Genomic DNA, 72,089 nt, shown 5'->3' with positions numbered 1-72,089 from the left:
ATTACTGATTGTGTATTCTCAGTGCCTACCAGCCCCGGTTCCATCCTTCCAGATGAAAGAAAAATTTCTGGATGTTTGAATAAGCATTTTGCTACTTTGTCTTTAAGTAATCTTTTATGGTTTTGCTGACTTTTCACCCATTCTGCTGATTGTCCAGTGAGCTCCTCTGTATGGACAGCCAAGCACGCTCCTGGAACAACTGAAGCCGAGTGTGAAAGCAGATGTTGAGGCCATTCCGTCCATCGTGAAAGTGGGGCATGTCTACACCCCAGGCAGGAGTCTGTTAGTGGATCTTTTTGGTGGTGGTGGTGATAGTGGTTGAGTTGTTTGTTCTTATTCTTGTTGTTTTAAATTTTCAGCTCTTTCTAAGAAATAACTGTGGAGTGAGTTTCACTTTAGTGCTGGAAGGCAAAAGAATATAACTAAGGACTGTCCCTAAGGAATATTTGAAGATCTTTATGTCAAGATTTATGGAATGACTTATATGCTTTTCAATTCCAGGTTCTCAATTAAAGTAAAACAAATTTATTTACAGTTTTAAAAAAATGTTTTAATGTTTATTTGTATCTGAAGGAGAGACGTACAGAGCATGAGTAGGGAGGGGCAGAGGGAGAAGGAGACACAGGATCCAAAGCAGGCTCTGTCAGCACAGAGCCGGATATAGGGCTCAAACCCCCAAACCATGAGATCATGACCTGAGCCGAAGTCAGATGCCCAACTGACTGAGCCACTCAGGTACCCCTATTTACAGCTTTTTTTAATGTCTATTTTTGAGAGAGAGAAGAGAGAGAGAGGGAGACACAGAATCCGAAGCAGGCTCCAGGCTCTGAGCTATCAGCACAGAGCCTGACGCGGGGCTCAAACTCACGGACTGTGGGATCATGACCTGAGCTGAAGTCAGACGCTTAACCGACTGAGCCACCAGGCGCCCCTATTTACAGTTTTGATTCAACGTTATGGGTCAATGTTCTGTCAACTGTGGTCTACAGCCCACTTGCATTAGAACTGCCTGGGTGTTTATGTCAAACACACAGATTCTAGGACTTCATGCCAATTAAATCTCTTGGGACTGGAGCCCAGGAAGTGGCTTCTCCACCTCTGATTCTAAGTCTGCCCAACTCTAAGAACTGCTCTTTCATATTTTCCGACTGGGGAATCTTATAAAATGACAAAGAAGGAAAAAAATGCATGCTTTTAAACTCAGACTTCAAGCATTAGACTATGAGCTTCTTAACGACAGCGTGTCGTTCCTGCTCTGACCCACCCAGCCAGGGACTGGTGGTGAAACTAGAAACAAAGCAGGTGGACAAAAAAAAATGTTTATTTCTTCATACACATTTTGCGTTCATAGCCACCAAAACCAGTTTCGTTTCCTCTAATGGATCGTCTCCATCAGAGATCTGTTGGCTATCAACATATCACTATAACAACCCACGTGAATATGTATCATACGTTTATACACACATGCGCACATTCTAAAGCACCATGAGACACAGGGTAGGCATTTGCACAAGCGCCATGTGCAAATGATCATTGGTTTGCTTTGCACAAGACTTTCAATGGGCTCGGTCTGGCCGTTAGCCCCAGTTGCCCAGAGAGGAGTTAGGATGACAAAATGGGGCGGTATATTTAGAGTGAGGTGGCCCTACTTGGGAGATCATAAAAGAATGACAATGGGAGGTGCTAGGCTAAGCGTGAGATGGCATCGAGGAAGCCGCCAGTTTTACCACGTGGATTCAAATCACTGGGGTGCTGCAGTGTAGACTGACACCCAGGCTGATGATGACCTGGCTGAGTTGGCCCTGGGTCAGGCAGGGGTCTGGGAGTAGGACTGGGCGCTCCCTCATGTGCATTTAGAACTGCGGAGGAGCTCCAGCGTGGGGACCGCGTGCCCATTCCCAGGAAGCAGGGTGCTGTTTCCCCTGAGTGGACCATCTGAGGGGTGCTGAGGGGTGATGCACGTACTGTACGTGCCTCGTACCCATGCACCCAGTGATACCGGCCACATGCCTTCATCACACGCATCCAGGTTCCCGCAATGAGCTATGGGACTGTTCAGCGGGACAAATGAAGAGTATGAACATCCTTTTATCGGTTCAGTTATGTTTGGTCACCGCATGAGTATATGGAAAAGATTTCAGTGCAGAGATCTTAGGGGACTGTAGAATTAAGGATAAAGGATTATGGGGCTTTAGCGGTAGTAGCTTTGAAGTGACTCCTAAAAGACTCCTAAAAAGGGGAGAAAGGCATGAAAGGGGACATATTTCAGGATGAAGCTGTTTCCAGATACTAACCCCAAAGTTCTCTTGATGTTCCTCCCTTTCTTTCCCCAACTCCAAATTCTCACAAAGTTTTGCTCACCTTTTTTTTTTTTTTAAGAAGGTTTTCATCTATTCATTCCCCTTTGTCTTCCTGATACCATCTAGGTTGGACCCTCATCACTTAATGCCCAGAATATCACTGCACCCAGTCAGCAGGGTTCCCTGGTTCCAACTGCCCTCCTCTCCCCACCCACTGTCTTACCATCAGAGAGTTTGTTTCTTTTTCTATCACCTGCAGATATCAAGGATTCACAGTGATGGAAGTACAGCCTAAAGAGGCGGAGTGACTCAAAGTTTGAGCAAGGAAGTTGAGGACCTCTGATTTCTGGCCCAAACCTCTGGATTTAAGGTGTTTGCGGCCACACACTTCTCATCTGATGGCCTGACGTGCCAGAGGAGGAAGCGGCAAGGACGAGCCTAAAGATCAGAGCGCCAAGCTCGCTCTGTCTCCGGCCGCAAGGGGGACCACAGGAGGAAGACAGGATGGCTCCCGGTTTCTCCACATCCCACTCCAGCGCCCATCTGCTGCAGGGGTGTGTCGGGAGACGACTGGGCCCCAGGCTCAGGCCAGGCTTAGAGCCTCTTCCCCTCTCCCTCACCAAGCTCTGCTCCTCACCTGGACGAGCATCTCAATATGATGTTTTTCTCCCAAAGTACACGTATCGCAGTAACCCGCGCAGCAGCTTTGATTCCATCCTCTCTCCACGCGCTGAGTGTAGTGTTGCACGGGGACTTGCATTCTAATCCTTACCGGCATCGACCCTCACTGGACTTCAACGCTCCCAGGATCTGAGCCCTCATACCAGGTGGTTTCCTTTGCTCCTCACAAGAGGTCATGGGAGGTGTTGTGTTCAGCCTTCAGCATTCCATGTGGCGGGTGTATCTCTGCACCTCTTCAGGGGACGCCGTCCGACACCTTGTTCTGGTAGCTCCGCCCCCCCTCCCCCTCACCGGGCAAGATTGTGTCAGGCTCATGGGTCCGTGTGATGTTGAGGATAGAAGCTAAAATCCCAGCCCTTTACCTTCCAAGGCTTCAATGCAGGTGACACAGGCGAGAGTTCTTGGCAAAGAAGTCAGGCCATAAAGAGACCTGAGACTGGAATCTTTGGGGGGAAAAGTGATAAATACACTTAAGAGACCTCAGTTGCGAGGCCCAACACACCTCCCGAACATCCCTGGTTCCCACGGGAAAAGCATTTGAGACTCCCAATTCAGCGCTAGTCACTGGACAGGGCGAGGTCTCTGTGCGGCAGGGCAGTACTCTTGCATAACGGTCTTGTCCATCTTTGCTTACGTGTCCTGTGCCTCCCACGGCTTGACATTCCACACCGAGGCCGGAGCCCTCTCGTGTACGAATTTCAGTGTACGAGGTAAGGAGTCCAGCCAATTCAGCCCCAACTCCGGCACCTCTGGTGCAACTGTCTTCTTGAAGCTTATAGCCCAGACCGGCCTGGATGGAGTGAAGACCTGAGCCCCGCACTCCAGAAAATGGCCACTGCAATATACTGTGCTCAAGTCTCCCGCAGCTCACAGCCAGCAGCTCTAATTCAGAGACACCTCTCCTTCTCCAAAATTATGGGATTCTGCTCCAGATTTAGAAGAAATAGATCTGTGATGAATCCTGGATATCTCCCCACCTCCCCTACCAGCAATAATGGAAAACTGCCAGACCTCCGGACCCTCAGCATCACAGAAGAGGCCCCATATTCACCTGTGCTGTGGCCTTGCTGACTTGTGACGCCTAGTATCCACCTGAATTCTGCCACTTCGGCTGATTCTCATTCTCAGTAATGCAGGTCTCGGCTTCCGTGCTCAGTTCCATCCATAGCCCTAGGGCTCTGCCCTATAGCTGTCACAGTGCAGGGACTGCTTGTCAGTTAATTGAACCAGGGCCGGGAACCTGTGTTGGCCAGACCCAGCCCGAGGTGGTAATAAAAATGGTGTGATTCTCTTTTTGGAAAAAATGTTTATTTATCTTGAGAGAGAGAGCAGGGGAGGGGCAGAGAGAGAAAGAGAGAGAGAGAGAGAGAGAGAGAGAGAGAAGGGAGGGAACCCCAAGTAGGCTCCGTGCTGCTAGCCTGTATGTTGGGCTCAAGCCCACAAACCCTGAAATCATGACCTGAGCTGAAACCAAGAGTCGGACGCTCAACCGACAGCCACCGAGGTGGCCCCAAATTATGTGATTCTGAGAGGAGACAACATAAGATTTATATGGGTAGATCGAAGATTCTAATTTCCTGCCATTTCAAGTAAAAAGTTCTGCTGTCCTGGCCAGTGAGGGGAAGGCCAAAGGGTCAAGACGACTTGTATGAGATGGTAGGACAGGAAAGAGAAAAATCTCATTCTCTGGACAAGTTGTTCGTGATGCATAGGGCCCACAGAGACAGGAGGACAAAGAAAGGAATAGAGAAATGGCACAGAAACAATCTGGGGAGTGATACACAGGTAAGGCCTGAAGGGGGGGCGGGGAGGAGAAGAGAGGCTCAGGACAGGCCTGACAGGGTAGACACCATCTAATAAAAAGTGCCAACAAAAGTTAGAAAGTCTAGTTCTCACAGCCTACAGATGCCATTAGTTCGCCCCACACAATTCAGCCTCAGATACTAGATACCCTGTGTTGCTCAGGATAGATCCACGAAAGAGGAGAGCGTGGCTAATCCAGTGGCCTTGCACCTATGCAGACACCATCACCTCATGAAAGCACTGGTCGAGATGTGTGTGTCCAAGCATTTACAATTGTCTGAAAGGAGATGTCCAGCATGGCGACTCGCTCATTTCCAGATAATCCCACTTACCACATTTTGATTTGTAATCATAAGGTCAGGAGTTGGTCTCCCCAGTAGTCATGCCTAGATGACGAATCCCACCTTATGCCTTTCTCTACTTGGCTGAATAAAGTGGGGAAGATGTTTAGTGTGAGGTCCCTCCTAGCCTGACTCACCAGGCCAAACCATCCACATGAAAAGCAGAGAATAATTAAATACGCCCCTTCCCAACTACTGAGATGGTCAAGGTTTACTTCATGCCAATTATTCACTGAATGGGTCAGATCCTGATTGCTCTGAGAATTTTTAATACTAAATTAAATTGGATCAATTCCATCCTTTATTTTTAAGAGAATGAACTCCCCCCTAAAGCTTTACATTTCTGTCCTTGGTTGTCCTGAACAATCCCATCCCCGTGGTTTTACCTATCTCTCAGAGGAGGCTGATTGGGGCAGCTAGAAAAACAACTGAGAACTGAGGCCTCATCCTGAGAAAGAACCAAATGCATATAAATAGGAACTCTCCATGGTGATTCTTGCCAATGTCATGGCCAGCCTGGCAGGGCGGAGGGAGGATGGGGCCGGGGCACCAGTGGGTGGCTGAGGCCCTGGTTGGGTTCGTGCATAAACTGGAAATGCCAGGAGCCAGCTCCTACTTGTCTCCACTCCTCCATGAATCTGACAAACATCGACAGTGGTATGCCTTTTTCCATCCAGGCCCTGCAAAAAGGGTGAAACCCAAGAGATGGCCATAGATCCCAAGGGATTGACAGCTGATGGCACCACCAAAATGAAGGAGGGGAGGCCCATTATAGTGAAACACTCGAGTAAAAGTTGGAACTATCTCAAAGGAGGAAGATGCTCTCCTAATGATGGTGGAAAGATGCTAAATATTTATTCAGTTTTTGTCTGTCTTCTTGATTATGTTCAGTCTCCCTGAGAAAGAAGGTCCAGAAAGGCAGAGCTTTTTATTTTTTAGTAAACTTTATTTTTAGAGCAATTTTAGGTTCACAGCAAGATTAAGAGAAAGGTACAGATTTACCCCACATATGCCTGTCTCCACACATGATTAACCTCCACCAGTATCTACATTCTCCACTGAAGTGGTATGTTTGTGTCAATTTATGAACCTATATTGACACATCATAATCAGCTAAAGTCCATCGTTTATGTGTGGGCTCAGTCTTGGTGTTATGCCATCTATAGGTTTGGACAAATGTACAATGACACACATCTATCATTACAGTATTATACAGAGAAGTTTCAGTGCTCCACCTGAACGTCCTTCCATTCACCATAACCCTGGGCAACCACTGACCTTTTTACAGTCATCATAGATGTTGCCTTTTCATATACTCATATTAATGACTATATAGCTGCAATCACAGAATGTCATATAATTGGAATCATACAATACGTAGCCTTTTCAGATCGGCTTCTTTCACTTAGGAATATGCACTTAAAAATTCTCCCATGCCTCTTCATGGCTTGATAGCTCATTCCTTTTTAGCGCTGAATAATATTCCATTTTCTGGGTGCATCCTAGTTTATTTATCTCTTTACCTACTTAAGGACATCTTGGTTGCTTCCAAATGTTGGCAACTATGAATAAACCTCCTATAAGTGTCTGTTTACAGGTTTTTGTGTGGAGGAGCTATTTTCAACTCTAGGTAAAGAGCAAGGAGCACAATTTATCAGATGGTAGGAGTATGTTTAGTTTTCTAATAAAATCTCAAAGTGTCTTCCAAAGTGGTTGTACCATTTTTCATTGCCACCAGCAGTGAGTGGGGATTACCGTCACTCCACATCCTTCCCAGCATTTGGTGGTGTCAGCGTTTGGGATTCTGACCATTCTAATAGGTGTGTAGGGGTTTCTCACTGTTGCTTTAAATTTCCCTGATAATATATGATGCGAAGCAGCTTTCCATGTACTTGTTTACCACCTGTATTATCTTTTTGCTGAGGTGTCTGTGAAGGTTTTTTGCCATTTTTTGTTTATTTATGGAATGCTTCATGAATGTGTGTGTCATCCTTGCACAGGGGCCATGCTAATCTTCTCTGTGTCGTTCCGATTTTAGTATATGCGCTGCCGAAGTGAGCACCATTTTTTTTGCCACTTTCAATTTTATTTGACAGAGACAGAGAAAGAGAGAGAGAGAGAGAGAGAGAGAGAGAGAGAGAGAGAGAGAATCCCAAGCAGACTCTGTGCTGTCAGCATGAAGTCTAATATAGGGCTCTATCTCACAAACTGTGAGATCATGACCTGAACTGAAATTGAGTCAGACGCTTAACCGACTGAGATGCCCAGGTGCCCCAAGATTTTCTGCCATTTTAAATTGAGTTTTCTTATTGAGTTTTAAGAGTTCTTTATATATTTTATACAACAGTCCTTTAACAGATAAGTCTTTTGCAAATATTTTCTCCCAGTCTGTGGTTTGTCTCCTCATTCCCTTTGCATTGTTTTAGCAGAACAAAAAGTTTTAATGAAGTCCAGAAAATTAATTCTTTTGTGAACTGTGCCTTTGTTGTTTTATTTAAAAGGTCATTGCCAAACCCAATGTCATAGAAGTTTCTCCTATTTTTTAGAAGATTTACAGATTGCATTTTATATGTAGATTTGTGACCTATTTTGAGTCAATTTGTGTGAAAGGTGTAAGGTCTAGATTAATTTCTTGCATGTAGATGTTTAGTTCTAGAATTGGTGGAAAAACTGTCTTCTCCATTGTGCTGCCTTTGCTCCTATGTCAAGTATCACTTGACTGTATTTTTGTGGGTCTTTATACTGTTGTGGGTTCTCTATACTGTTCCACTGATCTATTTGTCTATTCTTTCTCCAATACAACACTGATTACTATACCTTTATATTTAATTCTTGAAGTTGGGTACTATCAGTTGTCTGACTTTGTTCTTCTGTCTCAATATTGTATTGGTTATCCAGGGTCTTTTGCTTCTCTAAGTAAACTTTTGAATCAGTTAGTTGATATCCACAAAAAAGATTCAGGAATTTTTGGGGCGCCTGGGTGGCGCAGTCGGTTAAGCGTCCGACTTCAGCCAGGTCACGATCTCGCGGTCCAGGAGTTCGAGCCCCGCGTCAGGCTCTGGGCTGATGGCTCAGAGCCTGGAGCCTGTTTCCGATTCTGTGTCTCCCTCTCTCTCTTCCCCTCCCCCGTTCATGCTCTGTCTCTCTCTGTCCCAAAAATAAATAAATGTTGAAAAAAAAATTAAAAAAAAAAGATTCTGGAATTTTTATTAGAATTGCATTTACTCTATAGATCAAGTTGGGGAACAGTGAAATCTTGACCATATTGGGTGCTCCTTTCCACGAACATGAAGTGTTTCATTTATTTAGTTGTTTTTTTTTAGTATCTTTAATCAGAGTTTTGTAGTTTTCCTCATATAGTCTTGTACATATCTTGTTAGATTCATACCTAAGCATTTTATTTTTTGTGTGCTAATGTAAACGGTATAGTGTCTAATTTCAAATTCCACTAGCTCATTAATGGTTTAGAAGGGACTTTGTATATTAACCTTGTATCCTGCAACCTTGCTATAATCAGTCCAGTTTTATTATTCTTTAAAAAATGTTTAATCTTTATTTATTTTTGAGAGAGAGAGAGAGACAGAGTGTGAATGGGAGAGGGGCAAGAAGAGAGGGAGACACAGAATCTGAAGCAGGCTCCAGGCTCTGAGCTGTCAGCACAGAGCCTGATGTGGGGCTCAAACTCACAAACTGTGAAATCATGACCTGAGCCAAAGTCGGACGCCCAACTGACTGAACCACCCAGGTGCTCCAAAGTCCAATTTAATTTTAGATTTTCCATATACACAATCATATCATTTTTGAAAAAAAGACCATCTTATTTCTTCTTTCCTTATACGGATACACTTTATTTCTTTTCTTAATCTATTAGCTAGTACTTCCAGTATGGTGTTGAAAAGCAGTGGTGAAAGAGAACATACTTGCACTATTCCTAATCTTAGTGGGAAAAGTCTGAGTTTCTTACCACTAAGAATGTTAGCTGTTGGTTTTTGTAGATACTCTTGTATCAAGTTTAGGAGCTTCCCCTCAAGTTTACTTAGAGTTTCTGTATTTTGTCAAATGCTTTTCTACAAATATTGATAGAGTCATGTGATTCTTCTTATTTGGCCTGTTAATGTGAGGGGGTACATTAACTGATCTCCAAATGCTGAGTCAGACTTGCACACCTAGAAAAATCCCATTTGGTGGTCGTATACTATTTTTTTTCTATGTGGTTGCTCAATTTGGCTTGCTAATATTTTGTTTAAGGTTTTTCCTCTATGTTCGTGAAAGATTTTATCTGTAGTTTACTTTTCTTGTAATGTCTTTGTTTTTGGTATTAGAAGTATGCTGGCGGGGCACTTGGGTGGCTCAGTCGGTTAAGCATCTGACTCTTGGCTTCAGCTCAGGTCATGATCTCATGGTTTGTGAGTTCAAGTCCCACATTGGGCTCTGCACTGACAGTGCAAAGTCTGCTTGGGATTCTCTCTCTCTCTCTCTCTCTCTCTCTCTCTCTCTCTCTCTCTCTCTCTTTGCCCCTCCCCTGCTTGCTCTCTCTCTCTCTCTCTCAAAATAAACAAAAATAAACTTTAAAAAAAAGTATGCTAGCCCTATAAAATGAGTTAGAAAGTATTCCCTCTGCTTTAATCTTCTGAAAGGGATTGTAGAGAATTAGAATTACTTCTTAAGCTGTGTGTGAAGTCATTGGGGCCTGGTACTTTTTGTTTTAGAAGATTATTGATTCAATTTCTGTAGTAACTATAGGTCTATTTACATGGTCTATTTCTTCTTGTGCAAGTTTTGACAGACTATGTCTTTTAAGGAATTGGTCTATTTAATCCAGGCTATCATGTTTGTGGGCACAGTATGCCAATGTACGTGGGATTTGAAGTGATATGCCCTCTTTAATTTCTAATTAATTACTAACGTATTAGTAACTTGTGTGTTCTCTTTTTTTTCTTACTTAGCTTGGCTAAAGGTTTATCAATTTTACTGATCTTTTCAAAAACAAGCTTTTTAGTGTCATTTATTTTCTTTTTTCATTTCCTGTTTTCAATTTTATTACTTATGCTCTAATTTTTATTATTTATTTTCTTCTGTTTACTTTGAATTTAATGTTCTCTTTCTAGTTTAAGGTAAAAGTTTAAATGATTGATATTAGATCTTTCTCAATATATGCATTCACTGCTATAAATTTTCCTCTAAACACTGCTTTCACTGCATCCCACAAATTTTGATTAGTTGTGCTTTCATTTTCATTTAGTTGAAAATAATTCTAAAATCTTCCTCAAGATTTCTTCTTTGTCTCACGTCTCATTAGAAGTATACTTTAAATCTATAAGTGCTTTGGGAATTTCCAACCATTTTTCTCGTCATTGATTTCTAGTTTAATCCATGTGGCTTGAGAACAGATACTGCACAATTAATATTCTTTTATTTCTTATGGTGTGTTTTGTGGTTGAGTATAGGCTATTAAATAGTTCCATGTGAATTTGAGACAAATGTGTAATGTGATGCTGTTGGATGAATTAGTCTATTGATAGTGCTGTTGATTTTTACGAAAATTTCAGTGATTTTCTGTGCATTTCTGAGGCAAGTGCCCAAGTTCCCAACTCTAATAGTGGGCAGACCGATGTCTTTCTTCTGGCAGTTCTACAAGTTTTCCCCTCCCATATTCTGACGTTCTGTATTTAGGTTCACACACATTAAAAACTGTTACATCCTCTTGAACAATTGACCCTTTATATTATAATACAATGGCCCTCTTTATCCCTGACAAATTTCCTTGTTCAGATGTTTGTCCTGCAAACATGGAAAACCCAAAGACCCCACCAAAAAACTGCTAGAGCTGATCAATGAATTCAGCAAAGTCACAGGATATAAAATCAATGCACAGAAATTAGTTGCATTTCTATACACCAATAATGAAGCAACAGAAAGTCATATCAAGGAATCGATCCCATTTACAACTGCACCAAAAAACATAAAATACCTAGGAATAAACCTAACCAAAGAAGTAAAAGATCTGTATGCTGAAAGCTAAAGAAAGCTTATGAAAGAAATTGAGGAAGACACAAAGAAATAGAAAACCATTCTATGCTCATGGATTGGAAGAACAAATATTGTTAAAATGTTGATACCACCCAAAGCCATCTACATATTCAATGCAATCCCTATCAAAACAATACCAACATTCTTCACAGAGCTAGAACAAACACTCCTAAAATTTGTATGGAACCACAAAAGACAATGAATAGCCAAAATAGTGTTGAAAAAGGAAACCAAAGCGGGAGGCATCACAATCCTGGACTTTATCCTGTATTACAAAGCTGTAATCATTGAGACAGAATGGTACTGGCACAAAAACAGACACATAGATCAATGGAATAGAATACAGAACCCAAAAATGGGCCCTCACATATATGGCCAACTAATCTTCAACAAAGAAGGAAAGAATATCCAATGGAATAAAGACAGTCTCTTTAGCAAATGGTGCTGGGAGAACTGGACAGCAACATGCAGAAGAATGAACCTGGACCATTTTCTTACACCATACACAAAGTAAATTCAAAATGGATGAAAGAATTAAGTGTGAGACAGGAAACCATCAAACTCCTACAGGAGAAAACAGGCAGCAACCTCTTTGACCCAGGCCCCAGCAACTTCTTACTTGACACGTCTCCAAGGGCAGGGGAAATAAATGCAAAAATGAACTATTGGGATTTCATCAAGATAAAAATCTTCCGCACAGTAAAGGAAACAATCAGCAAAACTAAAAGGCAACCGACCAAATGGGAGAATATATCTGCAAATGACATATCAGATAAAGGATTAGTATCCAAAATCTATAAAGAATTTACCAAACTCAACACCCAAACAACCAATAATCTAGTAAAGAAATGGGCAGAAGACATGAATAGACACTTTCCAAAGAAGACATCCAGATGGCCAACAGACACATGAAAAGATGCTCAACATCACTCATCATCAGGGAAATACAAATCAAAACCACGATGAGATACCATCTCACACCTGTCAGAATGGCTAAAATTAACAACTCAGGAAACAACAGATATTGGGGAAGATGTGGAGAAAGGGAAACCATTTTGTGCTGTTGGTAGGAATGCAAACTGGTGCAGCCACTTTGGAAAACACTCTGGAGGTTCCTCAAAAAATTAAAAATTTATCCAAAAGATACAGGAGTGCTGATCTAAAGGGGCACATGCACCCCAATGTTTATAGAATACAGGGTAATTCTCAGCCATTTTTATTTCAAAAATTGCTTCAGTTAATTTTCTTCTCCTTCTGATACTTTTGTTAAGTGTATGCTACCCCTTTCATAATTGTCCCACATTCTTAGATATTCTGTCAGTCTTTTTTTTTTCTCTCTGCTTTTTAGTTTTGGAGGTCTTATGAATATATCCTGAAGTTCAGAGACTCTTTCCTCAATCATGTCCTGTTCCTAGAAAGCCCATTAAAAAACACTCTTCATTTCTGTCACAGTGTTTTTGGTATGAAGCATTGCTGTTTGGTTCTTTCTTAGAATTTCTGTTGTATTGCCCATTTGTTCTTCCATGCTGCCTACTTTATCCATTAGTACCCTTAGCATATTTATCATTGTTTTACATTCCTGGTCTGATAACTCTAACAACCCAACCATGTATGATTCTTGCTCTATATTTTCAAATTTTTTAAAAAAGTGTGCCTTGTACATTTTTCTGGGCAGCTGGAAGTGATGAATTGCATAAAATAAACTGCTGTCAATGGGCCTTTAGTAATTTGGTGGCAAGGCATGGAGGGAAGGAATTGTTCTATAGACCTACGGCTAGGTCTCAAAGTCATTTTGTGAGCCTGTGCCTCTGGACGGGGACTGCACATGTGCTTCTCTTCCCCTCTTCTTAGTGGGACAGGATGGATAGAACGGGCTGTAGCTGGTTCTTTCTACCCACATGGAAGGCTAGAGGGGACTAGAAGTGGGTGTTTCCTTTTCTTCCCACGGAAGGCTAGAGTTCGTTGAATTTGAGTATTTCCCTTTCCCCATATCAGTTAGGCTCTGAAAAAGATCCGGTGGGTTTTAAATTTGGTTAAGTACTTTCTCCTTAGGACAGACCTTTTTAAGAATGGAATGCTGTGGTGTATTTCAGTATGGTTCCTTTTGCCCTTCCCCCGCCAGAAGCATGAGGGGACTTTTCTCCAATATTCACTATGATCACCTTGTAGAAGTGGGCAGGGCTACCCCACCCCAACTGTGTCCCTCTGGGGCTTTTGGCTCTCAGACTTGTGCACATCGACCTTCTAGCAGTTAGTGAATTACAGTAGTTTCCCTATGCCAGCACCAGTTCCTGGCAGGTTGATGCTCTGGTAAGTTGTGAACAGCACAGGTTTTTTTATTCACTGATGTATACACAGTGCCTGGAATAGTCCTAGTGCACAGTAGGTACTCAAGAAACATTTTAGAATCAATGCATGCATGAATGAATGCACAAATTTGCTGTCAGTTACACAGAGGGTGATCAGGCAGGTTTACAAACCAGCATAACTGACCAAGAAAGGGTAGAAAGTACCCCGGCCACCGCCCTGTTGTTGTTGGCTCATAAACCGGTGTCTGTCCAGGCCTGGGTGTCTCTACCTCTCACATCACCATTCCTCAGATGATGCTTGTCTCCTGTGGGCACATATCTGCCCCATCCTGATGTTATTCTAGCTGCTTGGGGCCTCAGCTCCACCATTACACCATTCTTTTGCTCCCACGTAACTTTCATTTAACTCCTTCTAGCTCAGATTAATAAGTGAGTTTATTATACAGATGTATGGGTACCTCAGGCTGAAGAAGATTATCTGAATCTCTAATGACCAGATCAGGTATGTTTAAAGTGGGGCAGTTGTTGCTCCATTAAATACCTATTGAGGACATAATGACAAATGTAATACATGTTACTAGATTCTCTAAGGGCACAGTTTAGGGAAACCTACAAAGAAAATGAATATATAAGTGAGCCAAATCTCAAGCCAATTACAATTAAGAAGCCCACACAGAGAAAACAAGATCGCTGCCCAGGGACTCAGTAAGTTTTCTGCCCACAGACACCATCAGCCCCAGGTCTGCAGGAAGTCAACTGGTGGAGAGGCCATGGGCTGGGACACAGGACAGCTCCACAGCATCCAGGGGGAGCAGAGATCAGGGAGAAGCAAGGCAAGTCTGAGATGGATAAAGAAACTGCCAGTGACTCTTGCTCCCTGGCCCTGGGAACGGTGGTAGAAACAAATGTTTCCGGTGACAGTAAAGTAAGGAAGGGCGGGAACTGGATGTGAGTGGAAGGACAGCGTCGCCAGACCTCCCAGCCCACTGTATTTAATGGTAGCCCTCTTCTCCTCTGCCGTATTTGGCACTCTGCTTCTCGTCCTGTGAGTTGTTGTAGTCGGGACCCCTCATCTGAGGCCTTGCTGATCTACCACTCTCACCTCATCATGCACATCAAAAACAAGACGACAGACCCAAAATGGAGTTGCTTACGCTAAGCCCCACATCACCAAAATGAGACAACTTAATTACAGTTTTGGGTGTCCCTGAAATGGAATCTTCAAGCAGCCATTATCACCTGGTCCGCTCTAGTCAGGTAATCTGCCCGACAGACCCCCGTCTTCTCCAGAAGGAAAGAAACCTGGCAATAACCAACCTACTTTTTTGCCCTTGTAGAACTTCCTTAATCCTGCTCCCTTCTGGCTATAAAAGCCTTTCCTTCTGCATAGTTCCTTAGAATGTCTATCTGCTAGATGGATGCCTCCTAATTCGAACAGGTTTGCCCTCAAATAAACTGTTAAAATTTTTAACATGCCTCAGTTTGTCTTTTAAAAGTTCTGGGGACAGAAGACAGAACTGGAGACCTCTGACGGCCCCAAGGGGCAGTAAGCAAGCAGGTATACTTCCCATCGAGCTCCTTGTGCTCACTGCTTCCTTGCTATTTCTGGAAGTTGTAGGTGACTCTGTGGTGGATCCCAGATCTGCAGTTTTTGTACCATGAGCTTTCAGGTTTTATTTCAGCCTTTAATTTCCTGGGCTGTGTGTGTGTGTGTGTGTGTGTGTGTGTGTGTGTGTGTTTAAGTTTATTTATTTATTTTGAGAGAAAGGGAGTATGTGAGCAGGGGAAGGACAGAGAGTGAGAGAGAGCCCCGACGTGGGACTCAATCCCATGAACTGTGAGATCATGACCTCAACAGAAATCAAGAGTTGGATGCTTAACCGACTGAACCACCCAGGTGCCCCATGGACTGAGCCACCAGGCACCCCTGTTGTCAACTCCTTTTTTTTTTGTTTTAAGTTTATTTTGTTTTATTTTGAGTGCGAGAGAAAAAGAGCAAGAGGGGAGGGGCAGAGAGAGAGAATCCCAAGCAGGCACCTGCTGCCAGCTGAGCCCTGACGTGGGGCTTGAACTCACCAACCATGAGATCATGACCTGAGCCAAAATGAAGGGTCAGACGCTTAACCAGTTGAGTCACTCAGGGTCCTATTGTCTACTATTAATAGGAAATTGTAAACAAAGGTTTTTCTTTACCTTGTAAATAATCTTAAAGATTCACAGCAAAGATTTGTGTCTTAGCAGAATAACTTACTTGCTTCATAAGACTTACTGTCTTTATGAGGTATTTGATTATTTAAGAAAACCCAGTCTTTGCAATATTAAGAGAGCTATGTATTATTCACAACTAAGTAACTTTAAAAAAATTTTTTTTAGAGAGAGAGATAGAGTGTGTGTGCGACAGGGGGAGAGGGGCAGAGGGAAAGAAAGAGAATCTTACACACTGAGTGTGGAGCCTACCATGGGGCTTGATCCCACAATCCTGGGATCATGAATTGAGCCAAAATCAAGAGTCGGGACGCTCAACTGAATGAGCCACTCCAGACACCCACAAATGTAACCTTCTGTATTTGCCTTTAACATGTTTTATTGTCACTTTGGTTCAATAGATAAAAGTATTATTTCATAATGATCTGTGACCCTCTCTGATCAAATGTTCAAGCCTCTTGACATTTTCTCAAAATCAAAATCTAAATGGAGAAATGGAGTCTTTCTGACCTCAAACCAACTGAGATTTCCCACAAAGCTGCAGTTAATCTGAAAGATTTGTCTCTCGTCTTGTGAAAGAGAGATATTAAATTCTTAGGTTTATTTGGTATGTTAAATTATGTGGGAAGCATTGCCAATTAAGTGTTAACCTTATAGGCTATGCATGGATATATATTAAAATTACCAACGTAAGTATTCCAGAAGTGAAAGTTTCTAGAAATTTGTCAGTACTCTCACTGTCCAAATATTATCCTAAATCACTGCATGCCACAAAATAACATTTCCTTATCAAACAAATCCTCATCAGAAATTTAGCCACGGGCATTTTTCCACCTTTGATCATGTACAGACAGTGGCTGTTTTACTTGGATGCTTTTATGAAAGGGAGATTCACTGAAAAGACCCTACTAAGTGCTCTTGCTGATTGGCATCTCGGCCAAATTATAAGGTGTCAATACCTGGGTTCATCTCTCACAAGTGAAGACCTGACCTCCACCTGACCTCCGGTCCTGCGTAAATGCTGGAGACCCCAAAGTCAAATCTACTAGGAAGAGAAATAGCCAACATCGGGGTAGACTACTTCCTCCTAAGAGTTTGGATCATGAATGTTCTCTTTTCCATTTTTCACTCCCTCTCAGACCACTGTTTTCCTACTTCTTATACAATGAAGATCTTTAGGATTCTTTTGTCCCCCTGTTCTCTTGCTTTGGCCAGGAAAGATGTCACTGTTCACATATCTCAGGCCACTACAAAAAGGGGTAATCAGACATCCAAATGACACGGATTTGCCATGATGTTGGTGATCACGTAGTTCTGTCCAACACAAACTTCTCTCTGATTTCCAGTATCTCAGTCTCTCTCGCACAAACCTAGCCCTCTCCTGTGTCAGGGCTCCTCGATCCTGGGGGTCCATTTCCCTGTTCTGGTTAACAACCCCAATCCAGGGAACCTTGTAACTAGGCTCTGTATAGAGAAATGGACACATGGCAAGGGCTGGCAGAATAAAGTCACTTGTGCAGACTATAGACCCTTCAATTTTACTGGCCTCCATAGCTGTCACCTTTCCAGTCCCAAGCCACAAACTCAAACAGGAATTACCAGGAGGCATCATAATTCAAAATTTGCCTCCTTTGCCAGATCCCTACTCCCCTGGCTAGAGATAAGTGAAAATTATCAGGTATCTATCCTTAACTCTTTTTTTTTTTTAATCTTTACTTATTTTTGAGACAGAGAGAGAGCATGAACGGGGGAGGGTCAGAGAGAGAGACACAGAATCCGAAGCAGGCTCCGAGCTGTCAGTACAGAGCCCAACGCGGGGCTCGAACCCACAGACTGCGAGATCATGACCTGAGCCAAAGTTGGACACTTAACCCACTGGGCCACCCAGGTGCCCCTATCCTTAACTCTTAAAGATGCTGCAGAATCTGCTGCTAAAGCAATCACTGCCCAACAGAAGTCCCTAGGCTCTCTGGCCCAAGAGAGCCTTGTTCTGGTTAATTGGATCGCCCTTGATTACCTCTTAGTTGAGCAAGGAAGTGTTTGTGCCCTGGTCAGCATCACTTGTTGCACGTGCACGGACACTTCTGGGGAAGGTGAGACTTGGCTACAGATCATTAACCAAGCCAGCTGGCTTTAGAAAGTGACTCCTGTGACAGGGTGTGTCTAGGACTCATTTGGTTCTGATTAGCTTGGGTCTTGGGGACCATGGCTCCAAAGTGCACTCCAGACATCGGGAATTCTCCTGCTTATGACACTAGTGTCCACTGTATTATCTCAAAAACTTTAAATGGATGTTTGCAGTTACTAAGCATTAAATGATCTCCCTTAGAATGTTAGAAAAGGAACAAAGATAATGACCAACTTAAATGTCTTTTATGTTTATTTACTTTTTGAGAGAGAGAGAGCGAGCGAGCGAGCATGAGTGGGGGAGGGGCAGAGGAGAGAGGGAGACACAGAATCTGAAGTAGGCTCCAGGCTCTGAGCTGTCAGCCCAGAGCCCGACACGGGGCTCGAACCCACGAACCATGAGATCATGACCTGAGCTCAAGTTGGACGGTTAACGGATGGAGCCACCCAGGCGCCCCATATAATGACCAACCTAAAAAATGTGAACCTGGTATCATGACCTGTTGAATGTTGCTAAGAAATTCACTTACGCCTTAAATTTTTTATCACATCTCTTGGCTGGGAGTCTGAAAGGAGCGAACTGCTAAAAATAACAGGCCCCAAATGGGGGCTGCTTATAGTAAGCCCCATGTCACCAAACTGAGACTTAATAACACAACATAAAGAGAGAGGCAATCTCTACGTTAAAAAAAAGTAAGTTTGAAAGGGAGTTTTTCGTTACTGACAAACTCTAGTAAAACCAGGCACTGATTTCCTGGCCTGATGTGCACATTCTGGATGGGTGAATTTGGACTCCAAAGCTGATGGCATTAAAAAAAAAAGGGTTTAGAAAGAGCTTTCTTGTCACTTGAATTTATAATCTGATATTCTCTGCCTTAGACTTTTACCTTATGTGCAATCTGTGAAGTAAAGGCGGGCACCGCTTGAGATTTGGGACACCTCTGTGTGAGGCATAAACTGTGAAAACTTCATGGACGCTGGCTGGATTCTCTCGGTCACATACACATGCTCATAGGCATGCCCTGTTCTCTGATGAGACACATGTGACATTAAGCTGCTGACTGGCTCTGTGTTTCTGAGGCAGAGACTGAATGCATTCCTAACCTGTGATTCGGCCAAAAGTTACAAGTTGTGGTGTCTACATCACAAGAGCTCTGACCCCTCCATACTCCAAACAGATGAGACTTTCAGACGTCTCCTCGGGAGGTCTCACTGCTGTTCTGTTCAACTTTAGAGATCAGTTGCATTTTGCATCAATGGACTATACAACTGAACTCGACTTCCTTTACATTTTTCTTAGTACACGTTAACACAGTAAGGCAGTTTGATTATTAAATAAGCTGTCACCGGAAAGAGATCAATCTGTTAAAATAACAAACAAGTGGAGATCAGCCTGGAAAATTCCCTGAGGAGCCAAAACCCGTTGAGTCATACAGGCAAAGCTGAATTTTAGCAAGGCTAACTTGAACTGGGTCATTTCTCGATTATGCTTCTGTTAATCATAAGCAAAACTTTAACTGTTTCCCAAAATTGATAGGAGGTAACCAGTACTCCTATTATTTAAGAAAATTCCAATATTATAGCCAATCACTGTGAAGAATAAACAGTCATGTCCTTCCCACTGTACGAATTGCTTTATAACAACATACCCCGAACCTCATTACACGTTTGGTCGGAGTGCTTCCAGCTCGTGAACTTTTTGGTGTGTGCACAATAACTTTTACAAGCTATCACCTCATTAATTCAGTGGTTTTACTTCTGTTATTTCTGAACTTGTAACAGATCTTTTCTCCTCACTAGATAAATGATCGGGACAAAAGGGGTTGGGAAGTTGTGTTAACACATTTGGAAAAAAGTTTTGGAAATGAAAATTCTGTCCTAATTCCTAAATGTGATGTGATTTTCTTATAAAATTATATACTTAAAAAAATAATAATGCTTATGTCTGTCATGCAATACAGTGCTTCCAGACCAAAGGTCTGGATGACAACAGAGGATGATTTTTAAAATGTCAGATTATTATTGCTAAATGGAAGCAATGTGGTGGTGGTGGGGGGGAAGGTTTCCTTGTTCCTCTTAGGGTCCCCAGCTAGGTCTGAAAATTGACAAAGAAGATTAACAGGAGAAAACATACTAATTTATCCTAAGTTTTGCATGGCACAGGAGCCTTCATCAGGAAATGAAGACTCAAACAAACAGGGCCAGGGGTGTGTAGGTTAGGTTTGAGGAGAAGAATGGACGGTCGTGGAGAAATGTGTCAGGTCAGGGTATGAGGGAAGTATAAAAAACTGAGAGAAACAGCAAGTTCTGTTTGTCTGAATTCTTCTCAGGTCCTCTGTTTTGAAGATAAAGATGCTCTTTCCTCCAAGCACAGGGAGGGCGCCTCTCCTGTGAGAGTTTTCTTTCCTTTTTAATAACTATTTCTGAGAGAAGGTGGGGGAAGATCAGAGTGATGTTCCTGCTTCTGCTGTTTTCTCAAAGTTCTTCAGCTTAAAATATTCGATATGCCAAGGGGGCATACTTTGGGGCAGCACATCCTGATAAATTTCGTAACAACAAAAGATAGCAAAACACCAAAACCTCAGCACCTGAGGAAGCATGGGAAATGCGGGAGCACATTAGTAATCATTTTCCAGAAGAAATAATAAGGGAATTAGAATGGTATCATTACACTAGAACATTAGTAGAACACATCTATGTAACACTGAAAAAGGCTGATATGAAAGAACTGAGGAATAAAAAGGCAGAACACATATACAAAACATACACCAAAATGGTAGAGATAAATCCTACCTTATCAGGAGTTACATTAAATGCAAACGGATTAAACTCTTTAATTAAAAGGCAGAGACTGACACAATGGATTTAAAACAAAACATGATTGGGGCGCCTGGGTGGCGCAGTCGGTTAAGCGTCCGACTTCAGCTCAGGTCACGATCTTGCGGTCCGTGAGTTTGAGCCCCGCGTCAGGCTCTGGGCTGATGGCTCAGAGCCTGGAGCCTGCTTCTGATTCTGTGTCTCCTTCTCTCTCTGCCCCTCCCCCCTTCATGCTCTGTCTCTCTCTGTCTCAAAAATAAATAAACGTTAAAAAAAATTTTTTTTAAAAATAAAAATAAAAATAAAAATAAAAAAACAAAACAAAACATGATCACTTTAGACACAAAAAGGCTGAATTCAAACGGGATGGAAAAACTATGTCATGCAAACGGTAAACAAAAGAGTTGCTAAAGTGTCTACATTCATCCCACAAAACAGACTTTAGGAAAAAAACTATCACTACAAGAACATTTTAAATGATGACAGGATCCAATCCATCAAAAAGATTTAACAATGATAAGCACATTTATACCCAAACACCCCAACAGCTTTAAAATACAGGAAACAAAACTGACAGAATTGAAGGAAAAACTAGGCTATTTAACAATTGCCCATTTTCAATAATGGCTGCCACAACTAGACAAAAGATGAGTAAGGAAATAGAAGATGTGAACACTATAAACCAAAATTAAACCTAATAGACATCTATGGTGCACTCCTTGAAAACAGTAGAATACACATTTCTCTCAAGTACACATGGAATAGTCTTCAAGACACATGAAAGGTCAGGCCATAAAACAGGTCTAACTGTTTAAAACAATAGAAATAATCCTAGTATGTTTTCTGACCATAACTGTACAAATTTAAAATCACTAACAAATATATTTGGGGAATTCACAAATATGTACACATGAAACAGAAGAAATCACAAGAGAAATTAGAAAATACTTTGAGCCTTGATCACTCTAGCTTTGTTATATAACATGGAGTCTGGAATTGTGATGCCTCCAGGTTTTCTTTTCTTTAATGTTTATTTATTTTTGTGAGAGAGAGAGCCAGAGAGCGCGCGCACTAGTGGGGAGGGGCAGTACAAGAGGGGGAAAGAGGATACGAAGCGCAGTCTGCACTGACAGCAGAGTCAGATGCGGGGCTCAAACCCATGAACCGTGAGATGATGACCTGAGCTAAAGTCAGACACTCAACCGACTGAGCCACCCAGGTGTCCATTTTCTTAAATTTCAAATTCCAATTGGCCCTTAAATTTGGTATATAGAAAAGTGATGTCTGGATACTGAATTTATATGCTGCAACTCTGCCAAATTTGTGTATTAATTCTGAGAGTTTTTTTTGCAGCTTCTTTAGAGTTTTCTACATAAACAATGTTATATATAAAAAGGATACTTTATTTCACACTGAGCCACATTCTGATCAAACTGTTGAAAGCCAAAGCACAGAGTCAATCTTGAATGAAGCAAATGAAAAGTTACTCATCAAATGCAGGGATCCTCAGCAAGATTATCAAGAGACTTCTTGGCAGAAACATCACATTGCTGAGAGAAATCGATAGTTGTAAGCATATTAAAAAAGAAGAAAGATCTCAGATCAAGAACCTAAACTAACTTTAATAAGAAAAACAAAAATTCCAATCCTAGAAGGAAGAAAACAATAATGATTATAGTCAAGATAAATAAAACAGATTTTAGAAAAACAATAGGAAAAAAACAAAACCACAAGTTTGCTCTTCATAAAGATCTAGAAAATTGAAAACCTTTCTTTAGTTACAATAAATAAGAAAAAAAGATAAAATACTCAAATAACTAAAATCAGAAATCAGAGGAAAACTGCTTCCAGTTTTACAAAAATAGAAAGGATTGTAAGAAAGCACAATGAACAATCATATGCCAACAAATTGGATAACCTACATAAAGTTAATAAATTCCCAGAAATAACCTACCAACACTAAAACACAGAGAAACAGAAAATCTTAACTGATCTAATACCAGTAAGTTCATGAAATCAGTAATCAAAAATCACCCCAAAAAGAAAATCCCAGGACCAGATGAATTCATTAGTGAATTCTATCAATTCTATCATTTGAAGAAGACTTGATACCAATTCTTCTCAATCTTTTCCTTTTAAAAAGGTGAAGAGGGAATGATTTTTAAGTTTTTCTATGCGGCCAGCATCACTGTGATATAAACCATAGGAAAAGACGGTACAAGACAAACTATATACCATACCACTAGGAAAAATGACGTTAGAACTACTCAACAAAATACTAGCCAATAGAATTCGACAGCATATTAAAAGGATCATACACTGTAACCAAGTGAAATTGATTCCCATAATATGAGGGTAATTCAATATATGAAAATAATCAATGTAATAAATTAATACACAACGTTAACATAATAAAATGAAAAGAAGGAATCCAATGCAGAAAAAGCATTTGACAAAATTCAATACCCCTTCAAGGGAAAAAAAACATCTAGGGAAGAATCTCAAAATAATAAAAACTATCTACGAAAAATCCACAGCTAACATGATACTAGACATGGAGTGACTGAAACTAAGGTCAGGAATAAAACATAGGTGGCTGCTCATGCAACAGTTACTCAACACAATATTGGAAGTCCTAGCCAGAGCAATTAGGCAAGAAAAAGAAATAAAAAACAGCCAATTTGGACAGGAAGAAGCAAAATTATCTCTGTTCAGATCATGGTCTTAAATATAGAAAACGCTTAAGATTCTACACACACACACACTACACACACACACACACACACACACACACACACACACACACATACACACTGTTAGAACTAATAAATTCAGATAAGTTGTAGGATACAAAAATCAATAACAAAAAAAATCAGTTGTCTTTCTAAACACGAACAATGAAAAATCAGAAAATAAAATTAAAAAGAATAATTTACAATAGAGTTTAAAAGAATAAAGTGCTAAGAAATAAATTTAACTAAAGAGGTCAAAGACTTATACACTGAAAACTATAAAACATTGCTGAAAGAAATTAAAGAAGATACAAATACAAACAACCATGTTCATGGAATGCAAGACTGAAAATTGCTAAGATATCAATACTACCCAAAGCAGATCTACAGATTTAATGCAGTCCATGAAAATCCCAAAGGCAACTTTTAAAAAAGAGAAACAGAATATCCTATTATAAAGTTTGTACGGACAACAATATGGTCACCCAATCTTCGACAAAGCAGGAAAGAATATCCAATTGAAAAAAGGAAGTCTCTTCAACAAATGGTGTTGGGAAAACTGGAGAGCAACATGCAGAAGAATGACACTGAACCACTCTCTTACATCATACACAAAGATAAATCAAAGACCTAAATGTGAGAACACAGGTAGCAACTTCTTTGACCTTGGCCAGAGCAACTTCTTATTAGACACGTCGTCAGAGGCAAAGGAAACACAAGCAAAAATGAACTATTGGGACTTCACCAAGATAATTCTGCACACCAAAGGAAACAGTCAACAAAACTAAAAGGCAACCTATGGAATGGGAGAAGATATTTGCAAATGACATTATCTGATAAAGGGCTAGTATCCAAAATCTGTAAAGAACTTATCAAACTCAACACCCAAAAAACAAATAGCCTGATTAAGAAATGGGTAGAAGACATGAACATTTTTCCAAAGAAGATATCCAGATGGCTAACAAACACATGAAAAGATGCTCAACGTCATTCATCACCAGGCAAATACAAATCAAAACCACAATGAGATACCACCTCACACCTGTCAGAATGGCTAAAATTAACAACACAAGAAACAATGGGTGTTGGTGAGGATGCGGAAAGGTGAGGATCTTACACTGTGGGAATGCAAACTGGTGCAGCTGCTCTGGAGAACTGTACAGAGGTTCCTCAAAAAACTAAAAAAAGAACTACCCTATTATCCAGGAATTGCACCATTAGATATTTACCCAAAGGATACAAAAATACAGATTTGAAAGGGCACATGCACCCTGTTTATAGCAGCACTTACCAAAAATAGCCAAACTGGAGAAAGCCCAAATGTCCATCAACTGATAAACAGATAAGTTGTGGCGCGCGCACGCACGCGCACACACACACACACACACACTCACACACACACACTGGAATATTAGCCATAAAAAAGAATGAAATCTTGCCATTTGAAGCACTGTGGATGGAACTAGAATGTATTATGCTAAGTGAAATAAGTCAATCAGAGACAAATGCCATTTAATTTCACTTATATGTGGAATTTAAGAAACAAAATAGATGAACATAAAGGAAGGGGGAAAAAAAGAGAGAAGGAAACAAACCACAAGACACTCTCATCAATAAAGAACAAACCGTGGGTTCATGGAAGGAGGACAGTGGGGGATTGACCAGATGGGTGGTGAGTACTAAGGAAGGCACTTGTTGGGGTGAGCACTGGGTGTTGTATGTAAGTGATGAATCACTGACTTCTACTCCTGAAACCAGTATTGCACTGTATGTTAATTAACTAAAATTAAAATAAAAAAATTAGGGGCACCTGGGTGGCTCAGTGGGTTAAGCGTCCAACTTCAGCTCAGGTCATAATCTCGTGGTTCATGGGTTCAAGCCCTGCATCAAGCTTGGTGCCGACAGCTCAGAGCCTGAAGCCTGTTTCAGATTCTGTGTCCCCCCCTCTCTCTGCCCCTCTCCTGCTCTCTCTCAAAAATAAACAAATGTTAAAAACAATTTAAAAAAATTAAACCCATAAAATAAAATAATTTTTATTAAAAAATAAAAAAATAAAGTTGAAAGAATTTGTATGGATCTCCTGGGACTCTCAAGATCCACAACGATTTTGAAAAAGAACAAAGCTGAAGTCTCACACTACCTTATTTTAAAACTTACTACCTGAAGAATTCAAGAGTGAAGAGACACATTAGTAAGATGCCAGAATAGGAGGTTGTCTACTCCTGTCACCCCTCACTAACAATAATTTGGCAGAGTACAAAAGTGCCTCTGTGGGAGTTTTGGGCTCCAGTAGGAAACTGTAAAACCAGGGACCTACCAGGAGACACGCCAGTCCATGTGGCCAGAGGTAGACACACTATATAAAGATTAAGGGGTCAACTCATTAAGAGGATATAACAATTTTAAGTATATATGTGCCTAATGATAGGGACATCTAAAAGCAAGTATTACCAAGAGTGAAAGAAGAAACAGACAGCAATATAATAGTAGAAGGGTACTTCTTTTTATTTATTTTTATTTTTTTAACGTTTATTTATTTTTGAGAGAGACGGAGACAAAATGTGAGTGGAACAGGGGCAGAGCGAGAGGGAGACACAGAATCCGAAGCAGGCTCTAGGCTCTGAGCTGTCAGCACAGAGCCTGATGAGGGGCTCGAGCCCATGACCTGTGAGATCATGACCTGAGCTGAAGCTGGATGCTCAACTGACTGAGCCACCCAGGCGCTGCAGTAGGGTACTTCTATACCACACTTACATCTGTGGATAGATCATCTAGGCAGAAAATCAATGAGGATACACTGGACTTGAATAACACTATAGAGCAAATGGACCTAACAGACATATACAGGAAATATGCCACCCAACAGTCGCAGGATGCACCTTCTCAAGTGCACATGGAACACTCTCCAGGACAGATAATGTGTTAGATTACGAAACAAGTCTTAACTTTAAGAAGACTGAATTCATATCAAGTATTTTTTTTCCAACCACAATGGTATGAATCTAGAAATCAATTACAGGAAGAATGCTGGAAAGTCACAAATATATGGAAATTGAACACACTCTTGAACAACCAATGGGTCAAAGAAGAAATAAAAAGGAAAATCAAAAATTATCTTGGGACAAACAGATTGGAAAAACAATATACTGAAACCTATGTAATGTAGCAAAAACAATTCTAAGGAAGAGTTTATGGTGATAAAAGCCTATTTCACAAAAAAAGAAAGATATACAATTAACTATCAAACTTTACATGTCAAAGAACTAGAAAAAAAATAAAAAGCTAAATCCAAAATTAGCAGAATAATACAATTTAGAGCAGAAATATATCAACTAGGGACTAGAAAAACAATGAAAAAAATCAGTAAAACCAGGAGTGATTTTTTAAAATGATAAACAAAACCGACAAATCTTTAGCTAGATTAACCAAGAAAAAACAAGGACTCATACAAATAAAATTATAAATGAAGGAGGAGACATTACAACTGATACCACAGAAATAAAAAGAATCACAGGAGACAAGTGTTAGCAATTAAAAACCAACAAATTGGATGACCTAGAAGAAACGGATACATTCCTAGAATCATACAACCTAACAAAAGTGAATTATGAGAAAGAAAATTTCAATATTCTTTACTCATTATTGAATGAGTAAAAAGATTGAAGCAAAAATCAAAGTCCTCCCAACAAAGAAACATGTAAGACTAGATGGCTTCACTAGTGCATTCTACCAAACATTTAAAGAAAAATAATGCCAGCTGTTCTCAAACTCTTCCAAAAAACTGATGGGAAGACTCCCAAACTCATTTTATGAGGTCAGAATTACCCTCACACCAAAACCAAATAAGGACACTCCCAGAAAAGAAAGTTACAAACATGACAAACATAGATGTGAACATCCTCAACAAAATACTAGCAAACTGAATTCAAAGGCATTATTAAAAGGAGCATACACCACCATCAAGGGGGAATTTATCCCTGGGATGCAAGGATGGTTCAACATACGCAAATCAATAAATGCAAGACACTGCCTTAATAGAATGAAAGGTCAAACTCATACAAGCACCTCAACAGAGACAGAAAAAGCATTTGGCAAAATTCAACATCCTTTCAAGATAAATGGCTCAATGAAGTAGGTGTAGAAGGAAAGTACCTCAACTTAATAAAGGCCATATTTGGCAAGCCATAACTAGTATCATACTTGATGCTGAAAAGCTGAATGATTTTCCTTTAAGATCAGGTACAAAGACAAGGTTGCCTACTTCTATTCAAGGTAGTACTGGAAGTCTTACCCAAAGCAGTAATTCAGATAAAAGAAATAAAGTGCATCCAAATCCAAAAGGAAAAAGTAAAACTGTTTGCAGATTATGTGATCTTAAATATAAATTCTACAAAAAAATCCACCAAAAACCCATTAAAATGGATAAATGAATTTAATACAGTTGCAGGACATAAAATCGACATTCAGGTATCAGTTGCATTCCTATAGATATCAACTACCAGAAAGAGACTTAAGAAAATAATACTATTTACAATAGCATCAAAATTAAAAAAAAAATACTTAGGAAGAAATCTAACCTTGATGACGAAACATCTGTACACTGAAAACTATTAGACTTTGATGAAAGAAACTGAAGATACAAATAAGTGAGAAGATACTCCGTTCATGGATTGCAAGCATTAATATTATTAAAACTCATACTACCTCAGGCAATCTACAGATTTAGTATTTGTTACTAAAAAGCCACAATAATCAAAACAGTGTAATGACAAAAAGACATGCATATATAGATCAATGGAAGAGAGAGACTAGAAATAAATCCTCACATATAAAGTGAAATGGTTTTTGACAAGGGTACCAAAACATTGTGTCAAGAGGAAAGTCTTTTCAATGAACACACTAGGAAATGTGGAGAATGAAGCTGGACTCCTACCTTACACCATATTTAAAAAATTGATAGAGCAAAGACCTACACATTAAGAGCTAAAACTATAAAACTCTTTTGAAGAAAACATAGAAAAGTTTCATGACGTTAGATTTAGTAATTATTTCTTGAATATGCCAAAAGCACAGGTAACAAAAGAAAAAAAAGATACGGGAAAGATTCTATCAACAGAAAAATAGACAGGCAAGCCATAGAATGGGGAAAATATCTGGAAACCATACATCCATCAAGAGAGTAATGTCCTGACTATACAAAGAAATTCCACAATTCAACAACAAAACAAACCACTTGGTTAAAAATGGGCAAAAACCTGAATGCGGAGTTTTCCAAAGAAGATACTCAAATGGCAAGAAGTACAAGAAAATGTGTCCAACATCACGAATTGTTAGGATTACCATGGCTATTATCAAAATAACAGGTAACAAGTATTAGGGAGGATGTGAAAAAAATCACAACCCTTGTACACTGCTAGAAGGAATGTAAAATGGTGCAGATGCTACAGAAAATGGTATAATAGTTCCTCAATAAACTAAAAGTTGAATTACCCTATGATGCAGAAGTTCTACCTCTGGGTATATACTCAGAGGAGTTGAAAGCAGGATCCTGAAGAAATATCTGTACACCCATGTTAACAGCACTAATATCCACAATGTCCAAAAGGTGGATGCAATTCAAGTGCCCATGACAGATGTAGACAAGATCTGGTATATACATACGATGGAGTATCATTCAGGCTTAAAAAACGAAGGAGATTCTCACACGTGCTGTAGCACTGATGAAACCCGAAGACATTTCGCTAAGTGAAATAAGTCAGTCACAAGGGGACAAACATTACATAATTCCATTTATATGATGTGCCTACTGTAGTCAAATTGGTAGAGACAGAAAGCAGAATAGTGTTTGCCAGGGTATGGCAGTGGGGTAGATTGAGGAGTTAGCATTTAATAGTTTCAGTTTGGGAAGATGAAGAAAGTTCTGGAGATGAATGGTGGTAAATGGCTGCACAGTACTGTGAGTGTATTTAATGACACTGAAAAGGCACTTTGAAAAATAATTAAAATGGTAAATTTTATATTATGTATACTTTATTTTATAAAAAATTAAAAGTTACCAACAAGCATCAATAATAAAACACTTCGTAATTACCCAATCATGTTTCTTGAACTCATCAGTCACAGAGTAGCTTCCGGACGCTTCTTGACAAGTCTTGCTTGGTAACTAGACACCGCCTTTTGGAACATGGGATGCTTCCAGCTGAGACCCTGCAGCCCAGGTAAACTGAGTTGGAGAATTTCATATCAACATCCTGGCATAAGCATGCAACCCAACCTTTCCATTTTCTTTATTTTCTCTTCCTTCAAGAAGTTAGAATTTAGAAACACATTTCCTCTATTTCTTTACTTCAAAATACCTGGCCAAAACCATGAATGAATACATTTTAATATCAAGCTATACATAAATAAAACTGAATGAAGTACAACCATCCAAATCAGTATGTATGAATGTTAGGTACATCACATTGACTCAAAAAAAGCCATGTCACAAAAGCAGGACACATGACCATTCTAATTTCAAAGTAAGAACCATACAATTATTGTTTATAGATTTATAATTATTATTTTTAAAAGGCAAATCACTGATACACACTTGTACACACACACACACAAACACACACACAATTTTGAATAGCTGCTGTCTCTGGGAGGGAGGAGATAGATAGGGCAAGAGTATCCCAGTGGATACACTCTCACTCTTTCATGGCCAATACCGTTACCCTTAAGCGAGGTAGTGGGTTCACAGGTCACATTCTATTGTGCTCCACAACCCGCATATTTGTCATATGGTCTCTACACGTACAACATTTTTGTGTTTCAGAAGCAAGAGTCTCAACTACAAGTCTGGTGAACTGTACGAAGGAATTCTACCTTGCTTCTTCCTCAGAACTTGGTTTGTCCGTAACAAGTCAGGGGCACCCGGGGCCAGTGTGCCACATCTGGGCCCCTAAAACTAACCATGAGCCTGTTTTCCTCAGGTTGGGAGCTTTTTGAGACGGTGCAGAGGCCGCTTTCCAAACAAACGGGGCTTCCCAAACTCCACTCCTACCAGGGGGAAATCATCTGCTTTGCTCTGTAAATGCTTATCTGCAGCTTCCTGCCTGTGATCATCCCCATAATCTAGAAGTTGTACATTTTCATTTTCTGTGCCTCCACCCACAACTGGTTTGAGCTGCGTCCTTCCTTCCCCCTTATGGAAAGTAGCAAAGGCCATCTCAATCTTTTGAACTTCAAGACCGGTAAGATATTTTAGTCACTGGAAGACCCCAAGCGCTGACAGTCTTTCCTATACCTAACAGGTTTCCTCAAGTCATTTTTCTAATGTCAGAGATGAGTTTTGAAATTGATTACATCATCTACTTATAATTTTTTAAACTGCTGTTCTGTTTCTGTAAATATTTTTTCAATTAGTTTCTATACATGGCAAGTTATAAATTGGTTTCATTTATTATTACTAATACACATTTTTCTTTTAGAGAGAAATGTTTATAAATCAAATTACAAGCTGCTTTAAATAAAAATAGATTAATGTAGTTGGGCTCCACATTTTAAAGATTATAAAGAAACTTCTGGTAAGGCTTAGTCGAGAATCCTGGACTTTACCCAAATCCTTAGTTCTGGCAACAGAACTCCCATTTTTACCTATTTCCAGCCCACAAAAATCTCAAGATGGTTGCTGTGGCCCTGAGCTTGCGTCTGTGAAAACCAGAGAAGCAGGTCTCTGAGGACGGTCTGCCACCACTGTGGTTGTCCAGGGAGAGTTGAGTCACGAGGGTATGAGATCTGGGGCGTCCTGGGCGGGAAGGGCCCAAGGAGTGGAGCCATGAGCCCCACCGAGCACTGTAGGGACACCTCCAGCTCCGACTCCCACCCCTCCTTCAGAACTCTCACTTTCTCTTCAAGTTCCAGTCATCTCCATATTCCTGCCTGTTTTTCCCCTAACTTTACCCGTATCATCTCTTAGGAGGCACGAATTATGTAAGACAGAAGGGAATCGACACTGCTTTGTTTCCACCCTGTGCCCTTTAACCCTTGCAACAAACATGGGCGACAGTTCGCAAAGAAGGGAGTGGAGACTCAGGGCGAGGAGGTTGCTGGTCTAGTAAGTAGCTGAGTCGGGACTGCACCCAGGTCTACAGGTTTACACGGATCCACTTAACTCCTGGTTATCTACTGGGGTTACGGGACCCAGGGAAGGCTGACAGCACTCTCTGGAAGGGCTCAATTGCTTGGTAAGTCAAAAAGCATCCTTGTATCAGCTCTACACTACGTCAGAGGTTTCGTGGAGCCAGACACACACACGTGTGAGTAGTAGGCCAACCCAGGCAAATACTCAGGCAAATGACAGGTCCTGGAGAACTTACAGGAGAGCCGTCTGAAGTCTGCAACACAGAACAGCTATAGTTTTGAGTGTCTGATCTGCAATCAAGATTTTCCTTCACTCAGTAGGGTTGTAAGGCTTTCCTGTGTGTGTGATCCCTGAGGCAAGTTCTACCACATTCATTCCATTCAGTGTTCCTCTTACCGTGAGAGTCCCCTGATGTTTTCTGAAGTCCGATTTATGGCTGAAAGCTTCCCCACGTTCATCACATTAATACATTCCTCCCCTGTAGGAGCTTCCTGATGTCCTGTGAGGACTGATCTAGAGGTGAAGGCTCAGCCATGCTCTCTACAGTCATAGGGTTCCTCCTCTGGGTGAGTTCTCTGCAACAATCGTAAGCCAGATTTCTCGCTGAAAGCTTTCTCACCTTCATCATATTTAGAGAGTTTCTCCCTTTTATGACCCTCCTGATGTCCTCTGAGGATTGATTTGTAGGTGAAGGCTCTGTCACACTCATTACACTTATATGGTCTTTCCCCCGTGTGAGTTCTCCGGTGTAACTGTAAGCCAGATTTCTCGCTAAACGCTTTCCCACACTCATCACATTCATTCGGCTTCTCCCCTGCGTGAATTGTCCGGTGTTTTCTTAGGCCTGACTTCTGACTGCACGCCTTCCCGCATGTATTACATTTGTACGGCTTCTCCCCTGTGTGAGTTCTCTGATGCATTCCTAGGCTTGACTTCGGTTGAAGGCCTTCCCACACTCCTTACATGCATAGGGCTTCTTCCCTGCGTGAGTTGTCTGATGTGTTCTCAGGGGTGAATTCTGGGTGAAGGTTTTCTGACATTCATTACATTCATAAGGCTTCTCCCCTTTGTGAATTGTCTGATGGGTTTTGAGAGTTGACTTCTGCACCAAAGGTTTTCCACATTCACTGCACTCATAGGGTTTCTCCCCTGTGTGAGTTCTCTGATGGACTCTCAGGTCTGACTTCCAGCTGAAAGTTTTCCCACATTCCATACATTCGTACGGTCTCTCCCCTGTGTGAGTTCTCTGCTGTTTCCATAGGCTTGACTTGTGGCTGAAATCTTTCCCACATTCATTACACCTGTAAGGTTTCTCCCCTGTGTGAATTCTCTGGTGCATGAGGAGGTACGATTTCTTACAGAAGCATTTCCCACATCCACAACACTCATAGGGTTTCAACCTTATGCGAGTCCTCTGACGTACCCTCAAGGCTGACTGGGGGCAGAGGGCTCCCCTATGTTTATTATAATCACAGAATTTCTCTGGTGTGTTAGCTGAATTATGGCTGAAGTTTCGTCCACATTCAAAGGGGGTCACCTCCGCCTAATTTCTCTGGTTTGTTCTTCTTGTGTGTGACCCCTGGTCGAAACTTTTCCCTCCTGTGTCAGTTCTCTGAAAATGAGTAAATAAAACTTGCCACAAATGTCTGTCTTGGATTTGTTGGCTCTTCTCTAAGAGGTTATCATCTTGGCAGTCTTCTAAAAATGAGAAAATTAAAAATATGAATCTTATGAATCTTAAGACACATTTCTTACAGGGAGGGAGCCCATATATATAGAGTCTGTTATATATTTGACTCTTTGGTTCTAGTCCGGTCACACAAGATTAAGTAATTTGAAGTATATATTTCCTATACTGCTTTCATTTGAAAATAAATTGGCTGGAGTGGGGAAAAAAAGGAAAACAAACTGGCAATGAATATATATGTACATATGACATTTAAAAAATGTGATTTTCAAAACTACATGGAAGAGAAGTACAGGAAAGGAACAATGAACACACGAGAATAGTTGAGTTTGGGAACTCGACAAATCGAAGAATAAGATCAATTCAGCAAAGATTATGGACAGTAAGTGTGGACGAGGAGTATTAGTGGGTAAGGCTTTCAAGGTATACATAAGAGACAGGGTTAGGATCAGGGATCCTGTATTCTACTGCCAAATACAGATTATGGGGCAGGAATCTCGTTAGTCTCCATGCTTCTATTTGGAGCTTTCTTTTCTTTTTTTCCCTGAGTTTATACATTAACACCAAAATACACAAATAATAGCATCATTTCCTTCCAATAATAATAATAGAAAAAACAGGTCTCTACTCCAAACTCAAACTCTCCTGGCTGTTTTTCACAGGAAGACAAATACACAAGGAAGGAGAAGTATAAAACTACTGAGAAGAAAAGCCATCTCTCAGCCTGGGGTGAATTTCCTGCCCTACGTTAGCTCTGGTGCCTTGGTACGTGATGTTAAGGTTGTTCTATAACAATACTCTCCTGATCATCAGATTGTAAGTTTTCTTTCAATGTGCTTACTCTCTTGAAACAAACCCATCCAAGAGTAATCCGTCAGTCAGCATTCCATCAATGTTTCAACATACATGGTTTCTACTGGTTTCTAGAACCTTAAGGATTATGTTTCACCTTGTTTTTAGACTTTAGACATCCTTTATGTTCATTTATCATAAAAGACTTTACTTTTATCCCTGGTATACTTGACTGCTATTACTCAGTCGCTACCCACAACAATTTCAGCAACAGTTTCAGGCCTGTACTGAAATTTAAGATGGTCCTAAAACCACTGCCTCAGGTTCCATCAGACAAGAGTCAGGAGACGTTCTGGAAAACAAAGTTTTGCACCAATTCAGGAACATTAGCTGTTCAAGCCAGTATTATGGAAGTCCACGGTATTTTCTGCAGGTCGTCTGGCTAGGCTGTTTGATACCCCTTACATGAATTCATTCCAGCAAAAATCTTGCCCCACATTATTTCTCTAAGTTACCATGCATTCCTTTTTTTAGCTCAAACTCTACATACCCTTCAGGAAAAGACTCTTCTCAAGTTAAAAAACAAAAAACAAAAAACAAACAACCCTTCTTATATCGCTCCATGAATTTAAACACCATTTACTTTAAATCTGAAAGCAATTAAGTCTACGCCACTCACTTGAACAACAGATACGTGAAGAGCAGTTACATATATTGAGACACAATTTTTTAAAGTAAATTATCATCACTGCAATCACAATGCAGCTTAAAATTGATGACACCTGTCCATTTCCTCTCTTAGGCATATCTAAAATAATATTTTATCTTTTCACTGATGGTATTTTAAATGCTATGAAATCCATTTTGTGCAGCTATGCTGTGCTTTATCCAAAACAAAACCTTGATTCTCTGATTTTCCTTGCACTCCTCTGTGATACAGAGAGGGTCCTTGAAATACCGTGTGCCTAGAGCTCCCTAGACCTCTCTGTGACCCATCGGCTCAGACATAATGCCAGTGTATACCTGATGATTCACAAGTCACAGGAATGTGGCTACGGCATGTGCATTCAATACGAAGTACCTTTCCCCTAAACAGCTTTAGTGTCAATCAAATGTAATTATGAAATATATTACATTCCAGAATAGGGAAGAGTAAGAGAAAATATTTTTTTTGGTAGAATACAACACACACACACACACACACACACACACACACACACAGTATGTATTTATATTTAGTTTTCAGTATATCAAAATATTGTGAATATAATTTCTATGTGTAGATTTTTGGGATGTGCTTCTTCATGCCAGGTTTCTTAGCTCCAACCCCAGTACACACTACAGCTATATAATGGCCCATTGTTTGAATATATCTTTCAGTGGACTTCTAAATATGGAAGTTATTTCTAGATCTGCACTTATACATTCAAACTTTTCCCAGTAATTGTGCCAATTTACACCACTGCCTGCCTTGTGGACGTTTCTCTTGCCTCATCTCTTAATTATTCGTGGCACTAGTGGGATGAGTCCAAAATCATGATACTGTGGTCTGAATTCACATTCCTGAGATTGCCATTAATGTTGCATATTTTTCATGTTTATTAGTCATTTTTACGCCCTCTTTGTCCTTTCTTTCTAATGAATTGACTTTATATTCGCAATTCTCGGAAGTTCAATAATATTAGCCTATTTGAATGCCAAATTACATACCAGGGGATGAGCCAGTGAGCACGACAATAAAAAAAATACTGCTTCTCAGAAAGCATATGTTCCAGAGGAAAAAGGTAGATGGTAAACAAAACACAATGCATACTTGATATATGGCGTGTTAGGTAATGAAGGCTTTGAAGGGGAAAGGGGGGTGCAGAGATAGACTGCCTGAGTTCAGCAGTCATGGGCAGCCATACTGAAGAGACACTTGAGACCTGGATTCTTTATTTATTGAAGCAAACCTTCTGCGATGAATATTTGTAGCGAGTATTATCTACCATTGTTTATCTCGTAACTGTCAAGCTCTCTGAAGCCATGAAATTCTTCTGGGCAGTTTAACAAAATGACAGGGAGTGGAGTCACCATCCACACCGAGGAACAGAGAGCCTGACCACATCGGGGAAAACCAATGTATTCTTTCCAGAGCACAACTTTCTTCATGCTTCCGCGTCACATGACTCACAAAATTCACAGCAATACCTTCCTGATTTTTCTTTAGAGTCTTACAGACTGTGCATACAACCCTAAAGACAATTTAATTTTACCAGCTGCTTTATAAAAACTGAATCATATAGCTTGCTATAATCATTTTTGTCTTATTCTTTTGTTCAATATTGTGTGCCAGATTCACCTATGGTTTTGCTATGGTTATATTAGTACGTTATCTGTGATGTATAACACTCCATAAAATAAATGTGATTTATTTCTGTGCTCATCTCTTGATGGGCATTTGGCTTGTTACTCCATTTGCAAAAGCAATTCATCAGTTCACACTTCCATGACCAGTGGATGCGGATCTCTACTGCCCCCCGCCTCCGACTTCATACTGTCAGTGTTCTTATTTTCTGCCAATTTCTTTTTATCTAAAAAAAAGTCTTTTTAATGTTTTTATTTATTTTTGAGACAGAGAGAGAGCATGAGCAAGGGAGGGGCAGAGGGAGAGGGAGATACAGAATCTGAAGCAGGCTCCAGGCTCTGAGCTGTCAGCACAGAGCCCGACGCGGGGCTCAAATCCACGAACTATGAGATCATGACCTGAGCCAAAGTTGGACTCTTAACTGAATGAACCACCCAGGCACCCCAAAAACAGTGTTGAAGAGTAAAAATAAAATACTATTTTTCTTTCCATTTATGTGTATTACTTTTTGAAAATGCTACTAGGGTTTAGAGCTAACTACTTTATAAACAGAACTTTTGGTATTTCTTTTAACATAGAGTTACTTTGGTAAAATTACGGAGACACAAAGGGCAGAGGGAACCAAGAAATAATGCCGGAAGTATTTGGCAGAAGACCTTACATGCCACATATGGGGTAGATACTGATGAGGAGTTAATCAAATATCTGTTTCCACACTCAAGCTCTCCATTGCCCACTTCTGCCTAAAGGCTTGGAAAATCTTGTTTTTTTAAATTTTTTTTTTAATGGCTTGGAAAATCTTAAGGTAGCTAATGTGACATAATTATAGCCAATTAGAAAAAAAACCTTTTTTAATGTTTATTTATATTTGAGAGAGAAAAAGAGCATGAGTGGGGGAAGGGCAGAGAGAGGAGGAGACACAGAATCTGAAGCAGGCTCCAGGCTCTGAGCTGTCAGCACAGAGCCCAACACAGGGCTCGAACTCACAGACTGTGAGATCATGACCTGAGCTGAAGTCAGGTGCTTAATAACTGAGCCACCCAGGCGCCCCTTTAAAAAAAAATTTTTTTTACTGTTTTTATTTATTTTTGAGACAGAGAGAGACAGAGCATGAGCAGGGGAGGGGCAGAGAGAGAGGGAGACACAGAATCTGCCAATTTCTTAAATGTATGTTGGCAACATGATACTGTTTCCATATTTTTCTCAAAACTAATCAGATTAAATAATTCCTCCCATATTTACTAAGTAATTGGATTTCCTTTCTGGGGAAGATTCTGATTAAGTCTTTTGTGCATTTTTTTTTATTAAGCTACCTGTCTTTTTCCTCAGACTTGTAGAAGCGCTTTATAGATTCTAGATACTAGGTTTATCTTAGTTGCGTGCATCACAAATAGATTCTGCTATTCTGTGGCTTGTCTTCTCATAGTTTTTACATAATCTTTTAACATCCAGATATTGTGACTTTTAACGTAGTCAAATTTATCACATTTTTCCTACATGGTTAAGTGTTTTTTGGTCTTAAGTCTTTCCCCACCCACAGTGATAAAGATTTTCTATACTATTTTCTAAAGTATTTTATTTCACCTAATATAATTCCACCCCAAGTTGATTTTTGCTATATGTGCAAAGTACAGGTACAAGAAATCAATTGTTTAAAACGTGTTTATTCCTGGGCTACTTCAATGATTTAATTATAGTTACAGGAGTGTAATCAATCATATTGACAGGAGCTTCGCTCAGGAGCAGCTAGAGAAAAGTCCCACAACATTGTTTCTCAAAGATGTTTTAAATTATTATTGGGCCTTTGTTATTTCCATATAAATTTTATTTTTACTTATGTATGCATGTACACATTTAATTTCCATAAAAATTTTAGAACCAGCTTGCCAAGTTTCACAAAAACCAAAACCAAATGAGTTCACTTGGTATTACAATGCATCTTTACATATATTAAGAGTATTAAGAGCTTTAATATCTCTCCAACTAAAGACTATTCAACATCTCTCCCAGTTTTTCTAAGTTTCCATCTACCTATCCTATGTATATTTCCAAATGGTCACCTACTCTATTACTAGAGACGTGTGCATAGTTATTTCTTAGAAATGACTCTCTTTGAGAACCACCATCTGGCTAGTTATTATTTACACGCCTGTAGTTTTCCAACTCACTGATTTCTACTTTAATCTTCACTAAATTATTTCTTCCACTTTGCTTAGTCTTTTTTAAACTTTTTGTTTGTTTGTTTGTTTGTTTTTTAATTTTTTTTTCAACGTTTATTTATTTTTTGGGGGACAGAGAGAGACAGAGCATGAACGGGGGAGGGGCAGAGAGAGAGGGAGACACAGAATCGGAAACAGGCTCCAGGCTCTGAGCCATCAGCCCAGAGCCCGACGCGGGGCTCGAACTCGCGGACCGCGAGATCGTGACCTGGCTGAAGTCGGACGCTTAACCGACTGCGCCACCCAGGCGCCCCTAAACTTTGTTTTTTAAAGTAAGTAGGTAAAAATACAAATTTCCCTGTAAGCCCAGAGGTTCTGATATCATGCTTTTTATTATTACAGTTTTCTGGATATACTATAATTTTAACTTCCAGAGACAGGTTTCAATGTCCTTGCATTGTTTATAGTTTCTAGGTTTGTTGAACTCTGATTTTTCTATTGTTTTGAAATTTAATGATATTTCCTTTTCACCTGAGTTCTTTCATATTTTGTGATTCTTCCACTGACAGTGAAAGGGTTTACTCTTTGTTTTCAGAGTGTGAAACACATTTACAATTGTATCTTAGTTTCTTTTCATAAAATGTGTTATTTCTGTGTTCCGTAGCCTCAGGTGCTTTCCAGTGGATCTGTTATGAAACCTGAGGATACACAGTGGTTATGGTATCTAATGTGCTTCCGTATCACTTTATATCTCCTGCAGTATTTTTTTTTAGTGAACCTTGATAATTTATTTAGAACACAGATATTAAAACTTTCATATGCCTGTCTTTACTGTCTTCTTTAATATGATAAAAGTACCTTCTTTCTCATTTCACGGTTTTTAACCTGAATTCAATCTTGATTAAAATTCAGATAAATGATCCCAGCATATACTTTGTTTTGGCACAGTGATTAACCATTTTTCAATATCAAACTTTCCAAATTACCTTTCAGGTCTATCTCTGATAATATCTGATAATATATTCTCACATTCGTTGGCTTTAACCCATTTTCATTAGTTGCTATGGCAGCTAGTTTTCTATTATTTCATGTTGTACTGCGTGCTTAACAAAGCTTTATAAAAAATGTATTCAGTAATAGGCATGTTTATTTTGTTAACTGAATTTTTCTTCTAACAGGCAAGAAGGGTGTATTGGCCCCTCACGGTTATCTTTATAATCTCATGTAATTCCTCAATCATCTACCTCTTAAAACAAGATCTAGTAATTCCCTAACACATAATCAATTTCTTCTCTCTTCCCATTCATTAACCTCCAGTTTTATATGTTTTTCTAATATTTTTTAGTTTTTATCCTTTTTTTTACTGTTCCATATAACTCTATTACTTGACAATTAAAATTTTTTTTTAATTTTTTTAATTTTTTTATTTTTGGGACAGAGAGAGACAGAGCATGAACGGGGGAGGGGCAGAGAGAGAGGGAGACACAGAATCGGAAACAGGCTCCAGGCTCTGAGCCATCAGCCCAGAGCCTGACGCGGGGCTCGAACTCACGGACCGCGAGAACGTGACCTGGCTGAAGTCGGACGCTTAACCGACTGCGCCACCCAGGCGCCCCTAAAAAAATTTTTTAAATGTTTATTTATTTTTGAGAGGAGAGACAGAGCATGAGCAGGGGAGGGGCAGAGAGAGAGGGCGACACAGAATCGGAAGCAGGCTCCAGGCTCTGAGCTGTCAGCACAGAACCCGATGCGGGGCTCGAACTCACGAGCTATGAGATCATGAACTGCGCCAAACTTGGATGCTTAACTGACTGAGCCACCCAGGTGCCCCAATTTTAAATGATCTATACTCAGGCTCCCAGTTTTTAAAGATGGGAAAATGATCACAACTGCATCCACCCCTTGTCTTAGACCTTCTCCTCCCATATGCTACTGAATACGATACACTCTTCCTAAACACCCACATATATAGGGGCTCTGTAAGAAAGTGCTGAAATTATTTCATAGTAGACATCTCTCACTGACCACTCTAATTTACCCTGAAAATTTCTACTCGTACTTAATAACTCACCTGAAGATCTCCTGGTTAGAAATTCTTTTCTAATGAGCATAGATCTTCTGCTTGCTCCAGCCTTAAGATCACTCCTGGTTTTGTATAGCGATACCCTGTCAGTGGGAAATAATTTAAGACTTGGGCCTGCTGCATGGGCTTCTAGGATTCTGAATGTGAAAGAAGACGCATCTTCAGGGATGGCACAACAAAGGTGCTCATTTGAACCTTTCCTTGCAGAGTAGACAACAAAAACATTTGTCCCCCCCCGATGTTCAGAAAGTATGAATCTCCTTGAGCTAAATCACGAGCACACATAATACTGAACTTAGCAGGGATCTACGGCATGAGGTTTCCCCTTCTCCCATGATGGAGCAGTACCAGGTAACAGGCACTGCTGGGTAAGGATCCCAGAAAAAGAAGAAATAACGCAGTTTCAGATCAGAATATGGTACCAAAACAGAACGCAGAGGTCTCAGGAAGTTGAGGAGACAGAACCAGAAATTCAGAGGCCAACACAACTCCCATTTGTGGTGTAAGATCCTGGAGACAGAGCTGACTGAAAGAGACCATGAGTTTTTGAGTCTTGAGTCTTTGGCTAAAGACGGTACGTGCAGGGAAACGACGTGCACCTACAAAAAGAACCACATGAAAACAGATTGAACAACGTTTGAAGTACACGGGGGGGATGGGAAGTCTATAAATAGGAGAGGATATCCCATTACACAGGAGACTACCTACTCTGCTCTTGGAAGTGTGCGTTGTCCTAACAGTGTGGTACAAAGTATCCTGAAGTGTGTCCCAGACCCAATTAAAACAACAACAATGAAACTTAAAAGTGAGTCTTGTGGGTGTCAAACTACATGGAAGCAATTTACGGAATCTGAGAAAAATTTTAAATTTAAAATACAAATTCCCCAAATTTAAAATACAAAAAAACCTAGCACCCAAAATATAGGAGTAGAACCCTGAAAAGAACAGGCAAATACACAGTTACAGTTGGATACGACACTTCTTTCTCAATCGTTAACAGTACGAGGAGATGAAAACATAATGATGTAGATATATAAGACCTGTAGCAACAGGTCACTTGAATTAATTCTCACTTATAGAACACTAGGTCCAAAAACAAAAGAAAATACTTCTTTTCATGTACACGTGGAATAGTGATCAGGATATATATTGGTTCCTAACAGAAGTCTCCAGAAATTAAGAAGGACTGACAATGCAGGGTATGTTCTCCAAATAAGAACATTAAAAAAATCTGTAACATGTTGACTGCTGGTTTCTGGTCCAACATGTAAGGAACTTACAACAGGTAAAAGCTAAAAACTGAAAAATTAATGAAACTTCTGAGATCTATCACAGAAATCAGGTCACAGAGCAAACCAGGGTGCCAAAAATTGGAGACAGGCAGAAACACAGAATCAGAACCTCCCAGAGCAGACACCTGCACAGGAACCAAGGCCGGTTTCAAAAATCTGAACGGTAACTGACAAACGGTGAGAGGCTCAGTGTGGACAAGTCTGAGGGGTAAAGAGTCCAGGGGAATGATATGGCAGGGACGGGGGGAGGGGGTCCTGCTTTTATGAGTTTTGCCTGCAAAAGCCCTACAAAGTGTTTACAGTGAAAATGAGAAAAATCCTCTCATGTTCCCAACACAGGGAAGGGAAAAGAAACCATTTGAAATATGCCAGAGCATTCTCTTCTTAACAAAGCCTGCCCTTAGAAGAACCTATTTACCTAGAGCCCAACCTGCTAAGGGTTTATCAGAGCCTAACCAAACTGGGAGAAGGGGAATTCTTATTTTATTTGATTTTTTAAATTTACATCCAAGTTAGTTAGCATATAGTGCAATAATGATTTCAGGAGTAGATTCCTTAATGCTCCTTACTCGTTTAGCCCATCCCCCCCCTCCCACAACCCCTTCCAATAACCCTCTGTTTGTTCTCCATATTTAAGAATCTCTTATGTTTTGTCCCCCTCCCTATTTTTATATTATTTTCCCTTCCCTTCCCTTATGTTCATCTGTTTTGTCTCTTCCAGTCCTCATGTAAGTGAAGTCATATGATATTTGTCTTTCTCTAACTAATTTCGCTTAGCATAATACCCTCTAGTTCTATCCACGTGGTTGCAAATGGCAAGATTTCGTTCTTTTTGATTGCCAAGTAATACTCCATTGTATATATATACACCACATCTTCTTTTTTTTTTTTTTTTTTTTAACATTTATTCATTTATGAGAGACAGAGCATGAGCAGGGGAGGGGCAGAGAGAGAGGGAGACACAGAATCTGAAGAAGGCTCCAGACTCTGAGCTGTAAGCACAGAGCCCAATGCGGGGCTTGAACTCACAAGCTGTGAGATCATGACCTGAGCCGAAGTCGGATGCTTAACCGACTGAGCCACCCAGGCGCCCGTCCACATCTTCTTTATCCATTCATCCATTGATGGACATTTGGGCTCTTTCCATACTTTGGCTATTGTCAATAGCACTGCTATAAACATGGGGGTGCATGTGCCCCTTCGAAACAGCATACCTGTATCCCTTGGATAAATACCTAGTAGTGCAGTTGCTGGGTCATAGGGTAGTTCTCTTTTTAATTTTTTGAGGACCCTCCATACTGTTTTCCAGAGTGGCTGCACCAGCTTGCATTCCCTCCAGCAGTGCAAAAGGATTCCTCTCGGAGAAAGGGAATTCTTAACTCCAGGTCTCTCCAGTCTTCTGCATGGGGAATGGGCTTCCATGTGCCATTGAGCAGGCTCCAAGCTCCACGAAGTCAGATGCTGCTTGGTTTGGGACCTCGCTCTATGTGTCTCTTCATCTCACGGTTGATTCACATCCTTTGTCATACCCTTTAATAAAGTGGGAAACCTAAGTGCTACCCTGAGTTCTGTGAGCTGCTGTAGCAAATTAATTAAACCTAAGGAGGGGCTCTTTAGAACCTCCAATCTGTAGCTGGTTGGTCAGAAGCACAGGTAACAGCCTAGAGCTTGTGACTGGCATGTGAAGTGAGGGGTAGGGACAGTCTTGTAGACCCGAACCCCTAACCTGTGGATTCCAATGCTATCTCTAGGAAGATAGCGTCAGAATTTATTTAAATTCTCAGACACCCTGAAGATGCCAGAGAACTGCTTGGTACTGTGTGTGAGGGAACCCCCCATATTGGAATTGGATCTGCACACCCTAAAAGAAGTCCCTGTAGCCATCCCGTCCCACCTTAGCTAGCTCTTCATACACCTTAAAAAACTCAAAAGCGCCAGTGAAGTTCAGGGTCTAGCGCCACCAAAAGACTGACCTAATTATAGGACTAGTGAACATTTCTCTTGCCCTACATCTCACCACTAGATGAGTAAAGATCCTTCTACCCAGCACATCATGTCCACCTTACAACAAAAAATTATAAGACATGCCAAGAGGCAAGAGATACAGTTTGAGGAGATGGAACAAACACCCGAATCAGAGTTAGATATGGTAAGAATGCCGGAATTATCAGACCAGGATTTTTTTAAAAACTATGATCAATATGTTATAGGCTTTATCAGAAAATTAGACAACATACAAGATCAAATGGTAACAAAGTGAAGAATTGGAAAGTCTAACAGAGAGGCAGAAAGAAATGCTAGAGGAAAAAAAAAAAAACACTAACAAGTGAATGCCTTTGACGAGCACATTAGCAGACTGTACGTGGCTGACGGAAGGATCACTGAGCTTAAGAACCTGACACTGAAATTTTCAGGGCTGAAAAACAAAGAGGAAAAAAAGACTGAAAAACAATTAACAGAATACCCAAGAACGGTGGGACAACCACAAAAGTATAACATACGTGTAATGGAAATACTAGAAAGAGGAGAAAGGGAGAGGGGAACAGAGCAATATTTGAAGCAATAATGACTGCAAATTTCCCTCAAACTGATATCAGACACAAAAACCATGATTTGGGAAGCGCAGAGGACACCAAATGCAAAAAATAAACAACAAACAACAAAACTATGCTTAGGAATGTCATATTAAAACTTCAGAATATCAAAAATAAAGAAAAAATCTTGACAGAAGCCACAAGAAAAAAACTCTTACCTACAGATGAGCAAAGATAAAAATTATATCCAATTTCTTCTTTTCTCAGAAACCAAGTAGTAAGGAGAGTGAAGAGAAATATTTAGAGGGTTGGGAGAAAAAAACCTCCACCAATGTTTAATTCTGTACCTTGAAAATTATCCTTCAAAAGTGAAGAAGAAATACTTTCTCAGAAAAACAAAACTTGATGGAACCTGTTGTTAGTAGACCGGCCTTGCAAGAAGTGTTAAAAGAAGTTCTTCAGATAAAAGGAAAACGTTACAGGTTAAACTCAGATCTACACAAAGAAAGAAAGAACACTAGAGAATGAGTAAGTGAAGGTAGAATAAAAGCTTTTATTTTTCTTACTCTGAATTGATCCAACAGAAAGTCTGCTCTAAATAATAACATATCCTATTACATATGTCTATATACATATAAGCAGAATTAGTGACAGTCCTGTTAAAAGGAATGGAAAAGAAGAACTGGGAATATTTTATTAAGGTTTCCATACTATCTGAGAAACTGTAGAATATTACTTGAAGCAGACTTAGGTTACTTGTGACACAAAAATAGAAACAAAGGATAAGGGCAAAAAAATAGAAAACAGTAACAAATATGGTAGGTATTAATCCAACTATATAAAAAATCAATTTGGATGTCAGTGGTCTAAATATACCAACTAAAAGACAGAGACTGTCAAGGTGAATCAAAAAACAAGACCCAAGCATACGTTGTCTTCAAGAAACCCCTTCATTATTTTTTTGAAGAAACCCACTTTCAATATATAGACACATACAGATTGAGAGTAAAGAGATGGATAGAAATATACTAAACTAACACTAATCAAAAAGGGGGGAGCAGTTATATTAACTTTCAGAAAGAGGAAATTTATCAAGGATAATAAAGAGGGGGATTACCTAACAACAAAGGAGTAAACAGTCCAAAAAGATGTAATGATTTCCTGTGCAGGCACCTAAGAACTGAACGTCAAAGTATGTGAGACAAACACTAATAGAACTGCAGCCAGAAACAGACAGAACTCTATTTATTACAGTCAGGGACCTCAACACCCCTCTGTCACAAATGGATGGATCCACCAGGCAGAAAACCAACAGGGACACAGCTGAATCCAAGAGCACCATCAATCCACTGGATATAAATGACATCTACAGACTACCTCATTCAATGACAGCAAATTACACATTCTTCTCAAGCTCATAGTGAATAATCTGCAAGACAGACCACACACTGGGCAATAAACCACACTTGAACAGATATTTAAGAAAACAGAAACCACACAACATATGCTCTCCAACCATAATGGAATTAAACTAGAATTTAACAAAAAGATAGGTGGAAAAAAACAACAACAACAACAAACTACTTGGAGATTAAACAACACACTTTAAAAAAGATTTTTTTTAATGTTTATTTTTGAGAGAGACAGAGAGAGAGAGAGAGGGAGGGAGAGGGAGAGGGAGACACAAAATCTGAAGCAGGCTCCAGGCTCTGAGCTGTCAGCACAGAGCCTGACATGACCCACGAACCGTGAGATCATGACCTGGGCCAAAGTTGGACACTTAACCAAATGAGCCACCCAGGTGCCCCCAACACACTTCTAAATAACACATGGTCAAGGAAAACAATCTTAAGACAAATTAGAAAATATTTTCACTTAAATGAAAATACAAATTATTCAAAATTGTGGGATAAGTGAAAGCACTACTTAGAGGGAAATTTATAGCAGTGAATGCATAAATTAAAAGAAAGATCTAAAATAAAAAACCTAAGATTATACTAGAGGAAACTAGAAAAAGATGAACATGTTAAACCAAAGTTAATGGAAGAAAATAAATTTAAAAATTAGCGCAGAAATCAATGAAATTGAAAACAGGAAATCAGTGGAGAAAAATCGATGACACTAAAAGTTGAATCTTTGAAAAGATCTATAAAATCAACACACCTCTAGCCAGGCTAAATGAAGAGAGAAGATGTCCCTAAGTTTCATAAAAAATCAAGGAGGTGACATCACAACAGATCTTGTGAATATTAAAATATAATAAAGAATACTATCCATAACTCTATGCCCACAAATTCGATCACCTAGAAGAAATGGACAAATTCCTTGAAAGACACAGTCTGCCAAATCTCACACAAGAAGAAAATAGTATCAATAGGCCTGTACATAGGAAAGAATTCAGTCAAGAAATGATCACTTTTCAAAGAGAAGTCATCAAGCCCCGATGAGTTCACTGGTGAATTCCATCAAACATTTAGGAAAGGAAATTATGTCAATTCTCTACAATCTCTTCCAGAAGACAGAAGCGGAGGTAATACTTCCTAACTCACTGTATGAAAATGAGATCCCCTAATACCAAAACCATACAAAGACAGCATAAGAAACAGCAAGTTATTTAATGGATATCTACTTAGTGAATCTGCTCATATGGAGAGGCAAAAGACACAGAATACCAACATAAAAGAAGAAAAAAGTCAGACCGTCACTATCTAACTTGAAGACGTAGTATAAATGTAAGTAATCTTGACAATGTGCTATGGGGAAATGGGACAAACAGATCAATAGAACAGTAGAAAGAGCTCAAAACAGACCCGCAAATACATAGTCAACCGACCTCTGACAAAGGTGCCAAGGCACTATCATGGAGACAGTCTTTTCAAAAACTGGTGCAGGAACAATTGGACATCCACAGGCAGATAAGTGAATCCAGACACAGACATACATGCGTCCTTCACAAAAAAGTTACTCAAAATGGATCATTAGACCCTAATGTAAAAATAAAAGGTATAAAACTCCTAGAAAATAACACAGAAGAAAACTTAATTGACCTTGGGTGTGGCAATAAACTTTTTAGCTAAATACAACATCAAGGAACAATCTGCAAAAAAAAAAAAAAAAAAAAAAGATAAACTGGACTTTATTAAAATTAAATATGTCCAGTCTGCAAAAGACAAGATTAACAGAATGAGAAAGTAAGCCATAGATTGAGAGAAAATACTTGCAAAAGATACACCTGATAAATGGCTGTTATCCAAAATACACAAAAAACTCTTTTTTTTTAATGTTTATTTTAGAGAGGGAGAGAGACAGAGCATGGGAGGGGCAGAGAGAGAGTGAGGAAGACACAGAATCTGAAACAGGTTCCAGGCTCTGAGGTGTCAGCACAGAGCCTGATGTGGGGCTCGAACCCACAAACTGTGAGATCATGACCTGAAGTTGAACGCTTAACCAACTTTGTCACCCAGGTGCCTCTACAAAGAACTCTTAAAACTCAACAGTAAGAAAAACAACCAACCCTATTACAAAATGGGCAAAAGGCCTTAACAGACCTCACCAAAGAAGATATATAAATAGCACATAAGCATATGAAATGATGTTCAATATCTTATGCCATTAGGAAGTTGCAATTAAAAGAACAATGAGATCACTACTATCTACCTATCAGAATGGCCCAGATCTAAACCAATGGCAATACTAAATGCTGGTGGGAATGCAAAGAAAACATGAGGTTCTTCTATGGTAAAAACTACCAAACTAAGCACCTGAGGATAGTAAATATATGCAAACTCTTCTAAAAGATAGAAGAGGCAAGCTTTATCACACCATGAGAAAAGAAATCTCTAAGAATTTTTTTTTTACAAACAGGTAAATAATCTCTAAGAAAATATTAGTAAACTAAGTCTAGCAAAATGTAAAAAGGATGACATATCATGGCCGAGTGGGGTTCATCCTAGGAATACAAGGTTAACATTCCAAAAGAAATCGAATTCGTAATATTAACTGGAAAAGAAAAACCATAAAACAATGTCATCAATATAAAGAAAGAGTTTGAAAAACTTAACACCTATTGATTAAATTAAAAACGAGGGAGGGGAACTTAAAGGACAGGTCTGAAAAACTTTCATTAGCATAGTACTTTGCGGGCTCTGGTTCAAGACAGTGAAGAAGGAAGACCTTGCTCACCTACTCCCAAGAACGCACTGAGTCTACAGCTACGTACAGACCAATTTCCTCTTAAAAGAATCTAAAGGCCGGCTGAGTGATGAGTAGAAATGGGACAAAAAGAAGAAAACCACATTAAAGTGGGTAGGAGAGGCTGGGACACAATCTGGTCAAAAACCCCAGCCCCCAGTGTGGGGACCCCCAAGTGAGCGGGAACCCAAAACCTGGAGCTTCTCCCTGTGGAGCAAAGGGTTCAAATCCTGCAAAAGGAACCCCAACTTTTAAGTCCTGCACCAGAGGGGTGAGCCCTGAATACATGTAACTTTGAAAATCAATGGAGGATTCCTGAGACCCACAACTGACCTGAGAAATGGCTCTTTATGAAAGGCTCTTGTGCTTGGATTCACCCAGCCCAGGGCCCATCACAGAGGCAGCGATGGCACCCACACTTAAAGTGAAGGAGGCTCACCTACTTTTATTAAAGCGTTGGCCTGATGGGCAGAACCTGACTTAACATACACATCTCGGAGCCTGCTGGAACTCTCTCTGGGAATGGAGCCAGACAGGAACCACCTCGCGTTCTCCCTACGTGGTGCTCCAGTACACCAGTATCTCACCCAATGGAAGTGTTACATGCATATGGGGCCCCATTTTTACAGCTGCCACACAAGGGATGCTTCCTGATCACCTGGCTCTACAGGTGTTCCTGGTCCCACGAGGCTGTAATAATAGGGCTCATCCAGAAAGGAGCTCAGACCATTGCTGGCACACTAAACCACACAGCTGCTATGGGAGGACACCTCACATCACCTGGCTCAGGCACAGTGGGGCTTAAGCTCATGGGTCCCACAGGACTGTGACCACCAAAAAGTTCTTCAACAGTTACCACCCCTAGGGCACAGCAAGAGGCAACACACCCAGAAGCTCAATTTTTCTGTGAAAGAGGCTGATTAGCTCATCATCATGGCCGTGACAGGAGAGGCAGGCTTCTAATTAAACACACAGCTAGGGCTGACTACTCCTTTCCAGAAACCTTAGGGAGGGGGCCACACACGATCTTCTCAATCTTTCTCTGTCATTCTCCAGAGTACCCGTGTCTCCCAGTGGGGAATTTTACATGCGTCCAATGGCATTCTTCACAGAAATACAGCAAACAACCGTAAAATCTGTATGAAAACACAGAAGATCTCAAACATCCCAAGCAACTTAGAGGAAGAAAAACAAAGCTGAAGGCATAACACTCCCTTTTTCAAAACTATATTACAAAGTTACAGTTATCAAAATGGTATGGTACTGGCATAAAAACAGACACACAGAGAAATGGAACAGAATAGAGATCCCAGAATATACCTGCACATATATGGTCAATTAATTTAAGACAAAACAACCAAGAATACAGGACAGGAAAAGGACCAGCTCTTTAAGAGTCTCATGCTCTACTGACTGAGCTAGCCGGGCAAGGACCAACTCTTTAATATATGGTATTGGGAAAACTGGACAGCCACACGCAAAAGAATGAAACTAAACCACTATCTTATACCATACACAGAAATTAACACTAAATGGATTAAAGATTTAATGTAAGAACTGAAATCATAAAACTCCTTGAACATAGTAAGCTCCTTGACACAGAGCTTGGTGAAGATTTGTTTTGATACGACACCAAAAGCAAAGGCAACAAAAACAGAAAGAGTGGAATTACATCAAACTAAAAGATTTCTGCACAGCAAAGGAAAAACAGCAGCAGAATGGAAAGGCCATGTACGGAATGTGAGAATATCTGGTAAGGGGTTAATATCCAAAATACATAAGGAACTCATACAACTCAATAACAAAAACCAAACAATCCAATTTAAAAATGGGCAGAAGATCTGAACAGGTATTTTTCCAAGAACACATATAGATAACTAACAGGTACATGAAAAGGTCCTCAATATCATTAATCGTCAGGAAAGTGCAAATGAAAAAAACACAATGAGCTATCACTTCACCCCTGTCAGAATGGCTCTTCCCAAAATGATAGGGAACAAGTGTTGTGAGAATGGGAACATAAGTGCACTGGTGTTGGTTCAACACCAGGTATATTGCTGCTGCCACTGTGGAAAACTGTATGGAAGGTCTCAAAAAACTGAAAATACAATTACCATATGATCCAGCTATTTCCACTTCTGGGTATTTATATGAAAAAAAAAAAGAAAAGAAAAGAAAACTACCTCAAAAAGATCCATGTGCCCCATCTTTCTTTGAGGGATGATTTACAACAGTCAAGATATGGAAAACACCTGAGTGTCCACTGATGGATAAATGGTTAAGGAAATCATGATATACATACATAACAGAGTATTATTCAGCCAGGAAAACAAATGAAATCTTGCCACTTGTGACAGCATTGTTGGACCTCAAGGGTGTTATGCTAAGCGAAATTAGGCAATCAGAGAAAGACAAATACCACATGATCTCAGGTATATGTGGAATCTTAAAAACAAACAAATCTCCACAAACAAACAAAAAAAACCAAGTTAATAGATACAAAAAACAGACTGGTGGTTGTCAGGGGCAATGGATGGGGGGAGGGGGTGGGAGAAATGGGTACATGGGGAATTAAACATTTGGAAAATTTTTAAAAACCTGAAGTGATTGGGGGAACAGCAAAAAAAGAAAGCATAATAAAAATAAAACTTTGTAAATGATTGAATGCCCTACAGATTAAGAACAAGAAAAAGTTGTTTTCTCTCATCATTTATATTCAGCATACATTATACCAGAAGTCCTAACAAGTTTCATAAACAAAAAGAAATAAAGAGCATAAAGACTGCAAAGAGAAAAAGGAAAAAAAATCTGTATTAACAGATGGCATTATTTGTGTACACAAAACACATTTAGGAATTTTCAAAACATACTACAAGTAATTAGATTAATAATGTCATAAGATACAACGTTCATACAAATAAATTACTTGCATTTTGATATTTTCCCAAGAATTAGAAACTGAAATTAAAAAACCTATCACTTAAAATAAGATTAAAATCATGAAAGCCATGAATAAATCTAATCACATAATTAAGATGAAAAGAAATACTACAGAGGAAAGTTTAAAAAGCCAAATGAAAGGAGACAGCTATAGATTCAGGGCAATCCTGATCATAATCTCAGCAATGTTTTAAGAGAAAATGACTTCTAATATTTATGTGGAAAGGCAAAGAAATAACTATTAATATAATTTTGGAAAAAAGTTATAGTTAGAACATTCACCTTAACTTATGTCAAGAGTTAACACACAGGTATATTGATGAAAACAGCATGATGTTATCATAGACAGTAGGTTCAATGAAACAGGATGTATTCCAGAAATAAACATGACTACATATGGTCAATTTAATTTGGACAAACTGTCAAGGCAATTCAATAGGGAAAGAATAACCTCTACAGCCAATAGTGCTGTTGGAGGGACCACCAGACACATAAAAGCAGAACAACTGTCCTTAACACCATATAGAAAATTGGGAAACATAAAACCTAAACATAGCAGAAAACTCACTGACCTTTTGTTAGCCAAGGATGTCTTAGATAGAGGGGAAAAGAGCAGTAGATATAAAAGAAGCCAAAATGGTAGGACTCCCAAGATGAAATTTTTTGTCTTCCAAAAGATACTGTTAAGAAAAAGGCAAGCCATAGATGTGGAAAGAAAGTTTAGAAAACATTTATCTTATAACGGTCATCTCTACTATATATTCTTTCAACTCAATAAGACCCCCCCCCAAAAAAAAAGATAAAAAAAGAAAATGAGCTGAAGGTTTGAACAGAAAGATACGCAAATAACCAAAATGCACATGAAAAGATGACCACAATACCAAGGAATTATAAATTAAAGTCCAGTAAGATATAACCTGGCTCCAACTGAGCTGGTTAAAATCGTTCAGACTTACAAAACCAAGTGTAGGTGAGACTGTGGATTAGCTAGAACTCTGGTATGTTGCTAATGGGCATGAAAAGAGCATAGTCATTCTGGAACCATTTGGCAGCTACTTATAAAAGTTACAAATACCTTTGTCATAATACCTAGGAAAACCACTCCTAGGTATTCACACAAGAGAAATGAAAACATATGTCTGCACAAAAACCTGAAACAATAGCATCAAATTTGAAACAACAGTATCTATTCGAAAGGACACGCTCACTAATATAAAGAATAAACTGAGATGCCTGGGTGGCTCGATCAGTTAAGCATCCGACTTCGGCTCAGGTCATGATCTTGTGGTTCATGAGTTCCAGTCCCGCATCAGGCTCTGTGCTGACAGCTTGGAGCCTGGAGTCCGCTTCGGATTCTGTGTTTCCCTCTCTCTCTGCCCCTCCTCTGCTCGCACTCTGTATCTCTCAAAAGTAAATAAAACATTAAAAAAAAATTAGAAAAGAAAAGAATAAACTAACACACAAAATATGCATGAATCCTAAAATAATTATTTTCAGTGAAAGAAGTGAATGAAAAAATAGTATATATTGTATGATTCCATTTATATGAGAATCCAGAAAAGGCAAAAACAATTACAATAGAGAACAGATCAGTGGTTGAAGGGAGGAAGGAGGGAAATGGCTGCATCAGGACACAAAACATTTTAGAGTGGTGTAAATATTCTATATCATGATTTAGGTGGTGAAAATCAAATTATACTTAGAAACCTGCTGACATGGAAAATACCTTTTGGAACTAATTAAGTAGAGGTTAAAACAAAATGTTACAAAGGATGCCTGTCATGGCCCTAACTCTGTCTTCCATTTTGGGGATACCACTCAATGAATACAAATATTCTCATGCCCTGATTCACCTGTAATTACTTACAAGTTATATACATGCACCATCTGTAAATTTGATATTTGTAATGCTTAGTATTTTGCTTTTCTTTTACATAAAGTAACTAAAAGAAAATCTTCCTATATTTTATCCTATATCCAAGGTTCTGTCCTGAGCCTCTCTAGGGTATACAACACTCCCACTCAGAGTCTTCTGCTAGGGTAATGGGGAACCAATGAAGAGACCTATGTAAGCCCTGGATATGTGCACACATATCTACATATTTATTTTAGAAAACGTGATCTAGAGGAAGAGTGGGGTATGTTTTAAGCAGCAAAACCAAAGAGATCAATTCAAGAGCAACCCATCTATACGAAGGCAAAGCAGTGGGAATGAAGCACCAGAAACTAATTCTTGGAGAGAAAGAAACACTACCTTCTTGGTCAGTTATGCAGAGAAGGAGCGTAACCAGAGGGCCAGGTGCTGATGCCACATATGGAGACTGGAAAAAGAGGTTGGGTATGTTTATGTTGTACTCAAAATGTGTGGACACACAGAAAAATTATCCACTGCATAATTATATGATTATGAAGCACATGAAATCTACAATGAAGATAAAGATTTAAGGGACATTAGCCATTAACGTGATAACTGAAATCATAAAACAGAATCCACTGGCTCAGACAGGACATACAAACTGAGGGGAGAAAAGGTCCAAAACTAAATTTGAGAGAACACCAATATTTACCAGAAAAAGAATAAACAAAGAAGTCAGAGGAAAAGTTTATTACTGGTGTCAAGAGAAAACGGACAAAATAGACTATTTGAAATTAAGTGACCATTTCAGGCATGTGTGATTGCTCTAGTTCAAGATAATGGACAAAACATATGCATTTACATCCCGTCTCCTAAACACACTCAGGTGAAATACAAAACCTACTATAAATGTACAACAAAGGAAGACAGGGAACACTGCCAATGAGACTGGGAAATGTAACTGAATTCCTGAAGGTAAATAATAGACAGTATCCCTTCAGCGACAACATGATAGTCTATGTGGAAAACCCAAAAGCCTCCACCAAAAAACTGCTAGAACCATGAATTCAGCAAAGCTGCAGGTTATAAAAATCAATGTACAGAAATCGGTTGCGTTTCTATACACCGATAACGAAGCAGCAGAAAGAGAAATTAAGGAATCGATCCCATTCACAATTGCACGAAAAACCATAAAATACCTAGGAATAAACCTAATCAAAAGGTAAAAGATCTGTATGCTGAAAACTATAGAAAGCTTATGAAAGAAATTGAAGACACACACACAAAAATGGAAAAACATTCCATGCTCATGGATTGGAAGAACATTGTTAAAGGGTTGATACTACTCTAAGCAATCTACATATTCAATGCAATCCTTATCAAAATAACACCAGCAGTCTTCACAGAGCTGGAACAAACAATCCTAAAATTTGTATGGAACCACAAAAGACCCCGAATAGCCAAAACAATCCTGAAAAAGAAAAACCAAAGCTGGAAGCATCACAATCCTGGACTTTAACCCGTATTACAAAGCTGTAATCATCAAGAGAGTATGGTACTGGCACAAAAACAGACACACAGATCAGTGGAACAGAATAGAGAGCCCAGAAATGGACCCACCAACATATGGCCAACTAATCTTTGACAAAGCGGGAAAGAATATCCAATGGAAAAAAGACAGTCTCTTCAACAAATGATGCTGGGAAAACGGGACACCGACATGCAGAAAAATGAACCTGGACCACTTTCTTACACCATACACAAAAATAAACTCAAAATTGATGAGAGACCTAGACGTAAGATAGGAAGCCATCAAAATCTTAGAGGAGAAACTGGCAACAACCTCTTTGACCCCAGCCACGGCAACTTCTTACTTGACATGTCTCTAGAGACAAGGGAAACAAAAGCAAAAATGAACTATTGGTACCTCATCAAAAAAGCTTCTACACAGCAAAGGAAACAATCAGCAAAACTAAAAGGCAACTGACTTAATGGGAGAAGATATTTGTAAAGGACATTATCTGATAAAGGATTAGTATCCAAAATCTATAAAGAATTTACCAAACTCAACTCCTAAACAACAAATAATCCACTAAAGCAATGGGCAGAAGACATGAATAGACACTTTTTAAAAGAAGACATCTTTTAGATAGCTAACAGACACAAGAAAAAATGCTCAACACATCATCAGGGAAATACAAATCAAAATCATGATGAGATACCACCTCACACCTATCAGAATGGCTAAAATTAACAACTCAGGAAACAACAGATATTGGCAAGGATGTGGAGAAAGGGTAACCCTCTTGCACTGTTGGTGGGAAGGCAAACTGATGCAGCCACTCTGGAAAACACTAGGAAGTTTCCTCAAAAAATTAAAAATAGAACTACCCTACGACCCAGAAATTGCACTACTAGGAATTTATCCAAAGGATACAGGTATGCTGTTTCAAAGGGGTACGTGCACTCCACTGTTTACAGCAGTGCTACTGACGATAAAGTTATTTACTACTTTTAGTAGAAAACCAAAAGATAAATCAACTTGTACCATCACAGAATATCACCAAATCACAAGAAAGGGACAAAAAGAAGAAAGGAACAAAGGAATTACCAAAAGCCAGAAAACAATGAACAAATGGCAATAGAAAAGACATTAGCTATCACAAATGATTTTAATGTAAATGGACTAAATTCTCTAATCAAGAGAGACAGGCTAAATAGATTTTTTGTTTTTTTTTTTTTTAAGTTACAACTACATGCTGCCTACAAAAGACTCACTTTAGCTTTAAGGACACACAGACTCATAGTGAAGGGATACAAAAAGATATTCCATGAAAATCGAATTAAAAAGAAAACAAAGATAGGTCAGTTAAGCGTTGGACTTCAGTGCAGGTCATGATCTCACAGTCCGTGGGTTTGAGCCCCGTGTCAGGTTCTGTGCTGACAGCTTGGAGACTAGAGCGTGCTTCAGATTCTGTGTCTCTCTCTTTGCCCCTCCCCCACTCATGGTCTGTCTCTCAAAAATGAATCAACATTTAAAAAAAATTTAAAACAAAGAAAATGAGGATACCTATACTTACAACAAACAAAATAGACTTCAAGACAAAAACTGTAACAAGAAACGAAGATAATTATACAATGATAAGAGGTCATTCTAAGAAAATGATGTAACATTTGTAAATATTTATGCTGCCCAACATAGGAACGCCTAATGATATCCAGAAATTAACAGATCTGAAGGTAGAAATAGATACGAATACAGTTATAGTTTGGAACTTCAATAACCACTTGCAACGATGAACAGATCATCCAGAAAGAAAATCAATAAGGAAACATAAGACTTAAACTACGTGTTATACCAGATGGATTTAATAGACATTTACAAAACTTGCCATCCAAAAGCAGCAAAATACACATTCTTCTTAAGTAGACTTGAAACATTCTCCAGAATATATCTCCAGGCCACAAAACAAATCTTAATAAAGTTAAGAAGACTGAAATCATATTAAGCATTTTCTCTAACCACAATGGTATAAAATCAGAAATAAATTGCAATTACTCTAGACAATGCACAAATATGTGGTTATTAAATCACATGTTACCAACCAACCAAAGGGTGAGAGAAATGAAATGAGAAATCAAAAATATCCTGAGAAAAATGAAAATGGAAATTCAGTACATTTAAGAGGGGCGCCTGGGTGGCTCAGTCGGTTAAGCGACTGACTTCGGCTCAGGTCATGATCTCGCGGTCTGTGAGTTCGAGCCCCGCGTTGGGCTCTGTGCTGACTGCTCAGAGCCTGGAGCTTGTTTCAGATTCTGTGTCTCCCTCTCTCTCTGACTCTCCCCCGTTCATGCTCTGTCTCTCTGTGTCTCAAAAATAAATAAACATTTAAAAAAATTTTAAATTTAAGACACATGGCAAAAGCAGTAGCAAGAGGGGAATTCATGGCAATAAATGTTTACATTAATAAACAGGAAGATCTCATATAAGCAATCTTACTTTGCACTTAGAGGAACTAGAAAAATAAGTCCAAAACTATGTCCAAAGTTATTAGCCGGAGGGTAATAAAAAATACCAGAGCAGAAGTAAATAAAATGGAAAACAAAAAGACAATAGAAAAGACCAATAAAACTAAGAGCTGGTCTTCATAAAGAAAAACGAAATAGACAAATCTGTAGCAAAAGTCCAGGACCAGATGGCTTCACTGGTGAATTTTACTAATCACTTAAAGAAGAATTAATACCAAATTTTCTCATACTCGTCCAAATCACAAGAGGAGGGAATACTTTGGAGCTTATTTTACAAAGCCAGCATTCCTGATACCAAGACAGACAAGCACACTGTAAGAAAATTACAGGCCAATATCCTTGATGAACACAGATGCAAAATTCTCAACAAAATTGGTAAACCCAATTCAGCAATACATTAAAAAAGGATCAGACACCATGATCAAGTGGAACTTATTCTAGGGATGCAAGGATGGTTCAACATCCACAAATCAATCCATGTGATATACCAAGTGACAAAATGAAAAATAAAAATCATATGTTCATTTCAATGGAGGCAGAAAAAGCATTTGACAAAATCTAACACCTACTCATGATAAAAACTCAACAAAGTGGGTAGAAAGGGAACACATCACCACATAATAAAGGCTATATACAACAAACCTACAGCTAACATCACACTCAATGGGGAAAGTTGAAAACTTTTCCTCTGAGATCAGGAACAAGACAAGGATGTCTGTCTTGCCACTTTTATTCAACATACTACTGGAAACCCTGGCCAAAGCAATTAAATAAGAAAAACAAACAAAAAAGGAATCCAAATGGTAAAGGAAAAACTAAAAGTCTCTATTTACAGGTGACATAATATTAGATATAGAAAGCCCTAAACACTACACCTTAAAACTGACAAAACTAATAAATACGGTAAGGCTGCAGTATATAAAATCAATATTCAAAAATCAATGGCTTTCTATACAACACAATGCACTATCAGAAAGAGAAATTAAGAATATAATCCCACTTATAATTTCATCAAAAAGAAAACCTAGTAGTAAATTTAACCAAGGAGGTGAAAGATTTGTACAATAGAAACTGTAAGTCATTGATGAAAGTAATTTAGAAAGACATGAATTAAGTGGAAAGATAGTCCATGCTCCTGGACTGGGAAAATTAACATTGTTAAAAAATATCCTAAAATCTGTATGGAACCACACAAGATCTGCAATAGCGAAATCAATCTTATGAAAGAAGAACAAAGCTGGAGATATCACACTTCCTGATTTCAAACTATCTTACAAAGCTACAGTAATCAAAACAGTATGGTATTGGCATAAAAACAGACCCACTGACCAAGGGAACAGAATAGAGAGTCCAAAAGTAAATGACACAAATATAGCCAAGTAATTAATGACAAAAGACATAAGACTATACAATGGGAAAAGAACAGTCACTTCAATTAAAGTGTTGGGAAAACTGGGCAGCCACATGCAAAAAAATAAAACTGGACCACTATCCACCATACACAAAAATCAAATCAAAATGGATTAAACACTTGAATGTAAGACCTGAAGCCATAAAACTCCTAGAAAAAAACATAGGGTTAAGCTTCTTGACATCAGTGTTGGTGATGACTTTTGGCAAAAATAAACAAGCGGGCCTACATCAAAAGCTTCTGCACTGCAAAGAAACCATCATCAAAATGAAAAGGCAACTTACTAAATGGAAGAAAATATTTGCAAATGAAAAAACAATGATATGGCCCATATCAGGACATCTTTCTCGCTGCCCCCTCCCTGGCTTGCTCTCTCTCTCTCACAAAATAAATAAACATAAAAAAAAAAAGTTTTGGTTATTAACTTCACCAAAACATAAATATTAGAGAAAAATTTGTAGTCCACATCACAGGAAAAGATAAATCTCAAAATATAAGTAAAAGCTCAAAACACAAAATAGAATCAGAGTAAAGAATATATAGTTCAGGAAGATGGCGGCATAGGAAGACGCTGGGCTCACCGCGTCCTGCAGATCACTTAGGTTCCACCCACACCTGCCTAAATAACCCAGAAAATCACCAGAACACTAGCAGAATGGATTCTCAGGAGCCAAGCATAGACGAGAGGTCCGTGGAAGAGGGTAGGAAGGGCGGAGATGCGGTGCGTGCTACACGGAATGGCGGGAGGGAGCCGGGTCAGAGGGGCGGCCTGCCGGCCAAGCAGAGCCCCCGAGTCTGGCTTGCAAAAGCGGAGGGGCCAGACGGAGTGTGTTCCCACAGCAAGAGGGACTTGACATCTGGAAGGTTATAAGCTAACAGCTCTGCTCAGAGAACGGGAGGGCTGGAGGACAACGGGAGGGAGAGTTGTTGAGCCCCGGAGGACAGAGCTCAGCTCGTCGGGGAACAAAGGCGCTCGCCAGCGCCATCTCCCTCGCCCATCCCCCAGCCAAAATCCCAAAGGGGACCAGTTCCTGTCAGGGACCTTGCTTGCGCCATGCAAACACCCAATGCTGTGCTTCTGTGGATCCATCCCTCTGGCGAGTCTGACTCCCTCCAGGTGCCTCAGGGCCCCTCCCGAAGCGGATCACCGAAGGATAAGCGAGCTGAGCCTTCCCCTCCCACCCCTGTGCACCTTGCCGATCCACCCCAGCTAATACGCCAGATCCCCAGCACCACAAGCCTGGCAGTGTGCAAGTAGCCCAGACAGAGGCCACACCACTCCACAGTGAGTCCTGCCCCTGGGAGAGGGGAAGAGAAGGTACACACTAGTCTGACTGTGGCCCCAGCGGTGGGCTGGGGACAGACAGGTCTAACTGCAGCCCCGCCCACTAACACAAGTTATTCAAGACAGTACAGGGGAAGTGCCCTGCAGTTCCGCACCACTCCAGGGACTATCCAAAATAATGAAACGGAAGAATTCCCCTCAAAAGAAACTCCAGGAAGTAGTGACAGCTAACGGACTGATCAAAAATGATTTAAACAATATAACAGAAAGTGAATATAAAATAATAGTCATAAAATTAATCACTGGGCTTGAAAACATATAGAGGACAGCAGAGAATCTATTGCTACAGAGATCAAGGGACTAAGGAACAGCCAGGAGGAGCTAAAAAATGCTATTAATGAGCTGCAAAAAAAAAAAAAAAAAAAAAAAAATGGACATGACCACAGCTCGGATTGAAGAGGCAGAGGAGAGAATAGGTGAACTAGAAGATAAAATTATGGAAAAAGAAGAAGCTGAGAAGAAGAGAGATAAAAAAATCCAGGAGTATGAAGGGAAAATTAGAGAACTAAGTGATGCACTAAAGAGAAATAATCTACGCATAATTGTTATTCCAGAGGAGGAAGAGAGAGGGAAAGGTGCTGAAGGTATACTTGAAGAAATCATAGCTGAGAACTTCCCTGATCTGGGCAAGGAAAAAGGCACTGAAATCCAAGAGGCACAGAGAACTCCCTTCAGACATAACTTGAATCGATCTTCTGCAAGACATATCATAGTCAAACTGGCAAAATACAAGGATAAAGAGAAAATTCTGAAAGCAGCTAGGGATAAACGTGCTCTAACATATAAAGGGAGACCGATAAGACTCGTGATGGATCTCTCTACTGAAACTTGGCAGGCCAGAAAGGAATGGCAGGAAATCTTCAATGTGATGAACAGAAAAAATATGCAGCCGAGAATCCTCTATCCAGCAAATCTGTCATTTAGAGTAGAGAGATAAATGTCTTTCCAAACAAACAAAAACTGAAGGAATTCATCACCACTAAACCAGCCCTACAAGAAATCCTAAGGGGGATCCTGTGAGACAAAGTACCAGAGACATCGCTACAAGCATGAAACCTACGGACATCACAATGACTCTAAACCCATATCTTTCTATAATAACTGAACATAAATGGACTAAATGCGCCAACCAAAAGACATAGGGTATCAGAATGGATAAAAAAACAAGACCCATCTATCTGCTGTCTACAAGAGACTCATTTTAGACCTGAGGACACCTTCAGATTGAGAGTGAGGGGATGGAGAACTATTTATCACGCTACTGGAAGTCAAAAGACAGCTGGAGTAGCCATACTTACATCAGACAAACTAGACTTTAAATTAAAGGCTGTAACAAGATATAAAGAAGGGCATTATATAATAATTACAGGGTCTATCCATCAAGAAGAGCTAACAATTATAAATGTCTATGCGCCAAATACGGGAGCCCCCAAATATATAAAACAATTACTCACAAACATAAGCAACCTTATTGACAAGAATGTGGTAATTGCTGGGGACTTTAATACCCCACTTACAACAATGGATAGATCATCTAGACACATGGTCAATAAAGAAACAAGGGCCCTGAATGATACATGGGATCAGATGGACTTGACAGATATATTTAGAACTCTGCATCCCAAAGCAACAGAATATACTTTCTTCTCGAGTGCACATGGAACATTCTCCAAGATAGATCACTTACTGGGTCACAAAACAGCCCTACATAAGTATACAAGAATTGAGATCATGCCATGCATACTTTCGGACCACAATGCTATGAAGCTTGAAATCAACCACAGGAAAAAGTCTGGAAAACCTCCAAAAGCATGGAGGTTAAAGAACACCCTACTAAAGAATGAATGGGTCAACCAGGCAATTAGAGAAGAAAATAAAAAATATATGGAAACAAACGAAAATGAAAATACAACAATCCAAACACTTTGGGATGCAGCGAAGGCAGTCCTGAGAGGACAATACATTGTGATCCAGTCCTATCTCAAGAAACAAGAAAAATCCCAAATATAAAATCTAACAGCACACCTAAAGGAAACAGAAGCAGAGCAGCAAAGACACCCCAAATCCAGCAGAAGAAGAGAAATAATAAAGATCAGAGCAGAAATAAACAAAATAGAATCTAAAAAAACTGTAGAGCAGATCAATGAAACCAAGAGTTGGTTTTTTGAAAAAATAAACAAAATTGACAAACCTCTAGCCATGCTTCTCAAAAAGAAAAGGGAGATGACCCAAATAGATAAAATCATGAATGAAAATGGAATTATTACAACCAATCCCTCAGAAATACAAGCAACTATCAGGGAATACTATGAAAAATTATATGCTAACAAACTGGACAACCTGGAAGAAATGGACAAATTCCTAAAGACCCACACACTTCCAAAACTGTAACAGGAGGAAATAGCTTGAACAGACCCATAACCAGCAAAGAAATTGAATCAGTTATCAAAAATCTCCCAATAAATAAGAGTCCAGGACCAGATGGCTTCCCTGGGGAATTCTACCAGAGATTTAAAGCAGAGGTAATACCTATCCTTCTCAAGCTATTCCAAAAAATAGAAAGGGAAGGAAAACTTCCAGATTCATTCTATGAAGCCGGTATTACTTTGATTCCTAAACCAGACAGAGACCCAGTAAAAAAAAGAGAACTACAGGCCAATATCCCTGATGAATATGGATGCAAAAGTTCTCAATAAGATACTAGCAAATCGAATTCAACAGCATATAAAAAGAATTATTCATCATGATCAAGTGGGATTCATTCCTGGGATGCAGGGCTGGTTCAACATTCGCAAATCAATCAATGTGATACATTACATTAATAAAAGAAAAGATAAGAACCATATGATCCTGTCAATCGATGCAGAAAAAGCATTTGACAAAATTCAGCACCCTTTCTTAATAAGAACCCTCGAGAAAGTCGGGATAGAAGGAACATACTTAAATATAATAAAAGCCATTTATGAAAAGCCCACAGCGAATATCATCCTCAATGGGGAAAAACTGAGAGCTTTCCCCCTGAGATCAGGAACACGACAGGGATGTCCACTCTCATCGCTGTTGTTTAACACAGTGTTGGAACTTCTAGCATCAGCCATCAGACAACAAAAGGAAATCAAAGGCATCAAAATTGGCAAAGATGAAGTCAAGCTTTCATTTTTTGCAGATGACATGATATTATACATGGAAAATCGGAGAGACTCCACCAAAAGTCTGCTAGAACTGATACATGAATTCAGCAAAGTTGCAGGATACAAAATCAATGTACAGAAATCAGTTGCATTCTTATACACTAAGAATGAAGCAACAGAAAGACAAATAAAGAAACTGATCCCATTCACAATTGCACCAAGAAGCATAAAATACCTAGGGATAAATCTAACCAAAGATGTACAAGATCTGTATGCTGAAAACTATAGAAAGCTTATGAAGGAAACTGAAGAAGATATAAAGAAATGGAAAAAACATTCCATGCTAATGGGTTGGAAGAATAAATATTGTCAAAATGTCAATACTACCCAAAGCTATCTACACATTCAATGCAATCCCAATCAAAATTGCACCAGCATTCTTCTCGAAGCTAGAACAAGCAATCCTAAAATTCATATGGAACCACAAAAGACTTCGAAGTGCCAAAGTAATTTTGAAGAAGAAGACCAAAGCAGGAGGCATCACAATCCCAGACTTTAGCCTCTACTACAAAGCTGTAATCATCAAGACAGCATGGTACTGGCACAAAAACAGACACATAGATCAATGGAATAGAATAGAAACCCCAGAACTAGACCCACAAAAGTATGGCCAACTCATCTTTGACAAAGCAGGAAAGAATATCCAATGGAAAAAAGACAGTCTCTTTAACAAATGGTGCTGGGAGAACTGGGCAGCAACATGCAGAAGGTTGAAACTAGACCACTTTCTCACACCATTCACAAAAATAAACTCAAAATGGATAAAGGACCTGAATGTGAGACAGGAAACCATCAAAACCCTAGAGGAGAAAGCAGAAAAAGACCTCTCTGACCTCAGCCGCAGCAATTTATTACTTGACACATCCCCAAAGGCAAGGGAATTAAAAGCAAAAATGAACTATTGGGACCTCACGAAGATAAAAAGCTTCTGCACAGCAAAGGAAACAATCAACAAAACTAAAAGGCAACCAACGGAATGGGAAAAGATATTTGCAAATGACATATCGGACAAAGGGCTAGTATCCAAAATCTATAAAGAGCTCACCAAACTCCACACCCAAAAACAAATAATCCAGTGAAGAAATGGGCAGAAAACATGAATAGACACTTCTCTAAAGAAGACATCCGGATGGCCAACAGGCACATGAAAAGATGCTCAACGTCGCTCCTCATCAGGGAAATACAAATCAAAACCACACTCAGATATCACCTCACGCCAGTCAGAGTGGCCAAAATGAACAAATCAGGAGACTACAGATGCTGGAGAGGATGTGGAGAAATGGGGACCCTCTTGCACTGTTGGTGGGAATGCAAACTGGTGCAGCCACTCTGGAAAACAGTGTGGAGGTTCCTCAAAAAATTAAAAATAGACCTACCCTATGACCCAGTAGTAGCATTGCTGGGAATTTACCCAAGGGATACAGGAGTACTGATGCATAGGGCCACTTGTACCCCAATGTTCATAGCAGCACTCTCAACAATAGCCAAATTATGGAAAGAGCCTAAATGTCCATCAACTGATGAATGGATAAAGAAATTGTGGTTTATATATACAATGGAGTACTACGTGGCAATGAGAAAGAATGAAATATGGCCCTTTGTAGCAACGTGGATGGAACTGGAGAGTGTGATGGTAAGTGAAATAAGCCATACAGAGGAAGACAGATACTGTATGTTTTCACTCTTATGTGGATCCTGAGAAACTTAACAGAAACCCATGGGGGAGGGGAAGGAAAAAAAAAAAAAAGAGGTTAGAGTGGGAAAGAGCCAAAGCATGAGACTCTTAAAAACAGGACTGAGGGTTGATGGGGGGTGGGAGGGAGGGGAGGGTAGGTGATGGGCATTGAAGAGGGCATCTTTTGGGATGAGCACTGGGTGTTGTATGGAAACCAATTTGACAATAAATTTCATATATTAAAAAAAATTAAAAATAAAACAATAAAATACAAATACTTCTCAAAAAAAAGTATAGTTCAAAAAAAAAAAAAAAGTGAAAATGGACCACAATCATAAAACAATGTTTATCAAACCAAAGTGATCTATGAAACGCAATAGGTTTTTATCCCATTTTGAAAAGTCCTGTGTTTAGCAGCAGAGTATCTGCAAGGCTATGGGACACATGCACTTTCATACTGTTTGCTTCGCCTTCAAAATATACCCAGATTCTCACCACCTGGAGGTATCATCAGTGCTGACTTAACACCATGGATACTTGAATCACCTGAATAGCTTCCTAAATTGTCACTGCTTCAACCAGTGCCCCACGAGAGTCAATTCTTAAACAGGAGCCAGTGATTTGTCCAAAATGTAAAAAACAAATCATGTCCTTTCAGAGCTTATAACCCACTTTACCACTAAGAAATGAAAAGCTAGAGTGTGTCCAGGGATTGGAAGGCTCAGTATGCTCCAATGTCAGTTCTGTTAGTTCTCCTCAAGTTGATCTATAGATCCCATACAATCATAGGCTAAATCCCAGAAGCTTTTATGAGATAGAATGATTCTAAATGGAGGAGCACAGGACCTAGAATATCCAAAACAATTCTGAAAAGAGAATGAAAGTGAAGAACTCACATTACATGATTTCAAGGCATGTAATCAATCAACAACAATCGAGACAGTGTGGTAATGGCAAAATGATAGACACAAACTACAGAATGGGGTCCAGAAATAGATGGACATATTCATAGTCAAATGACTTCCAACAGGGGTGCCAAGGCAATTCAATGGAGATAAAGTACCTTCTTCTCAATAAATGGTACCGGAATAATAAACCTCCATAAGATGGGGGGAGGGGTGGGGGGGAGAGGGAGGAGTTTCCTTGAACCAACCACAACTTGTATCATAAACAAAAATTAAACTCAAACTGATCATAAATGTAAATGTGGAATCTATAACCATAAACTTCTAACAGGTAACATAGGAGTATATTTGTGACCTCGATTAGATGAAACAACAAAAAAAAAACCCATAAAGTCTGATATTTTGATAAACTGTAAATTGATCAATTAAAAATGTTTGCTCTTAGAAAACAGCATTAAGCAGGTGGGAATGCAAACTGGTGCAGCCACTCTGGAAAACAGTATGGAGGTTCCTCAAAAAATTAAAAAGAGAACTACCCTACAACCCAGCAATTGCACACTACTAGGTATTTATCAAAGGGATTCAGGTATGCTGTTTCAAAGGGGCACATGCACCCCCATGTTTATAGCAGTGCTATCAACAATAGCCAAAGTATGGAAAGAGCCCAATGTCCATCAATGGATGAATGGCTAAAGAAGATGTGGTATATCTATACAATGGAGTATTACTCGGCAATCAAAAAGAATGAAATCTTGCCATTTCCAACTACGTGGTTGGAACTGGAGGGTACTATGCAAATGAAATGACACTCAACATCATTAGGCACCAGATTAAATACAGGTACAATGAAATACCTGTACATACCTAGCATAACAGCTTAAAGTGAATACCAAACCAAACAAAAAACCCACTACTTCCCCCCCACCGCCCCCGGAAACTGACAATACCAAATGCTGGTGCAGATTGACAGCATCTAGAAATCTCAATGGCATGGCCACTTCAAAAACAGTAGAGCAGCACCTTGTGATGTTAAACATGCACTTATTACAAGACCCAGGATCCCACACACTCTCAAGCATTTTCTCAAGAGAAATGAAGGTATGTGTCCAGGCAAAAAGACTGAAAAATGAACATTCAAGCAGCTTTATTCACAAGGCCAGAAGCTGGGAGCAACACAAATGTCCCAACCGGTACACAGATCAACAAATTGTGACAGAGCCATGCAATGGGACTGACACACACAACAACAGGGACGATCTCAAATGTATTACATGCATGAAAAGCGTGATGGCCTTCAATGCCCCACGTGATCTGTCCTCTTTCACCTCTTCAGCCATACTGGCCCTCTGTTCTTGCTGTTGGCAGGACGCCTCGGGTACCACTCTGCCTCAGGGTCCTTGCACTGGCAGTTTCCTCAGCATGAAGTGTTCTTCTGTAGACACCAGCAAGTCTTCTTTCCCCACACTTGTCAAATGCTGTCTCCAAATATTTTCTCAGAGACGCGTATCTGATCAACTTATTAAAAATTAAAATCGATCCTTCACAACGCGTTCCTTGTTTCATTTCTTCTATGTCGATTATCAAATAACAAAGTCTTTTAATCATCTTCCATCACCTGAACGTAAGCTACACGAGGGCAGAAATCTTTGTCGGCTCTTTCTTTACGTGGTAATTACACCAGGGCATGGAGCGCCTCAGGAGCTCAATATGCCAGTTATGAATAAACACTTCACAGGCATGAATACAAATATAATAACCACTATGGAGGACAGCATTTAGAGTATTTAACAAAATGAAGCTGCATATAACCTCTGACCATTTTTGCTTACAGTTTCACCCCTACAATCATGTAATTATAAACAACCCAAATGTCTTTCAATAGAAGGCTGATTAAATTACCAACAGTACTTTTACATACTAGACCACAATGAAGCTATAGTAAAAAATGAGGATGCTTTTTAAGTCTCAATATGGAAAAACGTCCTCTTTATGGAAAAACTTTAAAGCAAGAATATATGGTATGCTATAATTGTTGGTGAATAATGGAAGGAGGAGCGTCTACGTGGCTCAGTCGGTTAAGTGTCCGACACGGTTTCCGCTCAGGTCGTGATCTCCCGGTTTGTGAGTTGGAGGCCCACATCCGGCTCTATGCTGACAGTGCGGAGCCTGCTTGGGATTCTCTCTCTTCCCCCTCTCTCTGCCCCTCCCTCGCTTGCTCTCTCTCAAAATAAATATAGAAAAATCAGAATTAATGGTAAACAGTGTAAACCAGTGTTAAAAAGTGAAGTTTAACTTGATCTAAACCTTCTTCTACTTTTCTAAATGTATGGTCTCTTTATAAGCTTCTTAAATCCACCGTAACACAAAGTGAGGAACGAACCGAAGGCTCACCTGAGATGTGTTCATTTTCTGCACCTCTCGGGAGACCGTGAAGGGTCTGGTCTGCCCGGCGGCTTCTAAATTCACTTCCACAAAGTCTCAGCATCCCAGAAGGAGAGGAGGCTCCCTCCAGGAATAGGGCGGTTGGACCCTGGAAAAGGGAGGGGAATGACTGTGCAGAGCCAACGACTGTCCGTACGAGTCCCTTAAGTGATCGTGACGGCATAAGCCTGCAGGTTTCTAAACTTTTTTCTATCAAGTTAAAAAAAACAATCAGCTAATGACCAGAGTATACGAAAGGATCAAGCACTGCCCTTTCATTAAAATTAGCACAGAATGGGCGCAAGTGGGTTAAGCGTCCGACTTCAGCCAGGTCACGATCTCGCGGTCCGTGAGTTCGAGCCCCGCATTAGGCTCTGGGCTGATGGCTCGGAGCCTGGAGCCTGTTTCCGATTCTGTGTCTCCCTCTCTCTCTGCCCCTCCCCCGTTCATGCTCTGTCTCTCTCTGTCCCAAAAATAAATAAAAAACGTTGAAAAAAAATTAAAAAAAAAAATAGCACAGAAAAAAGACGCAGGCTCCATTTTTATCCAGAGTCTTCGTAAGACTACTTTACCCCTTGCGCGAGCGAAGCCAGGAAGCGAAGCAAAAGGGACAGCGCCGTGGACACCTGGCTGGCCCCCGCAGACTGTACGATCTCACCCATCTGAGACTCGGATTTCACACCGGGGTAACGCGTGTGCCGGTACCTGCACCTGGCAGTAGGGTAACCGCTTCACAGGTGAGCTCTTACCTAACTCTCCGAGACACGCCCACAAGCGGACATTACCCTCACTACTATCGTCATTTCCAGAAGACCTGCCTCTTTCCGAGGTTACTTCTCTCGCCCCGGTTACAGGTGACAGACCTGGAATCTCCCTGGTCTTGGCGGCTCGCAAACTCGGGCTCCACCGCAGACCTCCCCCCCCCCCCCCCCCCACCTCCCGCCTCCCGCGCTTGCCAGCACATTCGCTGTCAACGTCGGGAACGCGCTTTCCCTTCCCGCAGCCCGCAGAGGTCTGCCCGGGTCGGGATGCAGGCGGTGCCCGGCACACGGTCCCGCACACCTCGGCCCGCACCGCGCACCGACTGCACACGGGGCTCGGCCAGACCCGCCCACGGGGAGCGCGTGCCCTGGAGCGCGCCTCAGGCTCCGGACTTCCCGCCAGTGGCTTCCAGTAACACCCACCGCCCCCACGCCAGCCCAACGCTCCGCACAGGTTCCACAGACCCTCCGCGCCCTCACCCCAGGTGTGCTCCTTCCAGCCTGCCTGACCGAGAAAGTTCTGGGACCTGCTCCGCGGGAAGATGCAGATGCGTAAAAACGCGGCGGGGCTAGGACGGCACTTGCGCAGAAGAAGACCCAGAAGACCCGTTCCCAGAGTGCTGCGCGGTGATCCGTCTGGATTGGACTACATTTCCCATAGGCCTCTGCCCTCGCTTCTTGACTTGATCATGCAGTAATTTCCCCTTTGGTGGGTGGCCTGTTTTTTCTGCCTACGTTCTTTTATAGCCCCTAGATGTTCTAGATTCAATGTGACCATCGTAATCCAATGCAATGCTTGCCCCTCGATGAGATCCCGACTGTAAAAACAGCAGCTGCCACAGGCTCTGAGGACAACTTGAGAAATTTGAACACGGACTGGGAATTAGAAATATTAAGGAACATACGATTACTCTCGCATGGTGTGAAAATAATATAAGAATCACATAGGAAATATACGAATTTATTTAAAGGCATGAATAGTGAAGTGTTTAGGATTGGAATTGTACGTTTGTAAATTGGCTTTACTTCCTGAAAGCAAAATCTTACAGCATACATGGCAAAGAAAACTTTTTAAATCAAAGAAAAGGTGCTTATTTTCCTGTATTCCAATTTTCTGTATGGAAAGTAGTACAGAGAGAGCAAAATTTTAAATGGGATCTTCTTCACTCGTGTGCTTACTGAACTCAAAATGGCCAAGAGAAGTCAAGGGACATAAACATTTCTCTTAAGATTAAGGTTGTGAGATGTATATGTTACTAGAAAATGGAGGACAGAAATCCAATAAAAGACTAACAATCTTTTAACCAAAGGGAAGACACAAACAGGGGAAATGCAAGTACACATTTCAAAAGTAATTAATACGTAAAACATTACACAAAGCAAAGTAAAAATGATCAAGCAGATGTTCAAGGAGCAAATCTAATTCTCATCCATCTTCTAATCTCCTCTCCCTTGGTGCACATTTGTATCTCTCCATTTTGTGCCTGTTCCTAGAAGTCCATCCACATGCCTTTACCCCAGACTTCCTGATCACCAACTTTCCAGCCTATTCTTTCCTAGTCCTCTATTACCATTGAGTAAGGAACCGTTGACCATAAATCAGCATTAATCTAAAGTCAAGACATCCCTTCTTCATCAAACACAGACAACTAAAATACCTCCCCAAATTCTGTGCACCGGGCGGATTTGCCCTCACCACACCCTTTCAGGGTGACCCCTGAGTGTGGCCATAAGCGAGCAGCTTTTCACTTCCAGCTGATCCCACCATACCGTGCTGACACATCTATAAACCAGTTTTTTCCTCCTTTGTTAGCTCAGTATAGTCAACTCCCTATAGGGCCGTAAGAAGACTTGACAGACAAGGAGTTGAGGAGTAGGACTAGTTATCACTCAAATGTAAACTATTTGCTCATGCAGATCGCTTACATCTTTTGGTCCTGTTTTGGTCAGTCTTGTATTTACCATTCATTTTACCATTCATTCATAGCACCACACACAGATTGTCACAGTTAATGATGGACAATTTCTGTCACATAGTCGCTCACCATCCCATAATCAGTAATTTAGTAGCAGGGCACAGTATCAAGATAGAAGCTGCTTGTTTCGATGGCGAAGACTTAGCAGCAGCAGAAAGCATGCTTCGCTCCAGAACTCTAGGAGTTTGGACTACACAGACTTCTACAACGCCATTGGGTCTACTGGGGCATAAGGCTCACAGGACAATGCAGCTTACATCATGTCCTAGATCACCTGCAGAACTTCCTGTTGCTCCAACAAATACGTCGGAGTAGCTTGTCCAGAGTGTTGTAACTTGCCTCCAGAATTTGACAATGTCCATCCAACTGTCTGCATCATCTATGTGGTGGAGAGCAAAGATGATGCAACAAATTGTTTTACACTTTTGAGGAGCTATTCGAACGTACTCCAGACTACTAAACCTCTAGAGACTTCATTTTTATAACATTTCTTTCACTTTTAAATGCTACTTTCCACTGGTTGTTATGAATGCTTTTTGCTTAGAAATCTAATGTGCTTCTATTTCCTGTTCACCAGTTTTCCAATTAACATAATGTCATCTATTATAGACCAGTGAAATATTATAATATGACAATAAATTGTATTACGATAAAGGAGAGATGATACAAGCTTCTCAAGACAGTGCTCATGCTCAATTGTCCCTTACAGAAACAAAGCATCTTCTGGTTTTCCATATTGATGAAGACAGAGGCATTAACCCTTGGTTAAGGAGTAGCTTGGTGGGTAAAATGCTAAATTGACTAAAGGTACCCCGTCTGGAATCGTATTCATGCATGGCACTATTACCGGATTAAGTTCATGGTTCTTGACTTACTTTCTAAAATCATCTGGCTTTCATCAGCCACAGAGTTGAAATAAATGGGGATATAGAGAAACTATCACCATAGCAAATTCTGAATTTTTGTTGGTGGCATTAATCTCCACTGTTCCCTCCAAAATATGGTAGTGCTGTGGTGGATGT

General features: G+C 40.0%; 1 long non-coding RNA gene and 1 other non-coding gene across 2 annotated transcripts; both read right to left on the bottom strand.

The window, feature by feature from the left end:
- Positions 1–7,080: 7,080 nt before the first annotated feature.
- LOC111557698 lies at positions 7,081–7,187 on the bottom strand. The gene has a single exon (XR_002737926.1). It is a non-coding gene; the product is annotated as a U6 spliceosomal RNA (small nuclear RNA).
- Positions 7,188–29,344: 22,157 nt separating this feature from the next.
- LOC111557592 lies at positions 29,345–32,394 on the bottom strand. The gene is made up of 2 exons (XR_006588730.1): positions 31,870–32,394; positions 29,345–29,568 (listed from the first exon to the last, which is right to left on the bottom strand). It is a non-coding gene; the product is annotated as an uncharacterized LOC111557592 (long non-coding RNA).
- Between the last annotated feature and the right edge of the window lie 39,695 nt (positions 32,395–72,089).

Source organism: Felis catus, chromosome D4, assembly GCF_018350175.1.
Source record: "Felis catus isolate Fca126 chromosome D4, F.catus_Fca126_mat1.0, whole genome shotgun sequence".
Classification (NCBI taxonomy): Eukaryota; Metazoa; Chordata; class Mammalia; order Carnivora; family Felidae; genus Felis; species Felis catus.
This window is presented reverse-complemented; position numbering and strand designations above follow the sequence as displayed.